The 72,089-nt window shown below is 34.3% G+C and overlaps 3 protein-coding genes across 8 annotated transcripts in view; 2 read left to right on the top strand and 1 right to left on the bottom strand.

The window, feature by feature from the left end:
• Positions 1–2,302, top strand: part of LOC110091857 (auxin response factor 18-like) — a 5,289-nt gene extending 2,987 nt beyond the window's left edge. The window contains 3 exon segments of the mRNA XM_020816110.2: positions 295–1,041; positions 1,043–1,077; positions 2,047–2,302. Coding sequence (XP_020671769.1) covers positions 295–1,041; positions 1,043–1,077; positions 2,047–2,092 — 828 coding nt within the window. The 3' untranslated portion in view covers positions 2,093–2,302.
• Positions 2,303–12,246: 9,944 nt separating this feature from the next.
• LOC114581130 lies at positions 12,247–12,867 on the top strand. The gene is made up of 2 exons (XM_028700554.1): positions 12,247–12,360; positions 12,487–12,867. Exons 1-2 carry the CDS (start codon positions 12,247–12,249, stop codon positions 12,865–12,867), a joined length of 495 nt encoding a protein of 164 aa, XP_028556387.1.
• A 12,599-nt stretch (positions 12,868–25,466) lies between these two features.
• On the bottom strand, positions 25,467–58,232 carry LOC110091856 (carbon catabolite repressor protein 4 homolog 6). Of its 6 annotated transcripts, none has more exons than XM_028700622.1 (9): positions 57,659–58,232; positions 51,510–51,594; positions 51,329–51,421; positions 51,113–51,145; positions 39,180–39,271; positions 37,819–39,031; positions 29,690–29,775; positions 26,439–26,523; positions 25,467–25,776 (listed from the first exon to the last, which is right to left on the bottom strand). In XM_028700622.1, the coding sequence occupies exons 3-9, from the start codon at positions 51,329–51,331 to the stop codon at positions 25,708–25,710; spliced, it is 1,581 nt and encodes a 526-aa protein (XP_028556455.1). In that variant the 5' UTR covers positions 51,332–51,421; positions 51,510–51,594; positions 57,659–58,232; the 3' UTR covers positions 25,467–25,707. The 6 variants fall into 6 exon arrangements, 5 of the variants coding, with proteins under 5 accessions (XP_028556455.1, XP_020671768.1, XP_028556458.1 ...); XM_020816109.2 differs by having other exon boundaries at positions 51,510–51,586; XM_028700625.1 differs by lacking the exon at positions 39,180–39,271.
• Positions 58,233–72,089: the final 13,857 nt, after the last annotated feature.

The following is a 72,089-nucleotide window of genomic DNA, read 5'->3' as shown; positions in this document are numbered from 1 at the left end:
AGAATCTGATGATTTGAAGCCTTTTTTTTTGTCATTTATCAATTTATGATATATTCTCTTCAAATTTATGATATATTCTCTTCAAACTATAGCTCTCAATCACCACTTCCCTCTTGCTCAAGAACTTTAGCTTCTCTATCGAGCTTAGTCTTCATTTGAGATTGCTTTTTTATTGCTTTTTAAAGCATTTTTTTAGTAAAAAAATAAATTTTTTATACTAGAAAATTACTTTAAGAAACAGTTAAAAAACCGTCCCAAACGAAACCTTATACTTTCTCGTAAATTGTTTTGCAGGTTTCTTGGGATGAGCCTGACCTCTTACAAAATGTAACAAGTGTAAGTCCATGGTTAGTGGAACTCATCTCAAACATGACAACCATCAACTTAGCTCACTTGTCGCCTCCGAGAAAAAAAACTCGGAGCTCACAGCTTTCTGATTTCCCACTCGATGCTCAACTTCCAACCTCCATAATCCCCAAAAACCTCCTTACTCCCAGCAGCAGCCCTTTGTGTTTTCTCCCAGATAACACTCCTGCAGCTGGTATACAGGGAGCCAGGCATAGTCAGTATGGATTATCTTTACCAGAACTGCGCTTTTTTCATGGACTCGATCACTTTCCTCCACCTTCGAGAATCTCTACTGGCATCAATGGTGGCGATAATTCTTGCATGTTGACCATAGAAAATTCTCAGAAGGGGAACAAGGAATGCAAGAAACGTCAGTTTATGCTCTTTGGAAAAGTTATCCTCACTGCAGAAGAGCTCTCAACTATCAACAAATACAGCCCATCAGGTTTGAATTCGATGAAGATGATGTCTGATAATTCATCTTCTGAAGCGCTTTATTTGAATAAAGACAAGAAAGTTAATGAGCTTGGACTGGAGACTGGACACTGTAAGGTGATCATGGAGTCAGAGAATGTAGGCCGAAACCTTGACCTTTCTACATTTGGTTCATATGAGGAGCTGTATAGATTGGCAAACATGTTTGGAATTCGAAAGTCTGAGCTTGCAAGCCGTTTACTTTACCGAGATCCAGCTGGGGGTGCTCAAACGCACTGAAGATAAGCCTTTTGTGTAAGTTTTGTTATCTATCTCATTTATGATGCTTCCTTCTTCTGAATTTGGTTGTAAAGCTGATACGAGGAAAGAAAGTTTTTTTATAAATTTCTTACGAGTATTAGAGAGAGAGAGAGATGAATATTTTCTTATAGCTTTTGTCAAAAGCAAATTCTGAAAGCAAAAAATTTTGAAAAATAGTATTCAGATGACTGTAGCTCCAAATAAATTCTTAAATATTCTTACTCAGATTACCCCAAACAAATTATTAGGGTATGTTTGGGGTGTTTGCTGTATTTGATTAATTTAGTTGTATTGAAGTTATTTTGGAAAAAATAATTTAGAAATTCTTATCCTATAAAGGAACTTTTTATTATATAAATTTTGTAAGCAATGAAAAAGTAATAGCTAAATAAAGTTATAGTTGAAGTTTAAAAAACGAAGTAGCGAGAAAGCTATTCAAATAAACTCTTAGGTTTTGTTTGGTACGGCTTTCTTTATGCTTCTTAAAGCAGAAGCTTGCTGCTTTAAGAAGCATAAAGAAAGCCGTCCAGGCTTCATTTGAAGTAGCTTTATTTTTCAGATCATAATCACAATTTTTATTTGATCATTATTTTTTATTGCTTTCAAAAAATTTGTACTAAGAAATTGCTCTCTATAATAATTTTATAAAATTATAAGAAAATTATCTCAAAATGAAGTCTTAGGCTTCATTTGAGATAACTTCTTGTCATTATTTTTTTTATGCTTTTAAGAAATTTTTATATTCTAAATTTTCTGATGCTTGTTTCTATATGAATAACAAAAGCAGTTTAAGGTACTTGAAAGAAAAAATCATAAAAAATCCCTTGTAGTTTATGTATTTTTTTTCTTATATAAATCATTAAAAATTCAACCTTTTTAATAATTTATAGATTATTAATGAAGACTATAACATTGACGATAAAATTCGATTTAATAATCATGATTTCTTCTGGTACTGCGCAGTGAGTTCATGAAGGGAGCGAGAAAGCTAACCATTATAATGAAATGAATTCAAGCAGCGAAGATGGCGCCATGTTGCAGCAGAACAGACGCTTCTTTCAAGTGTACAGAGCTGTCTATTCTAAGTTTGTTTTTGAGCATTAATTATGTCAGTTTGCACTACTCAGAGACTTTAAGTATGAAACTTAGTATTTATTCTCTTTCTAAACTTCTTTATAGAAATATCACATATGATATTCTAATGTGTTTAGTTTATGCAGTTCAATCTTGATCTTTTGGTTGTGAATTTTGATTATCAATTTAGAGGTCTTGAATGAGTTTTGTGTATGTGATGTGTATGTGATTTTAATTTCATTTTGGATGATTTTTTTACTGCTTTTCTAAAGCAGCTTTCTAATAAATAAAAATTAAATTTTTGTATTAGAATGTTACTTTAAGCAGTAAGTAAGCCGTCCCAAATGAGGCCTTTATCTTAATTGGCCTTAATGTAAAAAAAAATTGTTTATTTTAATTAATTTTGAAGCTTAGAGGTTTTTTTGGATCACTTTTAATTTTATTTTTAAATTTTATCTTGTTTATATAAAAATAAAAATATATTTGACTCTTAATAGAATTTAATGGAGAAAAAAATATTCATGTTGTTGAACTCACAGAACAGGATAAAGACTTGTTATTATATTGTTATTACATATATCCTAAATAGTGCTTTCCATTTAAAAAACAAAAGATATTTAAATTAACTTTTGATAACTTTAAAAAATAGCTTATTTATTTTCTAAAAAAAAAAAAAAAATAGTGATTTGAAACGACCCTTCGAACTTTTCATTTGGTTTGAAAAAAATTAGTGAGAACACAAATATAATTTACTCAATAATATTATATTTGGTGTTTTATTCTAATATAACTAATATATAATTAGTTCTTTTCAAGGAAATATGAATAAAAAAATAGATTTGTTTTCATTGTCTAGCATTGTTTTGCATTTGAAGCTTTGCTAGTAGGAGTGTTTATTAGCCTAAGCTATAAATATATTTGTAGTAGATAAATTTTGAAAGTCAACTTCATGTCAATTGAGGAGTTAGGATCAATATTGCACAAAAAATTTTTATTTATTAATTTTGAAATAGCTATCATTTTTTATAATTTTTGGGTGAAAAATAAGCGGGTATTTTAATGATTTTAAAAAACTTTAGAATGGTAGCAATAACATTCAATTTGATAATTATTGTTTGTATTAGAGTAATAGCGCCATTCCCTCCATATAGATAACCACATTGTGTTAGAAGCATCATATCATTAACCCTAACAATCTAATCTTCGGAACTATGACAATACTTATTTTGGGACCAATCTATATATAGATAATAAAATTTCAAAGTTTATGATAGCAATCAAGCATTGGCAAACCCTAAAAACATGGAATAAAAGAAGTAGAGTGGGTGATTTGGAGCTATTTGGTTTAGGCTTATTTAGCATCATAAGTTAGCTTAGACTTTCTAAATGTAATTTTGAGTCATTCTTGTGATGGTTAATCTAGACTAGACTTTTTCTCTCATGAGGGATAAGCTAGGACCCCATTTAAGCACATTTTCACTTAGCTGCCCCTTCATAATAACCAGCACAAGAATGACATAATATAGAAACCTAGAATTTGATAAATATCTCTTACGTAAAGATAGTCTGGCTACATTGATATTGATGACATTTCATAACAACTGACCAATTCTACTCCCTAAAAAAAGGGTAGGAGATCAAATGACCCAAAGATAATATCATACAACTAACAAAAACATTAAATTAATTTCTCATCAACTAAATAAATAAATAACTAAATAAGAAACAAATCTCTTTCACTCAATATCTCAACCAACTAAGTGGGTGAAAATTAATTCCCCCTTTTCATTTTCCCCACATTGAATTCTTTCCAACCAAACAATAATTCTTAGATCATCAAAAACATAAGTAGCTTGAATTGAGGAAACTCTTAATGAGTACTATTAATAACTAAGATGAATGAAAGTCTGTCAAAAATATCTGCCTGCTTTTAATTATTATAGGGATGGCTATGACGTTCTCACCATTGGTTTGTTTATTATATCATTTTTTTTAACGGGTATTTGCTCATCGTCACCCTCAAAGGAAACTCACAACTAATCCCTTGATTAACCTATCAGCAATCAACCTCACAGGCGCAGTGCCACAAAGATATTTTCTCCCATTTAAGAAGTCGCACCGTATGAGTTGAGGGTTCCCAATCACGCTCATCCACCAACTCGAGAAATCATTATGTGAGGACACCAGACGATCCGAAGGCCAATCATAATACACCACGTCACCTGGTACCCAGCGTTATTGAGCACCGGTACCAAATAAAAAGATGATATGACGCATTCTGATTGACTTCCGGATGATAATATCCGCACCAACTCAGCTCAGCCAGTTGGGATGTTTATTTTATTATTTAAATATGTTCCATTGAGTTTCCATCACTTAATGACCGATTGCATTAATTCTGTTGTTGGGATATCTGACCTATTTCCTCATGATCATTAATTAATTAATTAATTACAGCTGGTTTTGGGCATTACAACCCGGCATTTCTTTAGCCAACCACCGCCATGTTCTCGGTTCGCTCGTCTTGGGAAAACGGTCACATTTTTATCAGTTTTAGAATATGATTTGACCCCTTAAGCTTTTGTTTATTACAAATTTGGCCATCTAATTTTTTGAAAGTGATTTTTTTTTTCATTAATGTGATATTCTCTCTCTCTTGTACTTAAATTTCTCAGTTTTATTTTCAACTGTTGAGATATAAATTAGGGCACTCATTATTCAGATTTTTTAGAATGAAATTAAAAATTATTGAATTTATCTTTAAATGAGTAAAATATATAAAAAATTAATCAAAATTTATATTATAATCATTTTAAAATAAATTTAATAACTTTATTGAAAGAAAAAAAAATATAAATCCTTAAATTTATTTTGGAATTAGTGTAAGACATAAGTTGATTGATTATTTATATATTATATTCACCTAAAAAAATTGAAAAAAAAATCCCTATATTTTTTCATATATATATATAAAAAAAATCCCTATATATATATGCCTATTTAATATGAGTATTAAATGAATTAAAAAATTAATTACCTTCGTGGTAAATAAATATTATATTTTAGCCATCGAAGGACTAGAAAAACTCAATACATATTTCTATTTATTAATAAATAGTTTTTTTATTGTTCATAATAATTTTTTTTATTTATTTAAGTCGAACAAATAATTGACGAAGAGAATATAGCACGACTTTGATTGATGAAGATTCTTTGTTGCATTAGTATGGACTAAGGTTTCATATGGAACAATTTATTGCATTAGTATTGTTGCGGGCAAGATTATACGCGGCGATAGAGTTTAATTTCTACGTCTTAGCTTTGCACTGATATCCAGCTCACACACAAATAACACAGAACTTTTACGTGGAAAACCCTACAAAGGGGAAAAACCATGGGGCCTAGCCCAATTGAAAAGATTTCACTAAAATTTGAAATGAGTACAGTGGGCTGACTCGTCCTTCGAAGGCGATCAGATTAAATATGTCAATCATATGGTTGAAGTTTAGTGTCAAATCTAGCATCACTTGGAAGTTTGGGCCCTAGGTTGTGGTTAGGCAGAAGTCTGGGCCTCAAGTGGAGGTCCAGCGGAGCTCAGGGCCTCAAGTGATGATCCGACAGAAGTGAGGTCCGCAAGTGGTGGTCCGGCGGAGGTGAGGGCCTCAAGTGGTGGTCCGGCGGAGCTCAGAGACTAAAGTGGTGGTTCGACGGAGGTGATAGCCTCAAGTGGTGGTCCGACGAAGGCGAGGGCCTCATGTGGTGGTTTGGCGAAGGTGAGGGCCTTAGGTGGTGGTTGTAAAACCCGCAAAAATGCCATTTTAGACCTCGCACGCTTTTCAAAGCACCGCGACGAGTTCTAAGTGAAAAATTCAAGTTTGTCGGATTTGAATGGAAGTAATTTTGAAAAATTCTATGCAAAATTCTAAGAAATTTGATATATAAAACTTATATTTAATTTTACATAATTTAGGAAATAAAAATTAGATAAGTCTCATAATACCCAAAGTACCCCTAGTGTTTATTAAGGCTTGGATAACTTAAGTGAGGGAAAGTTTTCTATTTTGGAAATCCCTTTTCTCCCTAAATGAACCAACCGAGCCCTCCTCTTTCATTTTCACGCATGGTTTGGCCGAAACTTGGAGAAGAGGGCAGACGGTAGAGGCGACGGGCAAGGGAGACGACCGGCTCCGGAGGCATTTTTCTGACGAAAAACTTAAGGGAAATTGAAGAGGAAGTCAAGGGAAGTAAAATGTATGTAATAGAACTATGATTTTCCATCTCTTTCTCAAGATTTTTGGATGAGAAAATTTCTAGGGTTTGAGGAAACTTTGAATTTCTTTAAGAATTTAAATGGAGGATTGTTAAGGAATATTAGTAGTGTTTTGATTGTAAAAATGAAGTTTCTCCAAGAATTTTTAGGGTTTTTAAAATTAGGGTTTTTTTCTAAAGTTGAAATTTTGAAAGTACTTTTATAAACTTGGTTCCTAAGGGTTCTATGATAGTTTCTAAGGGAAGAAATTGAGTTTTTCTTACAAAATTTATTTTCCTATTTTTCTAATTATTTTAAATTCGAAAATATATTAATTTATTTATGAATTAGGTGTAAGGGAGAGTTTGGCATGTTTATGTGAGGGAATCATTGAAAATGTGTTTTCCAAATTTAGGGTTTTAAGGTAGTTCCAAAAATAGTATTTATTTTAAATTTATAATGAGTGTAGGGAATGATGTGTGTGTTTCATTTAGGTGTTGAACACGTGGAAAGGAAGAGTTCGTAAGGATTTTTGGCGGAGCACGTTGTATTGAGGTAGGTAAATGTGGCACTTTTAAATTTAGAAGAAAATTTCAATTCTTTCCACCATAACATGTTTTATATTGTTGTGAAGATTTTTAGCATTCTTCCAATCATACTGCTTTTATATCTTATTAAGCTCGTATTGTCATGCACATATTTTCTATGGTTGCCTAATTATATGAACTCATTTGGTAATGGTTTAGAGACAATGTGTTATCTTACATTGCAAGTACACCTCTTTTGTGATGATATATATATTGCACTTGTTTCTTTCTAAAGTGATGAATAAAGAATGTACTTAGCTCTTTTTCTTTCCTCATGCTAACATGAAATTATGTAGCACATTAGGAGACAATTGACCATATGCATGAATAAGAATATTCCTATGAATAATTAAAGAACGAATATATGTGCATGTTGATGCGGAGGTATCTTTGGTAAATGGATGCTCTTCCGAGCATTGGTAAACAATGAACCAAATGGAAAAGGAATGACCAAACAAATTATACCTGATCAGTATAAAAGATACATCCGAGACGGGTGATTACAAAATGCATATAAAACATCTTATGATTCATGAAAATAATTCATGTATTATGTAAAGTGATTGGTTGCAAGCTCAACTAAAGAAAGAGGCTTAATGGTTTACCTAGAGGCATGTTACTTAACTTTTATGATTTGTTTAATGTTCTTACACAAAGCATTGACATACATGTTATTCCCCTCGCCTTGTTATCTAAATTTAATTGAAAAAGCATTTGCCTATTGAGTTATAACGCACTCATGTTGTGGGAAAATTTCAGGAGATCCTGCGAATAGATAATGACAGACCAACCACCGCGCACTTAACGTTCTATGGAGACGACGGGCGGCAGGTTCTTTTGAGTTTTATTATTTTGATGATAAAAGGTTGTATGTGTATATTTTTTTTGTGAGAGTTAGATTTGTTTGGATCCCTTCTTTTGGAAGAACTCTCTATATACATATTTCTTTTGAAAGATGAATGAAAAGTGAAAATTTTAATTGGATTTACTTTAGTGGCTCTTTTATTTTATAGTTGAAAATGCTTGGTTTTTGTTAGATCTTTTGATGATATGCTATGAAGGTTTATTTCCATCATGTCCGACCTCTGTTACCGCCTCGCACTTGCGAGCTAACCGGGCTGGGTCATGACAAGTGTGGTATTAGAGCAAAGGATTTGAGAATATTGATTTCATGAAAGAGCCAATAGGATGATCCTATAGGTTAGAGTAGATATAAGATGCATGTGCTATATATTTCTTAGATTGCTTTGTTGTATTGTGTCTCAGGACTGAGGAATCTAAACCTGATTCCACTGATGGTAATATTGGAGAGGTCAGGAGGAAATTACCAGTAGTAGTGGAGCCTCAGGGCAGTAGCATTAATGCTACTTTGGATTCTTTCATCCAAATGATGGCGGCTATGACACAGATGATAAAGAGTACTCAGATTCAAACTGGAGGTAGTGGAAGCACTATAATGGATAAGAATTTAAAGTTATTCCAAGATATGAAGATCCTATCATTCGCAGGAGGTGGACTATAGAGGCGGAGGACTGATTAATGAAGGTTGAGAAGATTTGGAAGGAATGTTATGCCCTTAAGATAGAAGGACTTCCTTAGCTGCTTATGCCTTCAATGGGGAAGTAGAAAGATGGTAGAAAAGTCAGCTAGAAGAAACTTTTGGTGGGAGACCTAGCAGCCAAGTGACATGGGAGGAGTTTGTTAAGGTGTTTAGAGATTGGTATGTACCAATGACTGATCGAAGGTCAATGCAAGACAAATTTATGAGATTGGTGCAAGGTGACAGAACCATTACGCAGTATGAGGCTGATTTCACCATGCTTTCTAGGTATGCTTCTCATATAATTCCTAATGCAGAAGAGAAATGCCACCGCTTCCTTTGTGGCTTGAGGGATAGCATTAGGCAGCCATTGGTTCCTTTGGGTATTGAAGATTACTCTTCTTTAGTTGAGAGAGAACGAAAGATTGAGCTAGATTTACAAAGTACTCAGAGGAGGAGAGACTTCCAGAAGAGGAAGAATGAAGATAGATCTAAATCTACCCAGTCTTTTCATTATAGAAGGCCTAATTGGAAGAAGTTTAAATCCAACATTTTATAGAGTAGCACTTCTACAGCTGTATGCAATAAGTGTGGGAGAACTCATAAGGGAGAGTGCCTTTCTGGCACTAATACATGCTACTGGTGTCATCAACCAGGGCATATGGCAAAGTCTTGTCTTCTCTTAGGACAAAAACCTACTACTGAGGCCAGAACATGTAACACTCTTCCTCAAAGGACAGCTGGCAGGCCAAGAACTATAGAGTCTACTAGATCTACCCAAATCACAAGGCCAAGCTTGTCCACCAGTTCAACCAAGAGTTTATGGATTGTCACAACAAGAGGCTAAGGATTCTCCTGATGTTATCATAGGTATGGACTTTATTTAATGTCAATGAATTCCTTTATAATGTATGAATAAGATGAGCTTTATGTTATGTTTCATGCATGATATTTAGGAACAATCTTTGTATGTAACAAGCCTGTTAAGGTGTTGTTTGATATGGGAGCAATACATTCTTTCATTTCAGAGGAGTTTGTTAAGTCTGATGGTTTGTTTTTCTCAAGTATGCTCAAGCCTTTATCAATCTTGATTCCTAATGGGAGTAAGTTGGAAACCAACAAAAGGTGTCGTGTGGAGTTGGTTATTGGTGATAGAATCTTGGGAGCAGATCTTATGTTATTGCCTTTAATGGAATTTGATATGATTCTAGTATGAATTGGTTGTCTTGCCACTTTGTGACCATAGACTGTAATAAGAAAGAAGTTAAATTTTGTATGCCAGGGGAGAAAGAATTTAAATTCATATGAAAAAGAGAAACAAATTCTATGATAATCTCTTCCTTGGTGGCATATAAATTGTTGAGGAAGGGTCACGAAGGCTTTCTAGCTTATGTTAAGGAAGAGAAGAAAGAAGAGAGGAGATTAGAGGATATATCTGTCGTGCAAGAGTATCCAGAAGTGTTTGCAGATGATTTACATGGCTTGCCTTCAAGCAGAGAGATTGATTTAACTATTGAGCTGGTTAGTGGAGCAGATCCTGTTGCCAAAGCCCCTTATTGGATGGTGATAAAAGAGTTGAAGGAACTGAAAGATCAATTGCAAGAATTGCTTAATAAGGGATTCATCAGGCCTAGCACTTCTCCTTGGGGTGCTCCTGTGCTTTTTGTGAAGAAGATGGATAGAAGTTTAGGGCTTTGCATAGACTACAGAGAATTGAAAAAGCTAACTATAAAGAATAAATACCCTCTTCTGAGAATTGATGATTTGTTTGATCAGTTGGAAGGGGCCTCTTATGTTTTCCAAGATAGACTTAAGATCAGCATACTATCAGCTTAAGATCAGAGAAGAGGACATAGCAAAGACAGTGTTCAACACTAGATATGGGCATTATGAATTTGTGGTGATGCCATTTGGACTTACAAATGCACCTGCAGTGTTTATGGACCTCATGAATAGAATCTTTAAGCCATTTATGGATCTATTCATGATAGTGTTCATCGATGATATATTGGTGTATTCCCCAAATGAAGAGATTCATGCAAATCACTTGAGGATGGTGTTAAATGCATTGAAAGGGAATGAATTGTATGCTAAGTTCTCCAAATATGAGTTTTGGTTGAAGAGTGTGAACTTTTTGGGACATGTGATTAGCAATGGAGAGATCTGTGTGGATCAGCACAAGGTACAAGCTATAGCAGATTGGCCACAGCCCACTACTGTGACGAAGATCAGGAGCTTTTTGGGTTTGGTTGGTTACTACAGAAGATATGTTGAGGGATTTTCTCGAATATCTATGCCCTTATCTAGATTCACCCAAAAGGCAGTGAAGTTTGATTGGTCAGATCAATGTGAAGGGGCTTTTCAGAGACTGAAACAATATTTGATGACTGCTCCAGTGCTTACTATTCCTTTAGGGATAGATGGATTTCAGTTTTATAGTGATGCCTCTCACAAAGGGCTGGGTTGTGTACTGATGCAGAATGGAAGGGTCGTTGCCTATGCTTATAGCCAACTGAAGAACCATGAAAGAAACTATCCAACCCATGATCTGGAGTTAGCTGCAGTGGTCTTTGCCCTAAAAATTTGGAGGCAATACTTGTATGGGATGAAGTGTGAAGTTTTTACTGATCACCAAAGTTTAAAATATATCTTCACACAGAAAGAGTTGAATTTGAGGCAGAGAAGATGGTTGGAGTTTATCAAGGACTATGATTTGGATATCCAATATCATCCAAGTAAAGCAAATGTAGTAGCAAATGCCTTGAGCAGGAAGACTTCCAGTAGCGCCAGTTGGATGATTACACAACAGCATGAGCTGATAAGAGATTTGGAGAAGCTAGAGATTTCAATAGTTCAGCCCAATGATGTAGAGTTTGTGGCTTTGAATCAGATGATCATTCAATCAACATTGAGGGATAATATAAGGAAAGCTTTGCCACAAGGTGTAGAATTTGAGAAAGTCCTAAATATGGTGAAGGTAGGACACGTGGAGAAGTTTGAGTTTGATGAGGATGAGCTACTACGGTATAGAGGTAGAATTTGTATCCCTGATGTTGGAAATTTGAGGAAAGACATTCTTCAAGAAGCTCACTATTCAAGTTACACCATTCACCCAGGTAGTAACAAGATGTACCAAGATTTGAAAAAATATTTTTGGTTGCCAGGGATGAAGAGAAGTGTAACAGAAGTGATGGCTAAGTGTACAGTTTGCTAGATGGTTAAGGTAGAACATCAAAAGCTAGGAGGTTTATTGCAGCCTTTACCCATATCGAAATGGAAGTGGGAAGACAGCCATAGACTTTGTAGTTGGATTACCCAGGTCCAGAAATGGTCATGATGTTATATGGGTGATAATTGATAGGTTGACCAAATCGGCACACTTTTTACCTATCAAGCAATCTGATGCTGTTGAGAAGTTGGAAAGTGTGTATGTTAATGAGATTGTTAGACTTCATGGTGTACCAATATCGATAGTATCAGATAGAGATGAGAGATTTACCTCTCGGTTGTAGAGGAAGGTTCAAGAGGCAATGGGCACCAGACTCACTTTCAGTATAGCCTTTCACCCTCAAATAGATGGTCAATCAGAGAGGACTATCTAGACCTTAGAGGATTTACTCAAATTATGTGTACTTTATTTTGGTGGCAAATGGGAGACACACATACCACTGATTGAATTTGCTTATAACAATAGTTTCCAATCAAGTATAGGTATGGCACCTTATGAAGCTTTGTATGGAAGAAAGTGTCGAACTCCTTTATGCTGGGCTGAGACAGGAGAAAGAAAAATCATTGGAGCTGACTTAGTAGATGATGCTACTGAAAAGGTAAGACTGATCAGTGACAGATTGAAGACTATGCAAGACAGACAGAAGAAATACTATGATGCCAAATACAGATAAGTTGAGTTTGATGTTGGAGAGTTTGTATTCCTCAAAGTTAGTCCTATGAAGGGTGTAAAGAGATTTGGCAAAGTGGGGAAACTGAGTCCAAGGTATGTTGGCCCATTTGAAATATCAGAGAGAGTTGGAAGTGTGGCCTACAGATTGGATTTGCCATCTCATATGAGTAGAGTACATAATGTATTCCACATCTCTTCTTTGAGGAAATACATTGCAGATGAAGCTCATAAGATCAATACTGAATCAATAGATATCCAACCAGATTTGACTTTTGTAGATGAGCCTGAGAAGATCATAGATTATAATGTTAAGCAGCTTCGAAGCAGAGAGATTCCTTATGTTAAGGTTCTTTGGAAGCATGGATGTGAGAGAGATACTATATGGGAGAAGGAATCAGAGATGAGCGAAAGCTACCAACACCTATTTGATTAAGGTATGATTCATTAATGCTTGTCTTAAATTTCGAGGACGAAATTTTTATGAGGGAGAATTGTAAAACCCACAAAAATGCTGTTTTAGACCTAGCACGCTTTTCAAAGCGCCTCGATGAGTTTTAAGTGAAAAATTTAAGTTTGTCAGATTTCGATGGAAATAATTTTGAAAATTTCTACACAAAATTTTAAGAAATTTCATATATAAAACTTATATTTAATTTTGCTTAATTTAGGAAATAAAAATTAGAGAAGTATCATAATACCCAAAGTACCACTAGTGTTTATTAAGGCTTGGATAACTTAAGTGAGGGCAAATTTGGTAATTTGGAAATCCCTTTTCTCCTTAAATGAACCAACCGAGCCCGCCTCTTTCATTTTCACGCATGGTGTGGCTGAAACTTGGAGAGGGCGGACAGTAGAGGCGACGGGCAAGGGAGACGACCGGGCTGGAGGCGTTTTTCCGGCGAAAAACTTAGGGGAAATTGAATATGAAGTCAAGGGAAGTAAAAAGTATGTAATAGAACTATGATTTTCTATCTCTTTCTCAAGATTTTTGGATGAGAAAATTTCTAGGGTTTGAGGAAACTTTGAATTTCTTTAAGAATTTAAATGGAGGATTGTTAGGGAATATTAGGAGTAGTGTTTTGATTGTAAAAACGAATTTTTTCCAAGAATTTTTTGGGTTTTTAAAATTAGGGTTTTTTTTCTAAAGTTAAAATTTTGAAAGTACTTTTACAAACTTGGTTCCTAAGGGTTCTATGATAGTTTCTAAGGGAAGAAATTGAGTTTTTCTTACAAAATGTATTTTCATATTTTTTTAATTATTTTAAATCCAAAATATATTAATTTATTTATGAATTAGGTGTAAGGGAGAGTTTGGCATGTTTATGTGAGGAATCATTGAAAATGTGTTTTCCAAATTTAGGGTTTTAAGGTAATTCTGAAATTAGTATTTATTTTAAATTTATAATGAGTGTAGAGAATGATGTGTGTGTTTTATTTAGGTGTTGAACACGTGGAAAGGAAAAGTTCATAAGGATTTTTGGCGGAGCACGTTGTATTGAGGTAGGTAAATTTGACACTTTTAAATTTAGAAGAAAATTTCAATTCTTTCCACCATAACATGTTTTATATTGTTGTGAAGATTTTTAGCATTCTTCAAATCGTACTGCTTTTATATTTTATTATGTTGGTATTATCATGCACATGTTTTCTATGGTTGCTTAATTATATGAACTCATTTGGTAATGGTTTAGAGACAATGTGTTATCTTACATTGCAAGTACACCTCTTATGTGATGATATATATATTGCACTTGTTTCTTTCTAAAGTGATGAATAAAGAATGTACTTAGCTCTTTTTCTTTCCTCATGCTAACATGAAATTATGTAGCACATTAGGAGACAATTGACCATATGCATGAATAAGAATATTCCTATGAATAATTAAAGAACGAATGTATATGCATGTTGATGCGGAGGTATCTTTGGTAAATGGATGCTCTTCCAAGCATTGGTAAAGGTGGTTCTTATGAACCAAATGGAAAAAGAATGGTCAAACAAATTGTACCTGATCAGTACAAAAGATACATCCGAGACGGGTGATTACAAGATTCATATAAAACATCTTATGATTCATGAAAACAATTCATGTATTATGTAAAGTGATTGGTTGCAAGCTTAACTAAAGAAAGAGGCTTAATGGTTCACCTAGAGGCATGTTACTTAACTTTTATGATTTGTTTAATGTTCCTACACAAAGCATTGATATACATGTTATTCCCCTCGCCTTGTTCTCTAAATTTAATTGAAAAAGCATTTGCCTATTGAGTTATGACTCACCCATGTTGTGGGAAATTTTTAGGAGATCCTGCGAATAGATATTGGCAGACCAACCACCGCGTACTTACCGTCATAGGGAGACGACGGGCAGCAAGTTTTTTTGAGTTTTGTTATTTTGATGATAGAAGGTTGTATGTGTATATTTTTTTTTGTGAGAGTTAGATTTGTTTGGATCTCTTCTTTTGGAAGAAATGTCCATGTACATATTTCTTTTGAAAGATGAATGAAAAGTGAAAATTTTAATTGGATTTACTTTAGTGGCTCTTTCATTCTATAGTTGAAAATGCTTGGTTTTTGTTAGATCTTTTGATGATATGCTATGAAGGTTTATTTCCATCCTGTTCGACCTCTGTTCCTGTCTCGCACTTGCGAGCTAACCGGGCCGGGTCGTGACAGTGGTTCGACGAAGGTGAGGGCCTTAGGTGATGGTCTGGCGAAGGTGAGGGCTTCAGGTGGTAGTATGACGAAGGCGAGGATCTCAAGTGGTGGTCCGCGAAAGTGAGAGCCTCAGGTGATAGTCTGGCAAAGGTGATGGCCTCAGGTGGTGGTTCGACGAAGGTGAAGGCCTCAGGTGGTGGTCCGGCGGAGCAAGGACGTCAGACAGCGGTCCAACGAAACTCACGTGGTGGTCAAGGAGGAGCTTCTTCCTTCTTTTCATTCTCTTCTCTTCTTCTCTTCTTTCTTTTCTCTTCTTCTCTTCTTGCTTGGGTCCCTTTTCAAGAGAAAGGAGAAGTCTATTTATATATTTATGGAGTGGTATGACCTGTAAATAGATGGGAGATCAAGGGCAAATGGGGAGTGGTTGGATGGACGACCGATATTGAATCCCTTGATCATGGACCATTTAATGGACATTTGAATGTCTTAGTGATGTTGGAATTTGGTGATGTTGGCTCGTTGGATCTGTCTCGTCGAGTCGCTCGATTCGACTATAAGAATGTTATATTTGGAAACCATTTGGTAATCCAAATTGTGGTTTAAACCTTCCAACAAAGCTTCTAACCCTTGATTTGGACCCATTTGAGTTCGGATTAGGTTGGATTTGGTGTCGTTGGGTTCTTATTCTTGAGACGTTTAGTTTGAATGTAAGTTTGCTGAAATTGGAGCTTGGATGGCCTCAATTTTAATTTCAGAAGTTTCCCACTTGATTTTTCATTGAGATTCATGCCCGATCAAGATAATTTTTTTATGATGTATTATTTGCCCTCCTATTTTTGGATGTCGAAGCTCCAGAAGTCCAAAAATATGTGTCGCAGCCTATGTGGTATTTCTTTGGTGATTTGAAAAATTTAGTGTAGAGGTTCCGGATGGCATTGGAAGTGCCAAAATTGAATCCAAAACATCGAAAAACGGTTCCAAAGACTTAAAAAATGTGCAGCTTGGCCTTTTTAGACCCAAATTTGGGCCAAAAAATATCATAAAAGTTATAATTTAAATTAAAAAATAGAGATAGTTATATCAATTCTTCCTTGGTTGATAAGTGGTAAAGCTTTTGGCATCCTTGCCCAAGGTCTTGGGTTCGAATCCTGATGGAGGCAAGGATTTTTTTTTTATGGTAATAACGTGGAAGCAACGCGTAGGACAGGGCAATGACGTGGTAGCGATACGCAGGATGGATCGATGATGTGGCAGCGACATGCATGACATATTGATGATGTGGCAGTGACACGCAGGATGGATTGATGATGTGGCATTAACATGCATGACAGATGATGATGTGGCAATGATACATAGAATGGATTGATGACATGGCAGTGACATGCATGACAACTCGATGACAATGCAGTGACACGAAGGGATGATTGATGATGTGGCATCCATATCAAGTATGGACTAAGATTTTATTTGGAACACCTTTTTACTCTTTTCTAAAATAACTTTTTAGTACAAAATAAGTTAGAATTAAAAAATTTTATACTAAAAAGCTGAGGGACTTTTATCTTGTTGACTTTGAAAGAGGCCATCTAATGCCTTATATTAAAGAGTGATAATTAAAAAAATAAGTCAGGTCCAGCGTAACAAAATCTATATGTTTTACTTAGCTCCTTAATTAGTTTTGCCCAAGCTAAAGCTAAAGCTAAAGTTATGGTTCTTAACAAACTATATATTGTTAGAATAATATTTAAATCTAATAGGGCTTATAAACCATTAGCTAAGTTGAACCCAACAAAACTAAAAAATTCTTTTCACTAGTTTATGAGAGTAAAGTTACTCTGAGGTTTTAGAATTGGTGGCTGTTTGATTTGAAGTTTTTTTTTAAATAAAATGTCAGTAGCATTAAAATAAAAAATTTATTATAACCTAATAATGAAAGGCTAAACCTTCCCATTCTTCTTTTAATAAAGACAAAAAAAGGAGGAAATAAACGCAACTAATATCATCTCATATAAATCACTAAAAATAACATAGTTAGTACACAAATCAGCTAACTTATTACAACTCATATTAGTAAAATTGAATTCAACTTGATTGAACTCCTTTAGAAAAGAAATATCCTCTAGCAAGTGATTAGCCTTCCAGTTGTTACTAATATTCGAACTTTGTAGTAATTTGATAATATTGAAATTGTCCCCTTAAATAACAATACATTTTGCTTCCATCATCCAACCTTGGACAACCTTCTTCAAAGAGCGAATTGCCATCAGCTCCAACTGAGCTACATCCCATTGTAAACAACTAAAACCAAAAAAAGGCAAAAAACCTTCCTTTATGATCTCTGAACACTCCACTAATTCAAGCTTTATTAGAACTTAAAAGAGAAGCATCAATATTAATCTTTAACAATTCAGGTGGAGGGTGCCAAGAAGAAAACAGCTGAGATAGCTGATTAACACCCTAGTTTTCTGAATGTATATACAACAGAGATGACGCCGAAGCAAAGGTGATATTCACAACAATAAAATCCGAACTATCCTCCTTTCCGCCATGAATTAATTTGTTCCTACTCTTCCAAGAAAAGAAAACTGATGTACAATATAAATTTGCAATGAAAGGATTAGTATATGAAATTCTATTTTCAGTGCAATTCACAAAGGAGGAAAAAATCGACACTTGGAAGCCCCAATTGTTAAGAACATTTATAACATGAATAAGTTTGGAACAATTAGCTGCTATGTGGCTCATGTCTTCAACAGTAAAGCATACTCTTGGAAAATTTGCAATGAAAGGATCTAAGTCGTAGCTTTTTAATCCAGCTCTAGTACATATCCTCATAAAATCCTTCAACCAAAGCTTCCTGAACCAAAGATGCAATAGTTTTGCCAGAATCCTTCGCCTTAAGTTCCAAGTGATCCATCATAGATCCATAATCTACCGGCACTTGCTGAATTAGTTCAACTAAGTGTTTGCCAAAAAAAAAAAAAAAAAAAAAAAAAAAAAATCAAGCTTAGCCACTTCCCATGACCCATTTACGATAAAATTTTTAAGACCATAACCCACTTCTTCTAAATCAACAACAAAAGTAGGCCATTTATAAATCCTCCTATCTAAAATCCATACATCCTTTAGAATATTGATCAACTCTCAAGTTGAAACTTTCCACCTTACAATTGGATGAAGAAACAAAGCTCCATTAACAATTATCCTCCAAGTAGCCGGGCTACTTCTCTTAATTTCAGTATTCCAAACATCTTTTCTATATTTTGCAATCAAGGTACGATTAAGTAGTGAGTTTGGTTTACCAATGAAATTTCAAGCGAATTTTGCACGAAGGAGACCTACTTTAAAAACCACAGTGTAGCCCATGACCACTCCTATTTTTTATTTGCATAACACCTCCCAAGCAACATAATGAAGACCTTGATTTCCATCTTGCTTATGCCAAATAAAAAAATCTGCACAATCTATCAAAATCATTTAATATCCCCATAGGAACTAACAAATGCATCAATAAGAGTATACGAAGAGAAAGGAAAGCAGATTTAACAAGAACCATCCTCCCTTCTAACGAAATAAATCTATTCCCCAAAACATTCAATTTATTTAAAGCCTTCTCCATTAAATTTTGAAAATCTGAAGCAACAAGTCTCTTCAAGGCAATCTTCACCCCAAGATAAGTCATCTCCTTCACTATCTTGAATTTCAACAAGTGTGAAATAGCTTTCTTTTTCTTCATATTGATTGATTTATGGAAAAGCATACCATATTTCTGTATATTAACATTTTGACCCGACCACTTGCAACAGTTATTAAGAATACCTTTCACCTCATTCACACTCCTAAAATTAGCTTCAGAAAAAAATAAGATTATCATCCACATATAGTAAATGAGAAATCTTAGGGGCATTTGGAGCAATTTTGATTCCAAACTCCCTACCTTTTTGAACAAAAGCATTAGATAAAAGCTGTGAGCTAAGTATGAATAGATATGGATATTAGGGACATCCTCGTCTAAAATCATTTATAACTTTAATCCAATTAGAAGTATTGCTATTAATCAAAATAAAAAAACTTGGATCCACCACACATTCCAACAGAAGTTCAGAAATTTTTGAAGGAAATCTAAAATACTCAAGCACTTGCTTTAAAACCAACCATCCCATGCTATCATATGCTTGTTCCATATCAATTTTGATTGCAAATAAAACTTTCTTAGCTTTAGAAAATATGAATTTATTAAACAACTCTTGAGCCAACAAAATGTGATCAGATAAAGAACGACCTTTAACAAATGCAGTTTGTTCTTCAAAAATAATTTTATGAATAACCCTTTCCAATATATTTAACAATATTTTAGCCACCAATTTGTAAATAGACAAGCAAAGACTAATGGGACGATAATTAGAAGGAACCATAAGGTTATTAACCTTAAGAATGAGAACAATAAGAGTTCCTTTCAAAGTAGGAGACATCTTACCTGACGAAAAAAAAAAAAAACTAATTAATGGCCTTCCAAACATCTTCACTGATAATTTTCCAATAAGATTTGATAAAAGAGTAAGTAATTCCATCAATGCCTAGTGATATATTACTCCCAAGATGATCAACTACCGACTGAAGTTCATCCTTAATGAATTCCTTTTCAAAATGAATTTATCATCATCTCCAAGAGTCTTCAAAGGATATGGCCAGCCTTGAAGAATACAACTCCTCTCCCTCCACTTATCTTTGAAGAAATAAAAAAAATATTTTCAATAACATTATGCTCTTCTACAATTACTCTATTATTGTATTTGGTCCGCATAATCTAGTTTCCATTCCTTCTAGCACTAGAAAAAGAATGTAAGAACTTTGTATTAGAATCTCCTTTCATCCACTTAGCTTTTGCCCTTTGCCTCCACCAAGTATTCAAACGACAAGAGTGCTATTCAATTCATTTATTTTCCACCTTAGCAACAACAAGTTCTCATCAGATAAACTTCCTTCAGCCTCCTCCAATTGCAGATTTAAAATTTCTTTTTTAAGAGAATCCATGGTAACAATGAGATTTTGAAGTTTAGCTTTACTCTAAAAGAATAAGGCTCTCAAAGTACTTCTAAATTTCTTATTGAGGATTTGGACCGAATCACCTCTATAAGATTTTTCTCAAGAATTAGAAATAATTATTGAAGAGGCATGATAAGATGCCCATACATCTTCATACCTTAAAAAATCTTTTTTGATAAAATCCAGACTTGAAGATCTTCAGAACAATCAGACAATGGTCCGATGCCACTTTAAGTAGATGCCTTATCTCAACAAGGTGTATTACATTTAAGACAATAGAGTTTAATAAACATCCATACAACCTTGCCAAAATACAAGCACCCACACACTTATTGTTACAACATGTGAATTTAGGACCCAACACACCCATCTCATGATAATCATTGTTATTCATGAACATTTTCATCTCCTTAGGCCCTTGAGAAAAAAAAAAAAAAAAATCCCTCCCCTTTTATCTTCTTGAGACAAAATACAATTAAAGTCCCCACCAACCACCGAAGAAATATCTTTGGAAGAAGCCAATTCCAAGGTATTCCATAAAGTCCTTTTATAAATATCTTTACTACCATAAATAAATAATAGATGTTAACCAAACTCCTTTATCTACCACATTATGTTTTGCAATAACAACTTGAGAGATAGCCTCAATAACAGAAAAAGAAGCCAAGTTAGATCTCCAAAAAACCATAATATACCATCAGAAGGAAATAGAAAAAAATCCCAATCCACACTCATAAATCTATAGACTTCCAACCTATAAATAAATGATTTTTTTTCCACAAGAACCACAAAAAACACATCATGATCTTTCAAAAACTCCTTTAGATACAGAGAGGTTTTTCTTTTTTTAGCCCCTCTAAAGTTCAAAAACACAATGGAGGTCATTAAGAAATTAAGGGAGAAGAACCCCCACTCCTTTCCTTATTCACCACTTCCATCTTCCTATTAAGAGGGAGAACATTTACTGGGCCAAGGGATTTGAGTTCCTTTTGAAGTTTAAATTTTGAAGAAGCTAAACTACCCTAAGCTGACACACACCATTCTGATTAGAAAAATTCAGCTTATTAACAACATTTTTCCCCAAAATCGATAAATCTTTGCCAGCTTCTCCCACTTTAGAAGTATCATCACAACTCCCACTTAACACATTGATAACCTGCTCTTTAGTATTGTCTTCCATGCTAAAGCTCTAAATATGCTCAACTCCCAACTACATCTTTTTTGGAAAAATAGAAATATTCCATTTCAAACATAAGAGGTTCTTTACTAATCACACCTTTAGACTTTGTATTAATCGCATCAGAATCTCTTGCAATAGTGGAAACAGACTCCTTTAAATTACAATAATTTATCAAATGACCAGTTTTTCCACATTTAAAAGAAAATTGTAGAAATTTTTTCATACTCAAGCCTTCGAAAAAATCATCCAGACGAACCTTCAACCCAAACACCCAAAGGAAGCTGTTTGTCTAACATGACACAAACACAAACTCTAGCATATTCTCTCCTTCCCCATTGAAACATATTATCATCAATCAATAAAGGTGTTCATACTATGGATGCAATTCTTGTCACATTTATCTCATCCCATCATTACAGAGAAAGATGTGGCCTTTTTATCCAAATTGGAGATGACAAGTCCCTCAAAGATGTAGGTGAAAAGGTAGGAGTCCACTTGTCAATGCCTACTATATAGCTATTTACATACCAAGGTCCTTTTGATAATACATCCTCCATAGCTTCTACTGAATGAAAAGAACATAGTACCCATCCTAATCCAAGAATTGTAAGATGAAATTTACCAAATTGCAATCATTGGCGATGTAATTCATCAACAATAATCTGAATCGGAACATCTTTTCCAAATACTTTAACTATTACAGAAAACTGTAGCTTATCCTTGTTAGCAGCTTCATTTGCCTCACATAGTTTCACAGCCACTCCATCCTCTGAAAGAAATGATTCACCTTTGGAAAAATTAACCTTGATGTTTGGCCGTTTGGATCATGGTTTAATAGGAGGAATATTAACAATTCTTCCCTTATCATTATCTACCCCTGCTGCAAAATTTGTATCCAGATTTCCTTTACGAACATTTGGACAAACGCCTGAAGCCTTAATGGCATCAGTCCTACCAGACAACTTCTCCTTATACGATTTATTATCAATGTCAACCATAGGACTATCAGATTTGCCATTCAAATTTCCAAACCCATTTACGTAAATCTTCATCCCCGATGACGATGAAGCTTCAAAATCAGGAGATCTTTCCATAAGAGAAAATCCAATGGATGAACGAGGGGTTTTCATAATCGATACATTATCAATCGATTTACCCTTGCCAATCACAAGAGAGACAATTTTATCTACACAAGCCAGGCAGAAGTCGGATCTCTTTTATCACCAATGAGCCTTCTTTGAGGAATGATAATCCCTCGACGAAAATTATTAGATCCAACTTCTGCGTGAGAAGCAGATGGAGCAATCACAGCAGAAGTTTGGCAGCCTGAAAATGGGCTTTGCCGCCATGACTGAGGATTCCACCAAAAAGCGGAAGGAGAAAAGTTTGAAAAAAAAGGAGGTTTTCCACTCTAAAAAAAGGGGAGTTTCTCACTCTAAAAAAGGGGATGTTTTAGTATTTTAGGTGTAGTTTTAAAACAATATAAATGTTTTAAAAATTTAATTATTTGATCGGATGAAAGTAAATCCAAAGAAATTTGCTGATGTATTTAGAATTCACATTTTAATTCATTGATATGTATTTCAAAATGGCCCAACTGGGTGATTTTCATTTGTGGCAACTGAGATGCAATCAAATTCCTTCATCAAGCAAAAATAGTACATTTGAACAAAGAAATGGTCTCATACTAGTTATTCTCAAATCAAACAAGTACTAAACACTGATGAGAAGTAAACCAAAGGGCGACAATCCAAGAGAAGCACAAACCAACTCCTAGGAGGACATAAAAGCAAGGTGCAAGCCTAATAGTATCAATCGCTTTGATTCATCGTTAGCCAAGTTAAGAAAAATTCTAAGGGTCATAGGGTCTACCAAGTTGAATCAAACATAGAAAAAAAAAAAAAAAGGTTTTTGTAAGCCCTGATACATCGTCAAAAAATTATATTGATCAAGCACGAATCTCGAGGCAAAAGCTAGTTGGAAACTTTAAAAATTAAATCCGGAAGCACCCGAACTCCAATTTCAGCGAGCTTACAGTCAAACTAAGCGTCTCGGAAATACGAACCCAACTACACCAAGTTCAACCCAATCCGAGCCCAAATGGGTCCGAATCATGGACCCGAAGCGCTGTTGGAAGGTTCAAACCGCAATTTGAGATACCAAACGATCTCCGATTTTAACGAGCTTATACTCGAATCGAACGGCTCGACGAGATGAATCCAACGAGCCCAAGATCGCCGAATTCCGACATCTCTAAGACCTTCAAATGTCCAACGAACGGTGCACGATCGTAGGATTCGATATCAACCGTCCATTCAACCACTCCCTATTCGCCCCTGATCTCACGCCTATTTACGAGCTATACCACTCCAGAAAATCTATAAATAGAGCCCTCATTCTTCACAAGAGGGGATCCAAGCAAGAAGAGAAGAAGAGAAGAGCAGGAAGAAGCTCCTACTCGACCGCCGCCGGAACATCGCCGGACCACCGCCCGAACATCGCCGAACCACCGCAGGAACCTCGCCGGACCACCGCCTCAAGGCCCAACGTTCAGACCCGACGTCCTGCTGAAGACCCGACATCCTGCTTAAGGCCCGACGTTCTGCTAAAGGCCCTACGTTCTACTCAAGATCAGACTATCAACACCCGAACTTCCAAGTGACACCGGGTCTAACACCTGATTCCTATCGAACAGTTACTAATTGTAAATCTGATCGCCCTTAGAGGGGATTCAGTTCCTTTGTAACTGACTCAAAGTCTAGTGGAAATATTTTCAACTGGGCTAGGCCCCGTGGTTTTTCCCCTTTTCAAGGGTTTTATACGTAAAAAATCTTGTGTTCTCTGTGTGTGTGCTAGATATCCGTGCAAAGCTAAGACGTATAGTTAAAACTCTATCGCCATGTATATTCAAGCCCGCAACAAGCCCAATGGTCAGATATTACTGATGTTATAGACTCAACAAGTCTAAATATGATCGAGTCGCCAGCCATTATTAAAGTTAAAAAATCCAATGGAACCATGGTGATAAGTGGTGCAATGAGCCCAATAGCAACACTAGTCCTCTAACCTTTTTGGTAAAATTAATAAGCTCCAAGAACCTATATCAAAGATGACTTCTGAAGAATTTGTGAAGCCTCAACTAAGCCAAATAACTTCTCTGTTTTATTAAGAGCATTGTCAATGATTGGCAAGTTCCTATTCAAGACTGTCAAACTACTTACTAAGCCAACTAGTATTGATATAAATGATCAACAACAACAACAAGCATTTATCCCATTACATGGGATCAACTACATTAATTATTTTTCTCCATTATGCCCAGGAAGAATATCCAAATGACCCTTTTCAACAAATATACTACATTAAAAAAGAATTTTAGTTGTTGTCAGATAAAATGGAGAACTTAGATTAAAGACAGTGAACCAGCTTTCCTAACCCATTTGAAAGAGAAATGGAAATAACTGTTATTCCTTTCATTTTGTATGATACAGTCATACAATTCAGTCAATCTTTATTTATTTTTTCTTTTTTTCTTTTGAGTTTCTGAACCAAGTGCCTTTCTTAACTCAAACTCTGAAATTAGATCGAAAATTCATAAATTACATGAGCTTTTTGAAGATGTCTTTGATATTTAGGGCTATGGTTTCAAACAAGCAAGAAAATGAGAGAAATAATATGACATATTAGGCTATACAATTGAGTTCATATTCCTAGGTTTCAATGATTATGCAATGTAACATTGAATGCCTAAAATAAAAGTTTACCTTTCATTTGATAGAGAAATCTCATGGGCACAGCCGGACTTGATTTAACTGATAATAGCCAGGACCAAGACCTTGCCATTATTTATTGCCTGAGGCCACATGAAAGTTGTATTAATATTTAATATAAAGTTAATCTGTTCATGGCCACTCCATAAATCCCTTATCCATAATTGTCAAATCAAGGAAGAAACACACATGTGAAGTTTGAATTTCTCTTTATTTCTTCCACAAAAATCAAATTTATCACAAGAAGCTATCTTCATATTAGGAACCCTTTCTCCTGGAATTTTTCATCAGATTTCTGATCAATCAAGAGAAAGAAAACGCTTAAATAACACAAATCTTTCTAAAAGCAATCCTCTGCAGGTTAGCATTCTATCTTAAATATCATTTCAACCCATAGGAAATCATGGATTGATTTCCAGTTGCATTATGCTAAAGATAAAAGAAGTAAAATCATGATATACAGAACTATAGGTTTCACTTTATAAGGAAAACTGTTTTAACAACATAATGTTATGTGCATAGAACCCTAATAATTTCGCTACAACACGGCCAAAGAAAAATAAAACATTCGCATGGAAAATTACATTGTAGATATACTGTAAAACAAGTTTGAAAGTTGAGCCTATTTGTTTTGAGAACCTTTGGAAAATGCCAATTCACAGGCCAATGCAATATGGTCACTTCCCCATTTCTGCAAGAGTAAAGAATTAGAAATGCAATTTTAATAGCAAGCATTACCAATAATTTTTCTGATATAATTCCTAGAATTTCACCAATATTTTAGAAAAGGATGATTTACATACATAGCAATCCAAAAAACTAGGTTTAACATATTTAATATCTAAACTTCACACTATTATATGATCTAACACTCTATTAATGGTTCTCACTAAACACTTGATAGACACAAAGGGGAAAGAGATGGACTGCCTTTGCTGGCCAAGCTCTCTAAATGGTGGCTTGTTGAATTGGGCAGCAGCAGCAGCTGGAGGAATGATTATGACAGAGGCAATGGCTGCGAGGTGTGAATAAAGAAGAAAAATTCACAATTGGAGATTCAAGGGACTAGCGATGTGCAAAGGGTGATGAGACTGGCGGCAAATAGGAGCAAGTGAAGGGCAATGGCTGGCTGCATGTGAAGAGTGTCGGTACCGGCGGCGAAGGGTTAATGGTAGCATGATCGAGCAGTGCCAATATGAAATGGCAAGGGGAAGTGTTATTTTTTATTTTATTTAGATGTTAAGTGATATGTATGTAAACAATGAAGTTTATGTGTTAAATATGTAAAACTTAATATTTTGATAACAATCTATGTAAAACCCATTTTAGAGAAATGGAGAAGGAGAATGCAACCTGTGTTGGAAATCCAGGAGTCCTCTGCAAGACATGCCTCGGAATTGTGTCAAGCACTTTAACAGTCTGAAGTTCTTCAGAACACCTGAAATTTCCATCAAGAGTGTTTCAAATGCTTTGAATCATGTCAGAGATGGATAACAATAACACGGGATCACAAATAACGAAGAGCCTACATAATTATACTAGGATAAGCACAAAATAAATTTATCTGAACTATTTTCATGGATAGGAAATTATTCATAAGTTTATTATTAAAGTAAAACTATTTTGGATTAATATTAATTCAAAATTTGAGTCTGATTTAGATTTAAATTTCTACTTAAACACAAGTAAATAGAAGAAGGAAAGGAGCCATGCTTGTGAGCAAGCCAAGAAAAATTCCTTCTATTTTGCGAAGCAAAAAACGGCATGGAAATTAGAGGGAGAGAAACTCAGATATTTGCGATTATGTAGAGGAAATTCAAATGCATGGCTGCTGGAGAAATTTACAATAGTAGAAAAAAGAGAGACGAGAGAAAAAAAATAAAATTAAAAGAGAAGAATTTTTTTTGCCTTGTTTATTTGTGACCATGTTGAATTAGTTTGATACAATTAAAGTGGTGTGGTGCAATTATAAAGGTGTCAGGAAGTGAGTAGCTGTTGTTCTGAGGAGCATTCAAGTGAACGTGTCTACTATAATTTAATTCTTTTGCATGTATCCTCGCTCATCTATCTTGTAAGATTCTCTGATTTGTTTGGCTTGAGAGAATTGAGGGTCTCTCTTTTTTTGGTGAGATTGGGTGTACTTGAGTTGGAAAAGAACATTTTCTTGTTCCCTTTTTATTTGTACACCTGTGCACTTTTTGTTAGTGAATCGAATCATCTCCTCTCCTATGGACATAATAAATTATTTTAACAAAAAAAAAATCTTTATATCTTCTTTTAGTATTTAATCTCTTTATTATTACCTTATGTGTTCATCATACTCATTCCCGCAAGATGCTCACACAAAAGGCATTTTTTTTTCCTATCGAGAGAGCATATTGCCATTCTTCTATAAAGCATACAATAGCAAAATAATTATGGGCTATAACAATTCTAGGGGAATATATATATATATATATATATATAAGCATGATCACCAGTAAATCAACATGGTTGTTTAAGCTTTCATGCCTTAGAGAGGAACATAGGGGGATGATTCTTTTTGTCAACAGGAGATGAAAATGCAGCTGAGGAGAGAAAAGTTTGGTGGAATAAACGGAATAGCTTTAAATTCAAATAATAATAAGAACATCTAATAAAAAGCATTGAAATCCCAATTTATAGAAATAAAGTTACATAAGAAAATCAAACCAATCAAAATCTAAGTTCGCTAAAGTCCTAAAAATAGATGAATCTAATCATCTAATTTAAAAATAAGATAATTCTAAAATCAAATATTTAAAATGAAATAAAATAATTGAAAATAATCCAAAAATATGAGAATAATTTTAAAAAAAAGCTATAATATTCTTGATGCGTGCCTTGTTTGTCATTTGTGTGTGCATACTCCTGCATGTTGGGTACCTTAAATATTTGGGCGGGGAATTCAGCTTGTTGGTATTCCTTCTTATTGTGGAAACTATCTTCATATCTAATCATCTTTACAAGCCCATAAGTTATAAGAATAAGAATCTTATAGGCCCCTCCAAAAAAGAATTTAGAGGTTTCAATCGATTAAGTAGGTGATTATCTTCTTCACTATAGGCACTGGATTCTATCACTTCAATATCATCATTTCAATTCTGTATACTATTCTTGAACCTCAACATGCATCCATTAACTTTATGGTTCTTTCAAATTTGGCACAGCCCCAGCATCCTCTACCTTGCAGTTGTTTAAAAACTTAAAATCTCGTTGTAGCACGAGAAAGCAAGAAGCATACTATTCATTGCAATTACAGTTTTCCAAGCAAGCAACTTTTAGGGTTCTTTGCAGTGAGATGAATAATACAAAAAAGCATTACAAAAATTGTCCATTTAACTAATCTATCCCACTTACAGAAATTAATGACACAAGAAAAGAACGAATCCAAATAATCAGCAGCTTATATTGTAAAAAAAGATTAAATTTCAAAATAGTCCTCAAACTATTCTTAGGCAGAAAATTTACTCCCAGTTTATCACATTTTTTTAATTTAGTTTCTTGGCTATACAAAATTGATCCAAAATATTCCCTCAAAGAATAAATTGGGATCAATTTTGTATAGTTGATTGGCTAAATTGAAATTAGTTTTGCATCATAATTTCTATATGATGGACCATTTAGATCAATTCTTTATAGTGGAGGGACAAAATTGGAGAAACGTGATATTTTGGGACTAAATTGGTCATATGTGAATAATAATGTGACTTTTGATATTTTATTTTATTGAAAATAATAATAACATCATCAATACCATTATCTCACTTAATGGGGATAAGGGTAATAGAATAAATAAGAAAAATGTGCAAAATCATTTATCAAAAATTAGGTTAGGGTACAAATAACTATGTGCAGAAATGGTATTGTGATAACGTGATTACCTGGTCAGATCCCAACATCAACACATGATATATTTCTAGTGGTGTATATTTGCATATAAAATTACACAACTAAAGAAAATTGACTTCACCTACACTGGTAACTTCACGATAACCACCGCTCATCCTTATCCCAAATTGATAATATAACTAATAAAAATTCTCAGTTGCATAAGGTATATGGTGCAAAATGAATTTCTTCTCCTAGTTAGCTAGGATAAGGTAGACTACAATGATGCTCCTAATGTCATGATAGACAATTTAACCAAAAGAGATTGATGAATGAAATCAAACAGAATTAATAGCCAATAAATTGCATGTCATCATCTAATTTCTAAGAAAAGAATATTAATGGCCACATAAAGTCTATAACTTGATAGTAGCTTTTTTTAATTAATTTAAGATAATAAAGATAAATCTTAAATTAAATTTTGAAAGGTCAGAATACAATTATGAGGTCTTATTAACTGGTAAAATTTCAATTCTATATAAAAAAATATCTGCAAATTAGCATCAAATCAGACATCTCAACTGAGTTCAGGAACTTATTCGTCATTGCAAATATCTGAACTGGGTTTTGAAAGTAGTTCATTATATTCTTACCAATGTAACTGTCCCCAAAACAAGGAATCTCGCTTCATTTTTTTTAAGCTTTATTTAGACGATTTCTACTGACAGAAGAAGTATAAAAGTTAGACGACAAACCATATGTAGTCAACTGTGCCCATAAATTGCTGATTGTAACTAGTTACTTGAGGCTCTCTGCTTGAGTCTTTTGTCCCAGCATAATCCTGAGAGAAGAAAATAAACAGACTAAACAAACGGATAGCAGAACAAATAATATAATCATAACAGCCAGTATAACTGTATTGAAATTATCTTAATGCATAATAATAATAATAATATAATAATAATAATAATAATAATAATAATAATAATAATAATAATAATGTTGCGGGAATGCGGGCTAGAATATACGCAGCGATAGAGTTAAAATACTTTCGTCTTAGCATTGTACGAATATTCAACACACAAACAAGAAAGGAAAATAAACACCAGGATTTTTACGTGGAAAACTCTAAAAAGGGGAAAAACCATGGGGCTGCGCCCAATTGAAGTAATTCCACTAGTGTTTGTTTGAAGTACAAAGGCTGATTCGTCCCACAAGTTAGCATGATCAGATTACAAAAAGTTTCTTCTGAATTGAAATTCAGTTACAAAGTTATGCAGAATTCCGGCGTCTCCAGAATATCCGGTAGAATTCCGGCGTATTCAGGCAGCGGAAAGAACTCTGGTATCACTTGGGCAGAGTTTCGACGTCCGGGGGGAACTCTGTCGTTAATTGGGAAGAATTTCAGCATCCCGTGGAAGTTGTGTAGAATTCTGGCATCTCGTGGAAGTCGGGTAGAATTCTGGCGTCATTTGAAGTTCGGGCAGAACTTCGGCGGTGGTCGAGGAGTTTTTTCCCTCCTAATCTTCTTTCTTCTCCTCTTTTTGGTCTCTTCTTCTTCTCTTCTCTTTGCTTGAGTCCCCTCTTGTGAATAATGAGGGCTCTATTTATAGTTTTTTTGGAGTGGCATAGCTCGTAAATAGGCATGAGATCAGGGGCAAATATGGAGTGGTTGAATGGACGACTGATATTGAATCCTTAGATCATGCACCATTCGTTGGATATTTGAAGGCTTTAGTGATGTCGGAATTCGGCGATCTTGGGCTCGTTGGATTCGTCCCGTCGAGCCGCTCAATTCGACTATAAGCTCGTTAAAATCGGAGACCATTTGGTAACTCAAATTGTAGTACGAGCTTCCCAACAGCACTTCAGGCGCTTGATTTGTGCTTATTTGGGCTTGGATTGAGTTAAATTTGATGTCGTTGGGTTCATATTTCCAAGAAGCTCAGTTTGACTATAAGTTCGCTGAAAACAGAGTTCAAATGCTTCCGAATTTATTTTTTGAAGTTTCCAGGTTGGTTTTGCCTTGAAATTCGTGCCCGATCAAGATAATTTTATGATGACGTATCAGTTGCCCCCCTACTTTCGGACGTTGAAGCTCCAAGAGTCAAAAAATAGATGCATCGACAATTTGCATTAGCCGAACCACAAAAAATTGTGTTCCAAAAATTAAATGCTTGCTCAAACTTGATTGTAGAGGCCCCGTTGAGCTCCAAAAGTGTCAAAATTGAGTTCAGAACGTCGAAAAACGTGTCCGGGAACCAAAAAAAGTCAGATTCGGACCGTCCGGGCCGAAAATCGGGCCCGAACAAAGTTAGGCAGCCAAATCGGCCAGCTGTTAGCCGCCGCGCGCCGACGGCGGCGGCACGCGCGAAATGGCGCGTTCCACGCTGGACTGCGTGGTTAAGCCGAATTTTCATTTTTTTTTAATTTCCGTGGGGCCCACATGAGTCGAAAAATTCAGAAAAATTCCTAAAAAATTCCAGAAAATTCGAGAAAAATTCAAAAAAAATCAAAATTTTTGAAAATTCCAGAGAACTCTAGAAACTTCCCCCTTCTCCCAAAAAAGACTATAAATAGACCCCCAAGGCCAAGAGAAAAACTGCACCTTCTCTTTCAGAAGGCAGATTGGATTGTGAATAAGGCACTACCCAGAGATTTCACCCTCATTTTATGAGGACTTTAGATCTGAGTTCAGGTTTCCTATAAGGGCAAGACCCTATAATTAATTACCTCTCCCAATAAGAAGAGAGAACTTTAGATTAAGTCTAGTCGTCAAACAAATACAAAGTATCTAGCGTATGGTAGTAGCATGGGTTCAATTTGAAAGTTTAATATTTAAAATTAGAAATTCACCACATTGCACTTAAAGCAGATGGTGAGGAAATGATGATGAGCCCAATCAAGATCCCATGGTTTTGTCATCCTAGGCCATCGTGGTACTTGGCTACTTAGTCAGAGGAGGTAGTTAACCCAACCTAACAAAAAGTTCCTTATCGGCAGCCATGAGTTGTTTCGTCTAAGGGTACATTGTAGACCTCGGATGAGTATTTATTTAAAGGGATAAATTTGAACCGGCCATAACTAACAGAGGGCTTTGTGCCCTATTGATTATATCATATTGATTCATATCTCAAGAATTTAAAGTCATTGGGGAGTATGTGGGCTATGACCGTAACCGTAAAGGGTCGCGATCGTAATCGTTGGCCACCATCTAGCCAAACCGCTGATTAGAGGACCAATGTTACATCCTTACTGGCAAGAGATTATTTGAGAATGATCATAATAAAATTCTTGACCAGACACTAGTTCTTTGTGAGCTGAAGTGTATTTTCAAACTTGTCCACCTCGATAAATTGTTGTAGAGGATGCATGGATTATGCTTTAAGCAGCTGATGACTTATTTCAATTTTAAATATATCAGGTTTTGATATTTTCTTGGGGTTTTGAATTTTGTGGGCTTTTAGGAGGCATTTTTAAGTGTTTGTTATCCCATCTGGTTGAGATAAACATTCAATATGGCCATCATCGGAGTATTCACGGGCAATTGTATTTTATTGAATGAACTCTGTCAACTCTATTTGCTTACCAACATAGAATCAGGCTTATTGTAAGCTTTATACCTTTATTTAGTGAATTTACTAGTTATTGGCCTTGAAAGCCCAATCTGAACATATTAAAATAAATATCTCGGTTGACATCATGACCGCATATTTGTTTGATAGTTCGAGCTGAGTCAACTCTTATCTACTCACATAAAATGATCGGGCACAAACTTAGATTTATTATTTGACCCACGCACTATCCTCATACATTACACGTGTACATTTTTCATCCCATGTTTCTTGAAAATTAAAATGTTGATGCATCTAGAATTTGAAAAATAAAGCAATCCTAAGAGTATAATGGAGTAATTAACAGTCATCACAAGAGCACATAAGACCAAGTAAAAAATAAAAAAAGATTAATCCAGAAGCATGCAACAAGAATAAATTGAGGATATATTGATTTAAACAACTATGATGATGCAAACATTAAATAAGTTGCTTAAGTGGTGTGAAATCAACCCAATAAGACAAAAGAGGTACACAAAGGAATTCACTACCTTTTCTCGCTATTCTCCTTATGGTTGACTCTTAATAAAATAATAATAATATTTTCTATTATTTTAAAGGTAGGTGTCAACCCATTATCCAAGGAATCTTTTAGCAATATTATGTTAGAGTGGTTAGAAATAAAGGATAAATTTGAGGAAAAGTAGGTGATTATCTTGCAATGAGGAGATTCCCTCTTTTCATGCTAGAACGCATGAAAGTTTCCATTTTTAATGCATATAATTAAGTGATGCTGTTGAATAAGTTTAGCCGACCCCACGTATTGGGATAAAGGCTTGATGTTGTTGTTGTATAATTAAGTGATGCTAACAAATCATGCATAAAAATAAGTTTTGATTTATTTTTTTAATTAGCTATATTTTAAATTTCATTGAACTACTTTGAGTCTATAAGTAAAATCAATGTATTTAATATCTTTCATGAAAATTTGGAATAAAGCTAATATGTCGACCATACTCTCTTTCTAGCATCCATGATAGGCTCCTTTGATTTCTCTTTCTATCTCGATCACTTAATTTCTCCCTACCCATGAAATATAAGGAGGATATGAATTAATATTAAGGAGAAAAAAAGAAGAAAAGAGCTAGAGGAATGAAGGGGATGTAAAACCTGAAAAATATCGATCATCTAAGTTGCACGCATTTTGATGCGCCACGACAAAGTTAGGCAAAATTTCAAAGTCGTCGGAATTCGACATAATAAATTTTATAAAATTCTACGCAAAATTTCGATCGAAATGGTATATAGAATATATACCTAATTCTGCACGATTTTAAAATTAAAAATCGTCAAAGTTCGTTTAAGTAACTTTAACCCATTTTGCCCATTCTACCCCTCATGAAACTTTAGGGAAAAGTTAAGTAGGAGGGCACATGTGTAATTCTTCCTCAAAGTCCCCTAAATTCCTATGGGACAGAAATATTTCGGTCCCATTTATTGTTTCCTCAGTTGGCCTAACGAAAGGAGAGGGAGGCGACGGGAGAGGCGAATGACGACCCAAGGGGCGGATTTCAGCGGCCAATCATGGAGAAAATTATAGGGAATACTAAGAGAAGGTTAAGGTAAGTTGTATTTAAGAGATTTCTCATTCTTTTGTAAAGTTTTCTTTAAGGGAAAAATCTAAGGTTTGATGAAAACTTCAAATCTCATTAAGAATATGATAGAGAAGATTTAGGAGGTGGCTTTATGTATAAAAATGAGATGTTTTCCTAAAAAATTTAGATTTCAAAAATTAGGATTTTCTTCGAATTTCTTTTCCTTTCAAAATGACTTTGTAAAATGCTTCCTAATGGCATTAAAAAACTTTTATAGGAAGTTAATTTAATTTTATGATACAAGTTTTAGAAATTATGGTTTTTCCTAATCATGAAACCCTTAAGCATTATTGTTCTAATTGAACTTAGGAAAGAGTTTTAGAGGTGAAATTTAGAGTTTTTATACAAAATGTTATTTAATTGTAATTTAAATTTGGTTTAATCCAAAAATTTATAGTATTTTCTTTAAGTATAAAGTGTATGGGAGGTTCTTTAAGCATGCATTATGTAATGGACATGAAGAAGATTCCCAAAAAGTTAAGATCATGATGCAATCCAAAATTTAGAGAAATTAGGAATGAGATTAATCTTGGATTGGGAAAGGGTTCAATTAGGAAAAGTAAGAATATCGTATGGGTAGGGTCTTTATTTTCATAGTTTAGGGTTTTGAGAAGTTTATGTGGAAACAAGTGATATTTACACATTATTTTATGTTTCTTTTAGATATTGATCATGTAAATGGACAAATTCGTTAGGACATTCGACAAATCACACCGTCGTGAGGTAGGCAAAATGAAATTCTTTTAAATTTGAAAAATTCTTTAAATACAATCATGTAGAAAGTTATTTCTTTTAAATGCAACTTGTACTTTCATATGTGGCTTACCATATTCTTATATGAATGCTTTTGAACACTTGATACAAATACAAATCTATCATGTAATGATGACAGAAAGTGTAAAGCTTATGTCTCTTTTATATGTAATACATATGTCTTCTTTTACATGTAGTATATATGTGATAATATCTCTTTTCTTATGAATTATGCAATTGTGTAACCACATATGAGAACATTAGACCGTACACATGAATGACATGTTAAAATCTCTTTTATGAATAAATAAAGGATGTTTGCATGTGCATGTTTAATGCACAGTATCAATGCTAAAAGGGCTCTTTTGAGCCAATGGTAAAGGAGCTTTTTTGAGCCAAATTATAAAGAGGTTCTTTAAAACCAAATGGTAAAGGAATGACCAATTAAAAGTATACCTAATCAGTAGAAAACAAATGATACTATCACGACGGATGATTAATATTATGTTATTATGATATCATGTCATTATGTTATAGGTATATAAGAGGCATCAAATAAATCATGAATGTTTAATGAAAAACGATTGCAAGCTTATTCAAAGAAATATAACATAAAGATTGAATTAGAGGCATTTTTTATTATAGATGATGTATTATGGCATGTTGAATGTTTCTTTACTTAGAAGTATATGCATGTTGTACTCTTTTTCTTGCCTCTAAATTTAATTGAATGTTATTTTATCTACTGAGTTGTGACTCACCAAACTTATGAAATATTTTTCAGGAGAACCTGATAAGTGATAATGACGGATAGACCACCCTATACATACCGTTGTAGGGAGACGACAATGACAGATACTTTTTTGGTTTTTTTGACATTTTGTATTAGATGGATTCTGGATGACTTGTAATAGGAAGATTTATGAATATCCATTATGAATTAAACTTTTATGTTTATGTTGATATTTTGAATGATAGAGGAAAAGAAATAAATTTTTTTTTACTTAGTGGCTCTTTCTATAGGCATTGGAGACACTTTGGTTATGTTATGTGAATGTTTTAGCTTTTATCGCCTGACTTTCGTTCCCTCCTCTGCGAGTTTACCAGGTCGGGTCGTGACAGAGGAAGTAGAAGAGGGAAAAAAAGTAAAGCAAGCCATCATCCACATAAAGTATACCTTCTAGTTTTATCTAATCTACTTGTTCCCAGTATCTCTTAATCTCCTATTAAACAACATACCCTATTCATATTTATCATTATCACTAACCTTACAATAACAACAAGCCTTTATCCCACTGTGGGGTCGACTAAATGAATAATTTTTCTCCATTGTGTTTTATTAAGAGTCAAATTCTCATTTAAATTTAATAAAAAAAGATCATTTTTAATACTTTATAACCAAATATTTTAGGTCTACCTCTACCTTTCTTAACATAAGTCAATTTTAATACATCTACTCTCCTACCAAGGTCATCATTGGAAGATCAATATTTTATGTGACCAAACCATCTAATGCAACTCTCTATAATCTTATCTGCCACTAGCGCTACTCCAACTTTTTCAAGTATATACTCATTACATATTTTATCTCTAAGTGTAAAGTCACTCATCCACCTGAGCCTCACCTCTAAAACACTTAACTTAATTTTATCTTCTATTTTAATAGCCAACATTTTGCACTATAAAGCATTGTAGGTCTCACCACCATCACATAAAATTTCCCTTAAGTTTGAGGGGTACTTTTCAATCACACAACAAGCCCGATGCATTCCTCTACTTCAACCATCCAACTTAATTCTACTAATAACATCCCTATCTATTTCAACATCGCTTTAAACAATAGAATTGAGATATCTAAAGCATGCATCTATTTTAATGACTTAATCATTATCGTTACCTTAATCGAGCCTTTAAGGACGCCAAATTTTGATTGGTCATATCAATCTGAGTCCACAGCCCAAAAGGCCTGCCTAATGATCCATTGTTTGGCATTATTTGGCCAATGAATCTACCACTAAGCTATATCCCCGTTAGCATCCAAGGTTAGGTGAAGGGCTGTCAATAACCCCATCTCAATCAAGGATCAATGCAAAACAAGATTTCAGTTTAGAAAAATATTCTGAACCTGAAATAGCAAGCATCCAGAATAGCAAATTCCATCAATCAGCATAATAACGTAAGGGAATGCTAATATTATATAAAACAAAAAATAACTCAGTGAAATAGAACTGAGAGAAAGCAAGGTCGTCTAGAAGCTTGATGGACTTTCAACATCAATAGGTTAACCACACTATTTCTTCTAAATGAAACAAGTCCACAACGGTGGAAAGACGCCGCCTCAATGGAAAGAATCATGCCTGAAATCTTTGTAGAGTTTACAGATTAGGTTCTTCAGGACCTAGGAATAATGGGCGTTATTAGTGCCGTGATACAGTCAAAGCCATTAGGATGCTTGTCATCCGGACCACTCGTTTAGGAAATCAAGGGAGCTCATTTCTTTGGTCAATGACAGCTTTATCAATTTGTTATAACCTGCTTCAACTCTTTGGACGTACTTATTGAAATTAAACATGGGGATTGGTCCACCAAGAAAACTTCTCAACAATTTGGCAATGGTTTCATCATTTTATGTTCTACAACTAGCCCTCTAACAATGAAATTTGCTATTTATGAACTGAATACAAGTATAACTTTCATTAAAAGTGAGGCAGGATAATACAGTACTGACATTATATGAAATGTTGTAAAACAGATGAGTTTACACCAAACCATTATTATTTTGTACCTACGAAGTAGGCATCAATTGATGACTTGTTTACAAAACCTGATCTTATTTAATATCTAAAATATATGCATAACTATTATAAAACATAATTTTGTATTGATAATGTATCAAAGACAAAGAAGTTATGTAGCTACAACCTCAACATCTGTGTAAACGCTCCTTAGCTTCCAAGGATGTTCAACAATTGTGCATTTTTCCTTTCCTGATGCAATCTCCATTTCCATTGGGCTCCACCAGTAAGGGTTATAAAATCGCCTCTCTACATTAGAAACAGCACTAGCTAGAGGAAAGGATGAATTTTCCTGAAGCTCTGCATTTGATGAATTAACATCTTTCAAAGTTTGATTATCATCTTCCACACCGAGAAGCTCCTTAAAAAAATTGGAATCTGCATTCTCCTCCATGCCAAACAGCTCAGGAGACTGGCTGACTTCATTTTCCTCTAAACCAGGCAGCTTAGAAGACTGGCTGTTTTTAGTTGAGGTTGCATCTTCACTTAAATTACCAAAAAGAACAGGTATTTCTTCAAGGATCTTGTCTGAGGAAACCTTTTTACAATGCCCACAAGAATCCATATTGCCCATTATTTTATCATCCTCAATACAAGATATAATACTCATTCTATCACTCACATGTGAGCCATCAAAATTGTATACATCCAGCTTATTGTCTTCACCAGAATAATGGCAGGTAATAATAGAGCCAGCCTTCTCTGTAACTGCTGAACCAGTTATGGAATTCTCTTTGTTCTCTACCATGTGCGCTTCTAGAATTGCACAAGAAGTGCAAGATTTCTCTTCAGATAAAGTATCTACCTTACTAGAATCCACGGTAGAGAAATCTTCTTTATAGCTACAAAAAGGTGGAGGATTACCATTAGTGTTTCTGTCCATCTGAAAGCTATGGCTTACACTGTTGTGTATGGGTGCTGCAGTTGAATTATCCATGTTTGATGTAGAAGTCTGTTTTATTTCATTTGCCAAATCAGCACATCCTCGAGAAACCTTGTGGTCAGAACAAGATTCATGCAAAATATGAACCTCTTCGCTATTCTTGCCAGCATCTATATTATCATGTTGGCTGCAAATTTCTGATGTTCTACCGTGCATATTTGCAAGCTCCGGATATGTTGAACTTACTTCAACTTCTGTTCCCCCCAATTTTATGGTTGTAGCACCAGGTGAAATCTGCCCATGAGCCTTTTGTTCTACATCTTGATACGATATCATAGAAGCTTTCTCAGTTGGAGAGGAATTTCTCATGTTATATTGACTGTCTAATCTGGTTTTGCAATAACTTTCCTGAGCACCAAATGTACTTTGACTAGCATAACGGCCGAAAGTCTGAGGTCTGACAAACATAATAAAATTATAAGCAGAAAATTTCCAATTTTTTGGAAGTTTAACCATATTCTGGAAGGTACAAGTTATCTATATTAACTTTTCTGAAATATTACGTTAATTAAAGACGAACTTTATAAGACAGAAATCATGCGTACCTATATAAACTGTAATAAGATTTAGGCCTACTCTGTAATGTAGCAGAATATTGTCCTGATATGTGGTCCCGTGCTAGACCCGACAAATTTAACTACAAATAATAAAGAAGAAAATAATTATAATACTCCAAATTTGTGCATAATTTTTTATGCCAAATTATATCCAAGATGCCAACTGTTATAAAAGAATTAATTTTTTATTAATTACATTTTACTTGTCAAATTGAGCAAATTGATATATAAAAATATATTATTGGCTCAAGAAAAATGGCACGAATGCATGAATCTCACTTTGCAGTTGTAGAATTCCATTTTCCTTGGATCAGATTGTATTTAATCAGATTTCTCCTGAAGGTAGTATCAGGGTTTAATTAGATTTGAGGTTCTTACTTCCTATGAACGCAAGCACTCATAGTTAATTGCTCCTCTTAACACGTATGAGAGAACTCTCGATTAATGATGAATAATTTTTAGATATTATAATCTCAATTATGAGAAAAATTGAGGTAAACCCGATCAAGATCTCACGGTTCCATCATCCAAGTTATACCGTAGGTACCAACACTAACAATTATTAACCGTAGTGTCTAAAAAATCTGCTTAGCAGCCATGAGTTGCCTCCTCTCAGGGATCCCGAGTAGACTGAGATAGTTAGATATGAGTTTTAATTTTATTTGGGTTTTGGGGTTTACATCTATTAGAATACCAAGAAGTTGGTTTGATTTGAGGTTTATGAATTCATTTAGAAGTTACCCATAAGATTGAATTGAAGCGGATCTTACGGTTTCCCTTGAAAGTCGCCCAAATGTTTGAATTTGGGTCAGAACTTACGGCTTTCATTGAAAATAGCCCGGGTGTTTGAATTTGGGTTGGGACTTACGAATTTCATTGAAAATAGCCCGGGTGTTTGAATTTGGGCCGGGACTTATTGCTTTCATTGAAAGTAGCCCGTAAAATGGGTCTTATAACTAAGCTCTAAGTAAGGCTGGCCATTAATTTTGAATTTGGTTTACAAGTCTTATGACTCTCTTAGAAGTTGCCTATAAATTTGATTTGATTGATTGTTTGTTTGTGTAGGTCTTATAGCTTTCTTTTGGAAGTTGTCTAAAAGTGAGTTTTACAACCTAATCCTTTAGATTAAGAAGTCCGTTAATTTGAATTTGATTGATTGTTTGTTTGTGTGGACATTAGTGTTTTTGCTTCAGTAATTTGTTTACTAGTTGACACTTACTAGCTAGTAGTTATCGTTGTGTCACACTAGTGTTTTCGCTACAATAGTTTCATTTTTTTCAGTATTGTGTATTGTACTAGTAGTTACTTTACCAGTAGCACACTCTTTTTTCTGTTTTAGCATTTATTTAATTTCAATGTTTGATTGATTTTATTTGCTTATTTGAGCTCGTGCCGACTCAGAGTTTGCATAGGAGAGTACAAAGTTAGTACAGGTGTTAGGTTCTTTTGGGTTTGTTGAAATTGTTGTGTTGTTTGTTGCGTATTGAGTTTTTGTTTAGAGTTTGGAAACCAGTGTTTGTTGAGTTTATGTTAAGTTGAGAGTTGTCTCTACAGGATTTTGAGAGTTAGTTGAGTTGAGAGTTATTTGTATAGAGTATGAAAAATTGGTTGAGTTGAAAGTTGTGTTTGTTAAGAGTTTAGGATTTGTAAAGAAATGTTGTATATATTGATTATGGAACTCCTCCCATCTTTTTATTGCATTTTATTTTATAATTGCTCAACTGATCAATTAATTAATTAACAAATTAGTCAATTTTAATTTTAATACTCTCAAATTTTAAATAATAGCTCTTCAATTTAAATTATTCTCAAATTTTAAATTGCTCCTGAATTTTTAAATTAACAAATCAAATTTCATTAATGAATTTTGATTAATTAATCAATTTTTAATTATCTTTTTTGATTAATTAATTCTATAAGTTAATTGATTTTGATGAATTTATTTTAATTGATTAATTTTAATTAATCAATTAAATTTAATTAAGCAATTAATATTAATAAATTTGTTTCAATTAATTAATTCTAATGAATTAATTAATTGAAATTAAGTTTCAATTGATTAACTTTTCATTAATTAATTTAAACAATTTATCAAATTTTAATTACAATTTCATTTTAATTAATTAAGTTTAATTAAATCAATTGATTAATTAATCAAATAAATCAATTAAAATTTTAGTTTAATCGCTCTCCAATTAAGTGATTTTTGAAGTGATATCAATAGCCACCCGACATCCACTCCTCTTATGGGAGTTCGGGCGGCAATTACAGTTATTTTCTTTCCGGCCGGACCTAAGGCCGACAATGCAATACCTTAAATTTAAAACCATCTCGGTCAGACTTAAGGTTGATGACGTGAGGTCTTCACTATCATCTCAGCAGGATATAATATCGACGAAGTGTAAGAGATTCACTTGAAATTCTTCCCGACCAACTTTAAAATCGAGGTTGCGAGGTCTCGAATTTGACACCATCTGGGTCGGATTTTAAATCAACGGCACGAGATCTTGATTTGAAAACATACTATATTAAATGTGCACCAATCAGGGAAGAGAAAGTAATAATTTGGTTACTCTTATTAGGAGTTCACATGAAATAGTGACAGGTAGGGTTCACACGACAGAGGCGTGATCAGGTGAATTGCTTGGTCTGGGAGTGCAGTGTCGAACGTGGAAGTAAGTGGTCAGCTCACATGTGAGAGGTGGAAGGATTTACCTATGGACGAGAGACGAAGCCTGTATAGGAGTTCGGTCGAGTGGGAGTCAAAGATGGCAGACCCGTGCGAGATTTGGTCCAACAGTACAGAGGCGGTCTGACGTAGGTTTTGTAACCGGACAAACCACGTGGGAGGCAGAAACAAGCTAGGTATGCAGTTGAAGGCCGATGGTAGGGAAGATGTGGGTTTTCGACTTGGGGCGGGACGACTCAGATGCGTGTAGTGTTTGGGCTTCAGTCGAAAGGAGGCAGAAATATTGCGACTCTTAGACTTGTTGAACTTAAAAAATTTTAAAGGTTCGACCCTTAGGCTTGTTGAACCTGTGGATTTTATTTTTAAACCTTCTAGGTAAGTTGATAAAATTATAGTTCGACCTTTAGGTTTGTAAGTGTTGAAGATTTTGAAGGTTCGATTCTTAGGCTTATTGAACAAATGGATTTTAGCTCGACCCTCAATTTTGTGAACATAAAAAATTTTGAAGGTTCGACCCTTGGGCTTATTGAATCAATGGATTTTAGCTCGACCTTAGATTTGTGAGCATAAATTGTTTTCCTTTCTTGCAGATGTATATATAGCAAACATCTTCCATTTCGCAGGAGTTATAAGATTGCCACTTGTATTTCAGGAGGTAATTGAATTTATCTCCCGCCTTGCAGGTGAATATAAAAATTGTTTCCTGTTTTTCAATAGATAATTGAATTTATCTATTGCCTTGCAGGAGAATATAAAAATTGTCTCCTATTTTTACAGAAGGAGATTAAAATTTGCCTCCTACTTTGCAGAATGATTTTTTCATACATAACATCTTTTTAGTTAAATAGTTATGTGTGACATTTTTTCATATATTGATCAGTTATTGGTGGCATGGGCCTTTGACATTTTAGGTCTAAGAGTTGATAGCTCCTCCTTCATACGCTATTTCAATGATGAAGGATTCTTCTCAGATTGGGTCAAATTTGCCACAAAGCAATGGTAAGAGATTATAAGTCTTCAGAAAACATAAACAAGTTCAACCTCTTTGAAGTTTCTAGGACGAACAATTCGATCATGGGCACTAATCATTCTTGTTTTGTAGGATTCTAGACTTTGCTGTGCTTGAAGTCGAACTTCATAAAGAGCTTCAATTTCTTTAAGTCATAGAAGATCATTTTCTTCTCTAGTTAATTCGTATCGAATAACAATACGAAGAGCCGACAACTCAACCTCGAGAAGTAATTTTGCCTCAGTTCCGAAAATCAATAAATATGGGGTGGCTTACATTGTAGTTTAATAAGTTGTACGATATGCCCACAAGGCTTCTATCAATTTATCGTGTTATTCTCTCTTATTTTTAGATAGAATTTTTTTTTAGCAATTTTATCAAAGTTTTATAAAAAGCTTCAGCTAAATCATTGGCTCTTGGATTACATATTGAAGAATAATGCCAATCTATTTAATGTCTATCGATAAATTTGTAGATTTTAACACTTTTAAAGGTCGTAATATTGTCAGATATAACTCGACGTGGTACTCTAAATCGATAGACAATGTTATCTCGAAAGAATTTCAACACATAATTTGCTTTAACTTTTCTCAAGGGAATTACTTCAGCCCATTTTGAGAAGTAGTCAGTGGAAGCAAGGATGAATTGATGTCCAAAAGAAGATGGTGATTCTATAGGACCTATTATATAGATAACCCAATTTTTAAATGACCATGACGCTATTGTATAATACCCACATGCACTTGACATTGATGGCATTTTTAGCATGATCATTGTAATCCTGAACCATACTTGGTTAATAGTATCTCATACGTTCAATGTTGATTTTCATTTTCGGTTCAGATTGATGTACACCACAAAATCCTTCGTGAACTTTACTCATGACTTTTTGGGATTAATCAAGACCCAAACATCATAGCCACATTTGATTAAATGATCTATGATATAATGATTCATTCACGAAAGAATATCTTAATACCCTTCGTAATATTTGCGAAGCCATAAATTTATTTTTGGGCAATCTCACTTCCTTGAAGTATCTGATGAATGTATCTCTCCAATTATTTTTATCAGATATCGCTAGACTTTCTTTCTTTTCTTTCCCTTCATCATCTTGTATGACAACTGGAGTTAATGCATGCCTATTTTAAATTGTTATGAGAATTGAATCCTCCTATGGATTTGCTAATTTTTTTGTTAGAGTTGCCAGCATATCAGCTTTGTTATTTTCACTGCGTGTAATTCTAATGGGTTATTTCAGGAATTTATTGTAGGAGTTCAGAGCACATTCATGATATGAGATTAATTCAGATTTATTGATTTTGGAAGCGCCTATTATTTGTTTGATTTTGAGTTAAGAATCTTCATGTATATGGAGTTTCTGAATTTTCATATTAAATGTCAACTCAAGACCCGCTATTAAAGCTTCATAGTCAGCCTCATTATTAGTGCGGGGCTCGGTTAAGCTATAGGAATATCGGAGTATCCATTTTTATAGTGTAATAAATATAAGGCCAACTCCCACCTGAATTGTCAAAAATTTAGGTGGTATGGTTGATTTTATTAATGAAGCTCCGTCGAAATGGAGCTCTCATTCTTATAGATTTTTTTTCTTCCACTTCTACTATCCGCTCATTTGGCAACTCATCATTGAGTGTAGAATATGCATGTAAATGATGGACTGCTATAAAATCAGCTAGAGCCTGCCCTTTTACTACTATTTGTGGCATAAATGTTATGTCAAATTGAATTAGCAAGATGACCCATTCGACTAGAAGACAATGAGAGTGGGTATAGTCATTAAAAATTTAAATAGATCCACTTTCGATATTAAAGTGATTTTATGCGATAATATATATTGCTAGAGGTTTTGAACGATAAAAATTAATGCTAAGCATTATTTTCAATTGGTGAATATTTAGATTATGCCCTTATTAATTGTCTGCTGATATAATAAATGACATTTTCATTACCATCTTCATTTGTTTGTGCAAGCAATGCTCCGAGTGCTTCTTCAAGAGCAGTTGTATATAAAATTAGGAGTTTACTGTGATAGGGACAGTAAGGATTGAAGGATGTAGCAAATATTATTTTACACTATCAAATGCTTCTTGACAAGCATCATCCCATATAAAAGGTATATTTTTTTCATTAAACATGTGAATGGTTGATATCTATCTAAAATATTAAATATAAACCTTCGAATGCACGCCAATCTGCCCTGGATTGAACGAAATTGTTTTAAAGTTTTTGGAGGTGGCATTTCTCGTACAATAAATCCAAGAAATTTTTTGAATGTAACACCGAAAGCACACTTTAATGGACCAAGTCATCAACATAACATTCAACATGTTTATAAATTAGATCATCGAAGATTCGAGTCATTGCTCCTTAGTATGTAGCTCTAATATTTTTCAAGCCAAATGACATCACCTTGTAGCAAAATATGTCAATGGGAGCTCGAAATAAGGTATGATTTTCATCCTCTGCGTCCACTTTGATTTGATTATAGCCCGATGATCCATTCATGAATGAGAACATATCATGGTTCGTTGTGTTATTAACCATAAGTTCTGCATTGGGAAGTGGGAAATCATCCTTTGGGCATACTTTGTTAAAATCTTGGTAGTCTATACAAACACAAATTTGACCGTTCTTTTTTTTTACTGGAACAATATTGGCGGTCCAATCAGCATATTTCTCTTTTTGAAAAAAAAATAGCTTCAATAAGCTTCTTGTTTTCAGTAATGACTTATTTTTCAATTTCAAGTCGCATTCGCTTGGGTGCTTACTTGACAAACGATATTTTGGTATCGATAGAAAGTTTACGCACTGCCAACTTTGGTGATGATCAGAACATTTCAGTGTAATTCCATGCAAAATAGTCATTGTATTCAAGAAGTAATATTCTCAACTCCTATGCCGTCCAGTAAGAGACTAGTGCTGAGGAATGTAGATTTGGAATCTTCTTTAGTGCCAAGTTTATTTCTTTGAGCTTGTCTATAGTAACTTGGCCACCTTCTTCAAACTCTTTTGGTGTTTTTCTTTCAGATCTACAATTCAATCTTCTGCTTGATTTTCAAATTTTGATGGTCTCTCTTCCTTATCTGTAATATTATAAGAGTTCGCGTATGTAAGATGTCGTTGGGGGTACTCAAGATAATGATAGGATGTTGCTCGTGTGAGATATGAATGTTGAGATCCAAAGACCCCATATTGTAGAAAAACCATGGCACTAGCATCCTTAGGTTTAAGAGGATTTTGTGGAATAGCATCTTCGTTGAGAAGAATGTTCTTCTCCTTATCCTTTGTTTTCAGTTAAGGTGGAGGAACCTATTTTTCACTTCTCAGCTGATATGTGTCACATTTGAAGATGAACTAGTTTCAGCTTGAGAATTCTTTGAAATTTCCATATTTTCAACTTCCTTATAATCTAAGCTTCTTCTGAGTTTTGAGCATTTTTCTTTAAGGGTCTTTTTAGCCTTATGATCACTTTCTTTATTGGGGAAATGTAATTCTTCATCAAAATTTAGTAAAAGGTGCTGGCGTTTGATTTATTTCCTTAGAAGGGATTTTCACATCAACTTTATAGATAGCAAGAGGTACATTACATCCTCTCGCAGCCATTCCACCCCATTTATTTATGACTCGGCATGTCTCGATTGAAATATTCTCTTCCTTTTCTAGTTTCGAGTCAAGATACAGATAACCATGTATTCATCTAGCCTGATAAGACGCCTTGGAGGTTGCTAATATTCATCGATGGAATCGATGTATTTTTTAATTACAGTTTTATGCCTTGTTAATTTCTTCTTCTTTTCTTTCTGAAATTTTGATCTAGGCTTATGCTTTCCTTTTTTGTCTTTAAAATATTTTAAATGTTTCTTCTCACTTGAGTCAGGTCCCCCTGTCACTAGATTTTTTTAAGAAAGATATCTTAAATCAACTTCTAATTCTAACGCACTTTTACAATGAATGCCTTAAATGGCTAGTAAGACATTTATTATTTGTTTAGTTTTCTTCGAGATAAAGGTCTCCCAACCACCTTCATCTTCCTAGGATGCGTTTCCTTTCTTATCCTTTGTGCTTTGGTAGGGTACAGAGAATATAATATTGGTTTTCCCTCTTTTAGGATTGACAAGAACTTAATCATAAAGTATAAGTTCATCGTTCTAATAATTTCTTTCAACCTAATATTTGAATGAAGTAAAATGCTTAGGAGAATACTTTAGAGAGAGAAGCTCTGGTTTTCTAGAGAGAGAAAGGTTCTAAAATTTGAATTTTATGTTCCCGATTTTTACTCCTTAGTCTGAGGAATTGACGTGGGAGATGGTGGAGGAGGGCCGCCGGCCATCTTTGGCGGCGTCAATGAGGTATACTGCGGATGGAGGATTGCTTAATCAAAAACTAGAAGAAGTCAATCGCCAGAATGATGTTTTAAAACAGAGTAATTTGGAGCTTGCGTTCAATAATGCTGGAGGGTCGTTGCTGATTAAAGAAAACATCAAGGAGTTCCCTAAGAAGAAGTTTCATGTGGAAGGTTAAGGGCAAGGCCATTGCTGAAGAGGTATGTGCTGTAACTCCTAGGTTAGCTAAGAGATCTTCGGAACGAGATTTGGTTGACCCGTCGGCTTCGTCGTCTGGAATGAAAATATATGTTAACAGATTTGGTAATTCAAATGCAATCTCAGGACATGTCCTAGGGATAAATGCGAATTCTCATATTCCTGTTAACACAAATCTTCATTTCAATGGTTGTTTGGAAGTGAAGGAAAATGGTGTTGTGGATAAGGTGAATGTGGAAATGTCTGCAAGAGGTGGGAATGAGGTGGAAAGCAATCCGTGGAAAAAGAAGCCTTACATCCAATTGGATTTCAAAGAGTAGTATTTGGTATTAACAGAAGATGGAAAAGCAGTTAAAATGAGGGAAGATGTTGAGATTCTGAATTCTAGCAAGCTGAAAAACTCCTTAGTAATCAAGGTGTTTGGAACGGAAATACCATCGCATATTGTAGCTTGGGAAGTAAGACGACAATGGAAACAGTTTGAGAATTTTCATTTCACAACCCTTGGCAAAGGTTGGTTTTTGTGTTCCTCTACGGAGATGATGGAAGGTGTTTTGTCAGGAGGCCCTTGGTTTGTCAATGGGCACATTGTGGGAATGGAGAAGTGGACGGTGAATTTTTCAACCTTATCATTGAAGGGACTATCCTCACCTATTTGGATTAGGATGCCTCACTTACCCCTGCAATGTTGGGATGAAGTGAATGTGGCAAGAATAGCTGCAATGATCGGCAAACCTCTAATGATGGATGGGAACATGTTTCAGTGGGGGAAAAGTGAATTTGCAAGGGTTTGTTTAAGAGTTAAGCTTGATCAACGTCTTCCACTAGGAGTTTGGGTGTAGAGCATATCTGGGAGGTTTTTTCAGAGGTTTGAGTATGAGAAAATATCCACTTTTTGTTATGATTGTGGATTAATTGGTCATGTGAAATCTGATTGCAAGCTTAGGAAATCTGGTACGATGGATCAGATTGTTGATGGAGAGAATTCTAAGCATGTTAAGGAGGTGGAGAAGACTCAAGAGATGGATACTGACTCTACCTATAGACCATGGATCATGGTTAATAGGAGGAATAGTAGAAGACCTGCTCTGATGAAGGAAAAAATGAAGGTTACTAAAAAACTGTGGAAAAAGACTAAAGAAATTCATGGTGAAAATGCTTCAGTTGAAAAAGCTGTACAGAATGTGGATGCAGTTGTGGAGTTGGACTCTAATGCTGAAGATAATCTCCTGGAAGAAGGGGAAATATGTGTGGAACAGGAAGTGCTTGCTCACGGGGTACAACCGAATTCTATTGAGGATGTAGCCGTGAAGAGCTCGGATAAAGTAGAGAATGCAGTTGAAATGGTTGGTTTGTCTTCTTCTATTGATAAATCTTTTATCTCAGTTAATATAAATAAGTTTGAAGTGTTGAATGGGAAGGAGATGGAAGGGGAGGGAGTTGAATTGATTAACACTATTTCTGTTACCTGTGGTAGTAAATGTGAAGAAAAAGTGGCTGGTGGTGGGGGAGTTTCTGATAAAAATGGAGGGAAAAAGGACAGTGAGGGGAAGTTGTGTGGTGTGGAGAAGGAGAGGGACATTGGCTCTAATGGGAAATTGATCAAATGTAAGCTCGCTAAAGAACTTAGGGCCTATTAAAAACATTCCACGTGGTAGAATTTTTGAGGAGGGTAACAAGAGAAGAGATGGGGGCTCTTCCCCCAAGATTCTTTAAATGGAATCTATAGCTTTCCGGAATTGTAGAGGGGCCAAGAAGAGAGAAGCCTCTTTCTATATGAAGGAATTTATTAAAGATTTTAAAAATTTTTTTGTGGGTTTGGTTGAGGCTAAGATCAATTCTTTTGATAGAGTCTCTTTTGTTAGATTGATGGGCCCTACTTGGAATTTTTTCCTTCTTCCTTCAGAAGGGCTTTCTGGTGGAATTATGATTCTTTGGAGATCGGATATGGCATCCTTTTCAGTGGTAAAGACAATAGATCAATGTGTTATAGGGGATCTTAATGTCTTCAATAAGGGAGTGTGGAGGATCATCACTGTTTATGGTAGTAAGGAGGCTCATAAGAGAAGGTTTCTTTGGGAGTGTGTTCAAGAGCACTCTCAGAGGAACATGCTCAGTACTGCTAGGTACATGCTCGGTACTGCTCGGTACAATTAGGTACATGCTCAATACTGCTAGGTATATGCTCAGTACTGCTAGGTACATGCTCGGTACCGCTCAGTACCGTTAGGTACATGCTCGGTACTACTAGGTATATGCTCGGTACTACTAGGTACATGCTCGGTATAGCTCAGTACCGCTAGGTACATGCTCGGTACCACTCGGTATCTTCCCCCTTGGACCCCCAGCAGACTGGTATATTTTTGTATTCATGTTGTCTTATTATTGGGATATTTAGATTTCACTTCATATCAATTTAATTTGATGTATTCATATGTATGATTGGTTTGTTAGCAAAATGAGCTCTACTACTGGCGGGAGTGAATTAGGTGAATGTTCAAAAGAGCCATCTATAGAAACTGATAAGCCTTTATGGATTCATGTTACAAAGTTAGGAAAAACCTTTGAAGGAGGAGGGAATGTGTCATTCAAATGCAATTATTGTGGTGACACCTACAAAGGATCTTATTCTAGGGTGAAGGCACATCTACTTAAAATTTCTGGTCACAGAATAAAAATGTGCAATAGACATTTTGTACTAAACATCTTTATGTTAGAAGCTAAACAAGTTATCATGAAATTGATTTATTATTGCTTGTCATTTTTACTATAATATCACCTTAATTTTTATATATTATATTAAAAAATTATTATGCCGTGTCCACGCCGCACCCTTGTCCTATATTTTTAAAAATTGTTGTGTCTCGTGTCCGTGTCGGTGCATCATAGGTAGAGACAGTACAAGAGGTACTTGACTCTCTTTCTTCTAAAAATTTTGAGATTTAGATCCAACTTTGAAGAGAGGAGCCGTAAGTGTGCTAAAGCTTATAGTCATCATATGACATGTCTAAATTAGTGTAAAATAAATAGAATAAGAAACATGGAGAAAGCTGAAAGAGTTCATATGGTGAATTGCATAGTTATATGCATTGATTATTTACACTGCTTATGTTCAAATATCAGAATGCAAATTATTTTTTCTTGTTCTTGTACTAAAATTGTGTATTCCATTGAGCATTCAGCTCACTGATGGATGTATTACATGAAAAGGAAAGAGCTAGTGAGGCTCTAGGCATACATGTGGTTGCATTGTGTACATAAGTTTTGAGTGTACATAGAAGACAGATCAGGGAGATATACATTAAAACTTTTAGGTATGTAAATTTTATTTGAAAGTTAAAAAATGCTCTGTACTTTATTTTGATGTATAACGAATATGTTTCCAAACATTAAATATTGAGATAAAATTTTAAGACAAGAAAATTATTTGTGTTAGGATAGTCTAGATAGATTATTTCCTATTCTTTTGATCTTGACGACTGTAGTTCAAGATGGGTGCTAGTGAGAAATGTATTTGTCTAGATTTTCCTTTTCTGTTACACTTCAAGGACTGAAGGGGGTGGGGGCGGCAAATTTGAGTTACAATAAATATTTGAAGCATTATACAGTAGAAAGATAGCAAAGAACTCTTCATGAATCTTTATAGAAGAAGACATACCTTTTGCGTGGCTATAAATTTGTATAGGGGGCTCTGAATGAAAGAAATAAATAACAATCAATTGGTGATAGTAAGACGAAAAAAGAAACAAATAATAATAATAATAATAATAACAAAATCCTAGAACTAAAGAATTCTAACATAACATGCAGATTTATGGTAGTAGATACAGCTGAAAAATAACTGACCAAGAAAACCATAAACAACAAATCTTACCATCGGTATAGAATTGAAATCTCCGCACACAATAACCGGAGCATCATTCCAAGCACGAGAGATGGCAAATGCTCTATCAAGGAGAACTCTCACCTGTTTATAGTTTTAAATTTATAATTATTACCAAAAAGCAGGAAATATGAGTAACATGATCCAGTTAGGAACATTTATGCAGACTTACATTTATTTTAGAGTATTCATTTTAGCTGTTTTTTCTGTTTTTGACATGTTAAAGAATATCTACAACTGGCCTCTCATCTAGAAAGCTTGCATAAGATTAAGATAAGAAAGCATTAAGGAAATACATGCATGCTGTTAAATATAGCATCTTTTTCACTGATATGTTAGTGTTACTTATATTAACAATAACAAATAAAAGCATGAAGAAGCATGAAGCAAATGCCGAGCATCAACAACAATCTAAATTAAGGAATATACATCAAGTGAATAGTTGTCATGCATTGACATGATGCCCAAAGATTTCACGGGATAATTGATTAAATAAATTAGCATAAACATGCTTTGTCTAAAAATTTGAGTGGTAATGGATTAAGCCATAACCTTCTTGGAAAGACGTCAGAGATGCGGGAAGCTCAAATTTGCACATGTTGGTAGTTTGAAATTGCTCGTCCATTACAACCCATTTTGAAACCACATAAACAGGATGGTCAGCCCATCAAGCTCCTAGTAGAGCAACAAGATGAGAGAAGTCCTCACAAAAGAAAAGGACGTTGAATCACAGTTCCTATTGTCGCCATAGGTCCTAACTAGGGGTGTCAATATTTGACCCGACCCGAACCCGAACCGGGTCGGGTACAGGTTAGGGATTTCGACCCGTTTGCAAAACCGGGTCGGGTTCGGCTTGACCCGGAAATCCGAAATCAACCCGGTTTGACCCGTTTTTAATTAATTTAGGAGGGTTTTAATGGATTTTTATTAAATAAGTAAATGATATTTAAAAAAATTATAAACATTATTGTCCAAATTAAATTAATCATGATTTATTTTAAATTAATTGAAGTAAATCTTACCTTAATTTGATTTAGATTTAAATAAATTGAATTAAATAAAAAACTTTAATAAAATATATCTGAATCGGGTCAGGTTCGGGTTGACTCGGACCCAAAGCGAGTCGGGTTTGGGTTCGGAAAACCGACCCGTTTGCAAAAACGGGTCGAGTTCGGGTCGGGTTGAACAGTGTCGGGTCAATTTCGGGTTGGACCCGAACCCGACCCGTGACCCGATTTTGACAGCCCTAGTCCTAACGATCAAATGCAACGCAACAATTTGCATAGTGTACCTTTGACCCCCAATAATTTAATTTTTGGCACCTCCAACGTAATTCCAATACATTTGCATAAAACATTCAAAGGTTATCAAGCAAGAACTTCGTGATTAAATTTGAGCCACCTCTTCCTTAGGATTCACTACAGGAAAATCAGCGTTTACCGGCGGTTGCAGTTAAACCGGCTATTGGACTGCCGGTATTAATCAGCAGTTTAGCCGGCGATTTTTAAAAATAAACCGCTGGAAATGCCGGCGGTAAAATAACCACCGGGTAGGCCGCTGGTTCTGCTGTTTTCACGTCGCCTTTACCAGCCGCTTAGCAGTCGATGTTAAGTATTTTTTTCCCGGCGATCTAAACAGCCGGATAACTGCCGAAAATTGACCTAAAATTGGCCAACCCAACCCTTCCTCTTTTGTTCGTGTATCATTTTCCTCCAGACGCTCGCGCTCGCGATCGCCTCCAACTGCCTCCGCAGGAATCCAGCCGCCGACGCCCTAACTTTGGCCAGCGATCTCACCTTCACTCCCGCCACCGATCACGCCCGCACTCTACTGCCGAAACCCGTTGAGCACTTCGGCAACGCCCCGAACCGAAGGTTTGAATTTTTTCTTTTACTAAACTTTTTAATGTTAATGTGTCATGCTTTAAAACTATGGGAGAGAGTTATGGAGTATAGATTGCGGCGTAATGCTAATGTTTGGCAAAATTAATTTGGATTCATGCAAGGTAGGTCAACTATGGAAGCTATACATTTTTTTATTATGTTTGATGGAGAAGTATATAGAGAATAAGGAGAATTTATACATGATATTTATTGATTTAATAAAAGTATGATAAAGTTTCAAGAGAAACGCTATGGAGAGTTATAGAAAAGAAAGGGGATAATAAATGCTTATATTCAAGTCATTAAGGATATGTATGCAAGAGTTATTACTTGTATTTAGAAAGAAGGTAGTTTGACCAAATATTTTTCTACTTTAGTTGGATTACGTCAAGGATCGACCTTAAGTCCATACCTTTTTGCTTTAGTCATGGATGTTCTCACTAGAAATTTGCAAGAGGTTGTACCCTGGTGTATACTTTTTGTTGAAGATATTCTTCTTGTTGAAAAGACGAGGAAGTTGAAGGTGAAATAGATAGGATTATTATTAGTAGAATTCAAGTTGGATGGTTAAAGTGGAGGAATGTTTTGGACTTGTTGTGTGATAGAAAAGCTCCCCTCAAACTTAAGAGAAAATTCTATAAGATGGTGGTTAGACCTGCAATGCTTTATGGTGCAGAATCTTGGCCATTAAAAGAGAAGCATAACATTGATTTAAAACAAATACATAAAACGGTTGCCTTCCGATAACCCGTTTAGGAGAGTAAATGATAATTCTTTCTTAGATTTAAACGAGATTTAAGGCCGCATATCTTCTAATAATTGATTTCACAACTATGTAGGGAACTTTTGTTTTAACATCCAAATGACTATCCAAGAAGAGAGATATTTGATATATAACAGATTGTTACTGGGTCGAAGAGTATTAACAAATGAATTTATGCAGGGCGTTGAGACTTTTATTCAATTTGCATCTCAACTACCTTCCTTTAAGTTCGATGAAATGCTTAGATGTCCATGTTCGAAGCACAAAAATCAAGCATTCCTCAAGCTTGATGATGTGAAAGTTGATTTATATCATAGGGGATTTGTTCTAGACTACTGGATTTGGACCTCAGATGGAGAGAACAAGTCACACAAAGATACTCATTACCGTGAGGCTTACGTCTCACCCTATTTGTATATTTTTTTGTTAAAACTAGCATATATCACACATTCATGCACATTCGAGCACAACTTCCTCTCAATTGCCTCTACCTCCAACCCGCGGCCTTCGTCATAGCCAAAACTGTCGTAGACGTCACTGACAATCACTTGAAAGCTACACACCACTATCCTAAAAAATTTGGAGCACTAATCTCATATTTCTGTTGATGAAAATATTTTTAAAAAATGAACATGATTGAAATAAATTAAAAAAAAGCATATTGTGAGGCATTCGACTCTACCGAATGAGGTAGAGGACAGACCAATTTGTTATGGCTACAACTCAGATAACCCCCTCAATGATGACAATTCAAATAATTTCTAAGTTGTTGCCAACAATTTCAGCTTTCATTAGGAATTAAATGTAAATGAGTAGAGAATTGAGAAAGAAGAAATTTGGAATTGAACTTGATGTTATATGATACTTTTATGCTATTTCAATATTTAATATTGTTTTGTTCTTATAATATTTGGATTTTAATTCCATTTTACGCAATTTATCGCTTGTCACTTTATATCTTGTGTAATTTTTTATTTGATATGTATGTCAATTTGTTAATTCATAATTCAATAAGAATTTAATATATCATTATTTAACATATTATTTAGGTATTATATAAAAATCACTTTTAACATTTATTATTACTTTACGCAATTTTTTTACTTTAATGCCTTCAGGCTTACGCCTCGTCTCATGAACAAAAAACGGCTCAAAACCCAATTGCGCAATTTTAAACATTTTTTCTAACTCTAATAATCAGTAAAAATTTCACATCTAACATCTTATATATAGGGCCTATAAATCTTCAATAAAAAAATAATAGTTGATAGTTCTATATCGTGAGTTAGGATAGTTCTTTTCAAATGACTTTAATTGCACAGAGGCATAAGAAAACACTTTACCATGTTGCATTAATATACATCCCAAACCTTCAATGATGCATTATTGAACACTAGAATCCTTCAATACTAGATGATATAATCAAAATAAAAGCTCAATATCCATAAATATAGTAGATGCATTAGTCATACTAAAAGGCATGAACAAGAACACATGGTGGCCATATCGGATGCTAAAATTTGTCACTGATATGGCACAAGCTATCCATTAGATAAAGTTGACTTAAAGTTATCCCCTTAGACAAATATCAACTCCGATGTCACCAATGACTCAACCCCTCGAGTTTAGCTCAAAACCTTGCAATTGTTTCTTCTGAGAAGTTTCTACTTCATGTCAAGTATTAGCGCTAGTCTATTGAACTTTGTATTGTGCGACCCTTAAGAACATATTGAAGCTTATCTTGGAGTTATATTTAATATATCACGTGTTTCCACTAAATTATAATATAGTTAATATTTATCTCCAGGTATCGAAATAAAGCAGTTGGGATGAGAATGTGAAGTGATAAAGAGGACAGCATAATCAGAACAAATGATCTTCGAAATGAATTTTGCTTCGGCCTTCATTTCTTATAGCATAGAGCTAAGAGTATAACGTATTTTTTTTCATGATGAAGACCTTCTATTTAAGTAAATGTTATGTCAGTAGGTGAGAGCACTTATACGCCGAAGACAATCTTATACTTGACTCTTCTCTGTTACTGAGTATTTTATTTCATAGTCAATGTTGTTCTTTCTTGCCAAACACCCTTTCCTTGTTTACAAGTGCTTCCTGTCCTTCAGCCGCGCACCCTTCCTTAAAAAGAATTTAGTATATCCCAAACTTGAATGCTTTTCTTCCAAAGGCTGAGAGAATCCATATCCTTCCCTAATGACTCAATCTTGTCAAAAAACTTCTAGGAGCTAGGACAGACTCTCAATACAATTTCGGATCACTGTGAATAAGACCCAAGTAACATAGCATGATTTGCTTCCATAACTAGAGAGAGAACCTCCTAGTTGTAGCCAATGAGGACTCTGGTTTTTCAACTTTCCACAGACTATATCTCAATGAGAATACCAAAACGAATGTTGCTGCAAGGCTTGAATCTATGAGAGATGCATAGATTTTGACTAGTCGGGTTACTTTATGGGTCATTGATCGTGAAAGAAATGAGTAAATGAAGCAAAATGGAAAATCAATAGAATAACCACTAATGGGAAGAAGGATGGTCTTTTTTGCTTTAGCATGGTCTGATCTTATTTTGGAGCTCCAACCCCAAACCCCCCCCCCCTCCCCAATGGCGACCATGATATATAGGAGATCAAAAAATACAAAAACATTCACAACCCATCATTAAATAAGGTATTTATAAGTTATAACCAAGGATTTCCAAATCCACAGGGGCTCTGAGGCTTCCCCTTTAAACATTTACCATGTTAACATTCTGCTGCAGCAAATCAGAAGATAACAAGATAAAGAGATCATGTGTCAACTGCTAAGAACATGGTAGACAACCTTATAGACGTGATCTACAGAAGTTATAAGTGGTTATTTGATAAAAAAAAATTTGATTATTGAATACCCATTGGCATCAGTTGTTGTACCTAATTGGGATTGGGAAGTTAGTTCTAAGGGTACTGTTGTCCCTCGAAAGATGTCAATTCTATGTGCCTGGGAACTATCTCGGAAAACCAGTGTGAATGACCAACCAGCACATTCTAATCCATCGACTCCAATGCTGACATGTTAACTAGAATTAACGCCAAAGATGCACCGTGGAAACGGGTCCACTCAACAGCCTACGCTACAGCATTTGAACATTGTCCTCAAATGTAGGAAAAATGCAAACAAAAAGTACACAATTTAGCATTTCCAAATCTACTGTTCAGGAAATAGAAGAAACTGCCACTACTAAAATACTTCCATATATTCAGATTCAGAAATATGCTTTACATTTACATTCATGCCTCTTTATCATATCTACATGGTTTATTGATAACTAAAAAAGAAACTTGTCTACCCACTAATGAATATTTAGTGCAATCTTTTTACTCTAATAGCCATTAAAAACAAAGCTGAGCAATTTTTCAAAACATCAAAAAATAATGCCTTTTTTTTCTGAAGTTAAAATCATTAAACACACCTTCAGCTTTAGCACATCATCATCCTTGGCCTTATCACAAAATTTGGGTCAGCTATATAATAATATATTCGTTTTTATCGAATGCTACGCGAGTTGATAATTCTACCCCAAGTCCCCTTGCACAAGTGATCTTGAGCAAAATGTTATGCAAGCAATATGAAGTTCATCCAAAGAAGAAAGAAATACTGTGCAAGGAATATCACAGCTACCTGGCCCAGCTTGATTTCTCCTCGCTTTGGATTATACAGCACATGAGTATTGCATACAACAACTTGATTTGCACAACTTAATTGATGATAGCTGTTCTAGATGTTTCTCCATTTAGTGGACAAAGGTCAAAAAACAAAAAAGCATTATAAGCATTTAAGCAATCTGCATAATAAACTATCAGGAGAAAAAAGGAATTCTTTCTACAAGACAATTAATACTCTGAGAGACACTCCAATGATTCACTTATGTACATGCAATAAAAAAAAAAAAGCACAGTATGGACAACTGATATGCCTGCATGCAGATAAGTTTTAACAAACCATATACAAACATAAAATTTGATTGTTATCACTAATAGTTTCCCATACAAAAAAAGCTAAAAACCACGTGATGCAGATCAAGAGCAATGGAAAGAGAAGGAAATAGCATTTGGGGTCCACCAGCTAGGAGAGAAAAGAGAGATAAGAGGGTATAAGAGACGACAACAACAACAACATCAAGCCTTTATCCCACTACGTGGGGTCGGCTACATGAATCCTTTATCTCCATTGTGTCCTATTAAAGTCAAATTCTCGTTAAAGGTCATTCCTAATATTTTCTAACCAAGTCTTTTTAGGTCTATCCCTACCTTTCTTAACATAAGTCAAATCTAATACCTCTACTCTCCTAACCGGGTCATCAGAAGGCCGCCGTTTTATGTGAGACGACGCTTTAATTAAAATTTATTCAATCAATAATCCAAATACAAGCCCTTAATATATATATATATATATATATATAGGATTGATAAAGGTATATCAAATTATTTAAAATAAAATATAATCTCATCTAAAACAAAATTTAACCATAAATAATAAAGATTTAAACCTAAAATTACAGCAAAAGAAAATTCATGTAAATAAATTAAAAAATTCTAATAAATTTAAAATAAGCCCTAAAACAATCTAGAATAAATGAACTATGCATCATCAATTTCCCTAAGCCCCACAAAACTCTTCTCATAATTATTCCATAGAAGACCATTTCCTATGAAGCCCGAACACTTCTAATGCTTTCTTGTCAGTGTCCGACATATCTAAGATATGGACACAACACCAACACACCTTGACATGTGTCCATGTCTCTCCTGTGTACACCTCTCGTGTGACTCCTACCTACATGCATGCCCAAGCTATCTCTCCACCTATACTTCTAAGACTGAGATGCAACATCAAAGCATAACGTTAGCCAACATCTTTGATGCGAGCAAAAAATATAGGGAACCCTATATTCTTCGATCACAAAAGACACGACAGACTTCTACGGACGAAATTGACTAAAGACGAAAAAAGAGACGAACAAACTCTTACATTTCAAATTAAATAAACAAAAAGAAATTAAAAAACACAAACTCGACTCGAAATAAATGACGACACCCTAAAGTTGCTTCACTTAGAGACGAAAGATACAGGTGGAGTGGCACTTGCGGAAAGACGAAAGAGATTAGAAGCCCAAGAAGAAAGGTTGGAAAGAGCCCGCAGGATTTCCGGAGGGGATGAGAAAAGAAGGGTGGAAAGAGCCCGTAGAATTTCCAAGCAACCCGCAGGTTAACAGATTTTTTCCAAAAATCAAATATCATTCAACTATTCAAAACATTACAAATCCTCTCATATTCATAAGTATGAAAGAGGAATACCAAGAGACACTAACATAAATTTCATAGGAATTCTAAACACCATAACATTAACACATAATTACTTTGCACGAAAAAACACATCCCAACCCAAGAACTGAAGTGGTAGCCGTGGGAGCCAAGGAGGCCGAGCGGAACCAAGGGGCCACGGCCTCGGGAAAGGAGCCAAGGGGAAAAAGCAAATAAAGCCATGGTGGAATTCAAGGAGCCACCATGGGAAAAAGAAATCTTGGAATTCATATTTTGGTCCACACAATATAATTTGTTGAGCAACTCATTTCAACACATTTTCTAATCTAGTTATAAATTTAAAGAATAAATTTACCTTGCTATTTTCATTGTTTGTTCTTTAATAAGTTTGGATGTCTAATTTGACATGCTTATGTTTTTTCTTTGTTTTAATTTTTTTAAGTACCAATTAAAACATGCAAAACTTATAGATTTTTTAATGAAAGTATTTCATGGACATTTTTAATTTAATTTTAATTTCCAAATTAAAATAACTTTTTAGGGGATTTTGTCATCAACAAGTTTGTCATGCACAAAGCTGTGGACGGATAGCTCTATCAACCTAATGCAAACCCTGGGCTAGGTTACCAGCATGCACCCCTTCATCAAGCCCGCCAAAGCAAAAAGCAGAGGACAAAAGATACGTAAATTAATTCTTTGTCAAGTCCTTCGCACAAAGCACATGACAGAAGGAATCAAATTCTCAAACTCCAAATTAGATTTGTCATTAGTAAGTCCATTAGCACAAAGCGTCGGACCGATGACAATCTCAACTGATTCAACAAGCTATTACAGCTAGACCCTTGGTTTAAGATGCAAGTGTATGTTTTCTCATAACCTCAACTATCGAACTTTTAAAAACGATTTTTTTTAGAAAAAAAATTGTTGAAATGAAAAAATTGACAAAAAAAAAACTTCCATAGATATATAAAGAGAATACAAATCTCAAAAAAAAGGAAGAGTAAAGATAAATAAAGAGTACAAATTCTCATACAAAGGAGAAATGTGAAGTTGCATCAGAGTAATCGAGTCTGCAAATCTGCAAGCTTTGACATCACTTGAGCAAGAGTCTGATGTTTAGCCTCAGTAGTTTGTAGTTCTTCTACAGCTCGGGTTTGTGCAACATCAGCATCCAACATGGCATGATGGCGTATCCGATAATAGGTTTGTTCTCTCTAAGTTACTTGTGTCTTCCCTTCTTATCGCACTTGAAGATCCACCTTGCAAGACATCGAGTCTCTAATCTCCCTTCAAAGGTTCTTTATTTTGGAAGAGAGGCTCTCAATTTCAGCGGTAAGGCCAACGAATCTAACACTATGTCGCCTCATAGCATCGACACTGCTGTTGACCTCATTTTTGTATGAAGCCACTAGGACCAATCCATATCTCAGATTCATTTAGAACATAAGATCTATCCAGACCCTAAAATCTATCCAGATTCAAATCAAGCCCAAACTTCAAACTTATCCAGACTTTAAACTTATACAGATCTCAATTCCAATTTAAACCTTAATCTTGCCTCTGATCTAGCTTCAATCATATCTAATCATTTATGATCATTCAAATTATTGTCAATGATTTCGATAATTCAAATTCAAGCATTTAAATCCAAAATTCAGATCAAATCAAGAAATACAAAATAAAATCCAAGGTTCAAATGACATATCTTGAAAGCTTTTTCCAACAATTTTCAAACACTTCAAACCCCAGTCAAATGACTCCCAATTCATGATCTATCAATTACATATTGATTAGGCTTACCCTAGGGTCTATCCTCCAAATTTGAGCTAGTCAACTTGTTTTAACTAGGTTAAATCCCTTCTCATTCATACATATGTTTTTAGACTTGAATCCTTGACCATTAAGCTCTCTCCAACTCAGCCTACCAGCTCAACACCTCTCTCCAATGCCACCTCAACAGCCACATGGCATGGGGACTGGTCAAACAGTCAAACTAAGGCTTGGGATGGATCAAAGATGGTCAAAACTCGTCTAAAGATAATCCTTTCCATTCCTAAGCCACTCCATTAATCAGCTTCTAGAAGTTTCCTAAGCCCCATCTAATTCTTGGATTAGGCCTAACTAATCCTAGTGGTCCCAAAAGGGCTAGGAGAGGACAAAAGCTTTACACCTCATGTCCTTAGGTTATCCTCTCCCTCAGCCTTCCAACCACTCACAAAGCACGTGGCAGCATCCTAGCATGCCCCCTAGTTAATCAAGACCGTCCAAACCATCTAAATAATTATGAATAAGCCAAAACACTCAAAAAGGCATTCATTGAATCCTTAGCATTGTCTCACTTTTCAAACCCTCCCAGGGCCTCCACTCACTTTGTTTGATCTCTCAAGAAACTCCTTTCCATATTTTAAGTCTAAACCCTCAGGTCAAAGCTCGTCGGCGGTAAGTTATCCGGCGAAACGAGCCTAGTTTTCGTCCAGCACAAATAGCTCTCAATCCAGGGAGTTTCAAGCCACAACTTCAACTAGGGAAATAAGTGTGGATAGTCTACAAGCTCAAAGAGCCCAAGATCAGCCAAATCCACCAATTAAATTGGCTAAAATCTCTAACCCTAGCCTAGAACACAGTAGATTAAATAGCTTTTCATTAAGCGCATTTTAAACAATAGGAATCATTCTCCATGAATGCTCTTCATTCCTACAACCAGGTTTAAAATTTTATTAAAAATGATTGAGCCGATTCTAAAAAAAACTCATTTTTTATTAGGGCTTCGATTAACACATTCATGTTAGTGTACAAGATCTGCGCCGTTGAACTGATGAACAACAGCTGAGTTCTTGTCATTCCGCACTTCTGATTAACGGCAGATCTGATCCTGCGGCTTATCTTTCCATCCGACGAGATCTTGGCCGTCAATCTCGAACAGCGCTCGATCACACAGCCTACGCACAGACGAGCATTAGTGACCGCAGTATCGAAACTGCGCCACCATCCAATCATTGGACATAATTGGGCCGTCGTGCAATCAAACTAATGATTGCCGCGGTTTCGATCCACAAATCCCAACGTGCCACGTTGCTCCCGTAGCCAGCACGACGCCTTTTTTTTAATATAGTTTTAAATTAAATTTAAATCATTTTTTTATTCAGAAATCTTCTTAAAATCATAAAAAAATCAAATTAATTTCAATTTTTAATATTTTAAATCAAACTGCTCAAAATTTAAAATACTTTAAATTAGAATTAAAATTAATTTAAAAATTTTCACATAGTATAAATTCTTTCAAACATTTAAATATTTATATTTTAATTAATATTTGATTAAATATTAATCTAAATATTTTATAAAATTCAAATTTTTATTGAATACATAAAATATTTATATTAAAATTAAATTTAATTTAAAGACTTTTCCAAAATTATTATAAATAATTATAACATTCCAACATTTAATTAAATTAAAATTAATATTAACTTAGTTATATTTAAAAATTACTTTGTATCTTAATTAATTTTTAAATTATTTTAAATATATTTAATTACAAAAAAACTTTCAAAATTTAAGAAAAATTCAAATTAAACCAAAAATACACATGTAATACCTTTAAATTTTCAGAATTTTAAATACTTCAATTTATGATTAATTTCAAAATTAAAAACTTAATTTATTTTAAATAATTCTAATTATTCAAATATTTTCAAGAAGTTTAGAATTTATTTGAATTTACATCATTAAACCCTTCTAGTTAAACAATTTTAATAATTATTCAAACTTTTAAAAATCATAAATAATTTCAAAAAAAAATTGAAATTGAACAAACTCAAAGGTATTAGATTCCACTTGGGGTCTAATTTATTAAAAGTATTAAACCATCAAAAATAATTCAAACTCAAAAAGTCAACAATTTCATCAACTTTAAGTCAAAATCAAATCAAAGTTTCAAAAATTCATAACTAAATATAGATAAATTCAATTTCAATACACTTACAATCTAATTACTCATCTTAAAGCCTAGCATTTAAGAAAAATATTAAAATTCCAGAAATCAACTTTAATCTAAAAGTCAAATTTTGACCCCTTTAATTAATGTGTTTAAATAATTCAAATAATTCTAAAAATTTAATAATTGATCTAAAAATTCATAAAACCTTAATCCAACTTTAAAGATCAGCAACTAATAAATTATAATTAAAATTCATTAATATTTAAACCTAAATCAATTCAATTCACTTAATTAATGTTTTCTGGCTGTTGTTCAGCCTGTGGCAGATCATTTGTCCCATAAAGATAAGTTTTTAGGGGAATCATTTTTGGAGGAGGAATCTCTCCTCGTCCGCGGCCAGTTTGGCCACGTCCTCTTCCACGGGGATAACCGCGGAGAGTTGGCCACCCTCTTCCTCTATTGGGGACTGGTGGTATGGAGCGCCCTTTAGGGGTGCGCCACCCTTCACTTTCCATTAGAGGTAGGTGTACCTGTAAGATATTCACGTGTTAGAAAATCAGGTAAAGAATTATCTTTTCCTTTAATATATTCAATTGAAAAATCAAAAATAGCAAGTTGAGCTTGCCAAGTGGCAAATATTTGTTTAGAGGCAAGATTTTGAACATCCTTTTGTAGAATAAATTTCGCAGATGAACAATCTATTCGGAGTACAAAGGTAGTATTGAGTAAATCATCTTGAAATTTGTTAATGGATTTTACTATAGCTAACATTTCCTTTTTAATGGTAGAGTAATTTTTCTGAGTTGGATTCCATAATCCTGAAGTGAAACGAACTAATTCTTCTTTGTTAGTTGATGAATTCTTTTGTTTAAGAATTCCTCCATATCCTATGTCAGATGCATCGGTCTCAACAATTTTTAAATAATCAGGGTTTGCTAAATTAATACAAGATAAATTTTTAACATGATGTTTAATGATTTGTACTGCTTTAGTACATGTATCGTCCCAAGGGGGAGAGTTTTTACGAAGTCTTTTAAATAGGGGTGCAGCATCTTTTGCAAGATTTTGATAAAAATCAGAAACATAATTTAAAGCACCAAGAAATTTTTGGAGCTGTTTTTTATCCAATATTTTGTCAGGAAATTTATCAGCAAATTCAATACTTCTTTGTATAGAAATAATAGTGTCATTTGTAATAGTATGTCCTAGAAATCTAATGGTTGTCTGGAATAATTTTATTTTCGGTTCTGAAATCACTAGGCCATTTGACTTTGCTAGCCAAATAAAAGTTTTAAGATGTTTAAAGTGTTCATCAATATTTTTAGAGAAGATTAATACATCATCTATGTAGACTATGATGTATTTATTATATGTATTGAATATTTCATTCATGATTTTTTGAAATTCGGATGGAGCATTTTTTAAGCCAAATGGCATAACATTCCATTCGTATTGCCCAAATGGGACCGTGAAGGCAGTCTTATAACGATCTTCTTCTTTAATTTGAACTTGCCAATATCCAGATTTTAGATCGAATTTGGAAAATAAACTTGCTTGTGCTAGTCTATTTAGAAGATCTCGTTTATTAGGGATAGGATATCTTATCCATTTTAATACTTGATTTAGTGGTTTGTAATTTATTACCAATCTTGGTTTTCCTCTTTCCTTTTCTGCAGCATTCATAACATAGAATGCTGTACAGCTCCAAGGAGAGCTGGATTTTCTAATAATTTTCTTTTTTAATAAATCTGTTATTTCCTTTTGACAGAGATTTAGATATTCTCGATTCATTTGCGAAGGTCGAGATTTCGTTGGTATTTGTGTTTCATTAAAATTATCGATATATGGAAGATTTACACAATGAGTTTTTCTATTCCAAAAACTAATAGGATTATCTCCACAGATTGTGAGTTTAATATGTTGTTCAATATCTAATATTTTAGTTTTTATTGTTGCTTTTTCTAGTTGATTTTTTATTTCAACATTTTGAATTTCGTTGAATAAGAAATTTATATGTAATTGTTTTCCTTTGAATTTATTGATTTTAGTATGATTTCTTTAGGATCGGTGATGAATTTAAATTGTATAGGGGGATTGCATATATGAGAAGTAATGCCTTCCATGTTAGTAGTTATAGGCATTATATTATATAGGAACGGGGTTCCTAAGATAATATGTTGAGATAGATTTTTGACTAATAAAAATGGAGTTTTTATGCAGTAGTCTTGTTGACATACTGCTACTTGAGAGAGTTTAAATTCAATTTTCATACTATCTCCACTAGCGGAGGTTAATTTTTGAGTTGTTTTTTCAAAATAGATTGAAGGAACTAAACCTTCTTGAATACAATTTATATCAGCTCCGCTATCTACAAGGGCGGTTAAGTTTTTAAGTACGAGAGACTGATTAATAACCAATGTGATAGAAATAAACCATTTATGAATAATTGCTTTTTGTAAGGAATTTATAAGGGTATTATTTTCATAATTTTGAGTAAGTTCCTCTGGATCGGGTTGATCCAGAATTTGTTCTAATTCAAGATTTGTTAGTCGAACAGATAGTTTATCTTGTTCGGATTTAAGGATTTGAACTTCTCGTTTTAAATTTTTAAGCTCTAGTTTTAAATCAGATAATGTAGTTGGAGAGGGATTTAGCTCCTGTTCTTTTAATTTAAAACGATCAAGTACTTCTTTCATAGAATAATTAGGAAATTTCTGTGTTTGTGATAGAAGCGGATCTTCAGAAGTTCCGAGTAATTTAATAATTTGTTCTTTGGTTTTATGATCTTGAATATTTGCTAACATTTCTATGAGTTGATCTTTTTGTTCATTCGTAAGAACAAATAATCCTGATTTTTCTACAATAGCTTTGTAGTAATCGTTACTAGAGCAATTATTACAACATGAAGAGGAATCAGATTCTGATTCGTCAATTTCATGTTCAGAATTACTAGAATTATCAGACTCAGATTCATGGTATTTTTGATGGTCTTTGATAATAATATTTACTTAAAGATTTTTTAGGATATTTTATTCGATTTAAGGATAATAGAGGATTTAAATTTGTTGATTTAAATTGATCTTCTAATTGATCAATATCATATTCACTGGAGGAGCTATTTAAAGCCTCATTTTCTGAGGATATTTCGTCTAAAGTAGTTATTTTTTGGGATTTAATTTGTTTTATTACTTCAGACATATTTAGATCTTCGTCAAATTTTATTTTTATCTGTGGTGGAAGTTTGATAACTGGTTTTGCAATAATCATCCCAGAACTTGAGATTTCGATTTTTGTTGGCTCTATCGTTTTAAATAGATTTGATTTTTTATCAATATCCTTAAATTGTTCTATTTTATCTTGCAATAGATCTAATTTTTTATTAATACTGTCTAAATATGAAGTGATAGTCTGTATTGTTTGATTGGTGAAATTAAGTTGCTTGATAATAATTGCGAATTCTCTTATAGCATTTTGATCGGATGGAATATTTCCAAATTGACTCATTATAATATCTGATTTTGAGGATTGTCCTTGAATCATTCTAATATTAGAAGTTATATTGGTTACAAACCAATATACGAATGGTATAGTGGCTTTTCCATTTTGATTTAGATGTTCAAGTTCATCAAAATATTGATCAGAGAATTTTATTCGTTCTTCTTCTGAGAATATGTTTCTATACCAGATCCGGAATGGTTTAAATTTGTCTAACATATAATGACGGATAACCGTCTCTCTAAGAGCTGTATTTAATCCGTAGATCATTAAAATTGCATTTCAGAAGGAGTCGGGGATTTAAAATCATGATTTTCCCTGACTGGATGAAATATTTTATTTCGATTAAGAGTTAATCCTGCACTAGAGGTTAGATCGGTTTCATCTGAATTTGATGTTTTAATATCATCTCCTGATGTTGAAGGAATAGAAATTCGAGGAAGATTTATAGATCTTCGTGGATTAAATCTTACTTCTACATCTCCATCGGATGTTTGAATTATTTGATCTATATCTTGATTGACAATCGGTTTAGGTGTAATCACTTGAGGTAATAACCATTGTTCTGGAAATGTTATTTCATTCCATTTAATCACCCTATTAGTAGCTATATTTGAAGCTAATAGATTTGTTTCGATTAAAGTAGTTCTGCTGTTTGGCTGAACTATCTTTTTAACCTTTGGACTTAATGTATTCATAACCTTAAAATGGATTCTATAGATTAATGCTATTGTTTCAGATCCAGGAAGAAAATTGTATCCATGTAATTGAAGATGTAATTTGATTGCTTCAAATAAATGTATATCAGTTAAGGATAAACTAAGATTTGGAAAGGTATTAAAATAAACCGGTCCATGACAAAGACTGGTTTCCATTACTCCCATAAGGGATTGTGCCCAATTAAGGCAGCGACCATTTCTTAAACAAGATAAGATTGATGCATTAAGCCCTCTTAAAGTTAGAGGCTTAAAGGCTATTTGAATTAAACCAATATGTATATATTTGTAATCTTAGGTTCCGATTTGATAGATTAAGGTTTTATCAACCTTAGGTAAAGACCATTGATTAAGGTCTTCTTCATTGAGAGGGTACTCAATTAATTCCGCGTTTTTAACATCACGGAAAGAGGGAACTTTTCCCTTATTAAGGATTGATGATGAAGATGATGATGCCATCTATTTAAGACTCAATTGGTAAGCTAATAGTTCATCCTAGTTAATAGAGAAGGCGGTGTAAGAAATGGTTTAGTGAAGAAAGAAACAAACACTAGTCATCCTTTGGAATAAAAACATGAACCATCCAGGACTAGCTACCGCATAATGGGATTTACTGCCAAGGTTCACTACCATTATCCAAAGAAGAGTTACAGCGTTCATGACTTTCAATACAAAACAAACATATCTGCTCCTACCACCCCGATTAAAAAGGGTGAACTAGAATCTTACCAATCAGAGTATCAGAGCCATGTGTGAGTATCTTCATGACTTTTAATTAAAATTTCTCGTAAGTCTTTCAGCCAACCAGAACATCAAAGAACATTAATTAATTGCTCTATATAGGATATATCCAAACCACACAACCTACCTCACAAACTTTAGATGGTTTGCTAGGATAACTAAGTCTAGTCTTAGACTATGCCAGTGTTTACTTTTATGATGTGTGTTGGATTTTTCGTGATTTTCACTGCATGTTGGTTGCTAGTATAAATTGATTATTTGTTTATTTAATTTCTGTAATATGTGTATTGATGTGCTGGACGTTAGATTTACCCTCAGGTTAGGGACGATTTAAATGCTAACGCAATTTTATGCAGGTAGTCATGCTCATATAAGGCATAAAAAATAAAGGTAGTAAAATAAAACCTAATCTTTAAATTAACAATTTTTCTGCATGTACTACGCATGCTAAGTCCTTTAAAAATTAAAAGAGCATGGTCAAGTGTGGCTGCGATTTGAATATTTTAATTTTTTATTAATATTAATCGCTTAGGATAATTTAATTATAACTACTTAGGATAATCCTTTAGGTTGTTTGAGTTTAAATTTTAATTTTCATTCAATATCATTTGGTTATATTTAGTTGTACAATTCTAAAAGCATTTTGAGATGAGAGATTGAATATCCGATTTGGAATCCGAATAGAAGGGTGAAATCCCCTAAAGGTGAGGTGAAATCCCCTAAAGGTGAGCCCCTCTTCATTTGGATATCCAAATTAAGATACTTTAAAATATTCAAAGATAAAAGATAACACACCTTTCGAGGGGGGGGGTTCTTTTCATTTGGATATTCGAACCCGATGGATCTAAGGAGCCCGCAAAAAGACGAAGAAGTCAAGATCGAGAAGAATCTCATTCTCAAATTCACTTGTGTCTTAACTCTTAAGACCAGAAATATGGGCTTGTTGTCAGTGGTACCCGACCACTTTACTTTCTACAAAATTCTATGTTATAATATCAAGTGATACTTGTCATAAAAACTTTCAATTTGAATATTAAATTTAATTGATTGCACAGTAAAAATAACATATTTTTTTAGCTTCATTTCTTGCATGTCGTATTTTATTTTCTCCTGTAACGATCAGAGACTTGTGAGGGTATGAACAAAATTCTTCTATTTTAATTAAATTAAAAATATTAAAATAACATAGAAACTCTAATGACTTTAAGAAATAAGCTCGGGTCATTGAGAATTCTCATAAATACATATTATATTTTTCTCATCCTTGTTAGGCACCTCCCCGCCTGCTGGTTTTGGCAGGCCACCTGACCTATTATAATGCAGTATTGTCAAGGAGAACTTACACAATCTCTAGTATAAAATTATTTTTACGCATGATTATAAAATTGTTTCATTCTGATTTAAGCATTTATCGAGTCAACTAATATGCATTGCATTATAAATAAATTTAGATAAGTCAAAAATTTAATTGCATTTACTTTAAGCTTCCTCTTACTCAATATCAATTAAGGGGTCAATTAAGATCTGCTCTAGATGTCAGCCTCGGTTCCTCAAACTTAACTAAACAACGTCCCTACCATTCTTGCATAAAAGATCGGACTCAAAGATTTTAAGTACTTACGGTTAGCTGACTCCCTAATTCAGGCCGGGGTAAGTTCAGATTTGCATTGCATTAGCCAGGTTCAGGTTACTGATTTTCAGTACACAATTTAAACTTAGGTTGTGCGGCAGATTTAGACTATAAGACCTCAACCTTCAGGAATCTAATCTCAACATTCTAATAAAATTGGCAATTCAAATTAAATATCTTTCAATCCAAATTTAAGCTCAACATTTAGGATAAGCTGGGGTGCTTCTAAAATATTAAAGCAACTCCTACATTTTCCCCTTTAACCTCTAAAAATATGTGTTTCACTTTGATCTAATCATTGCTAAAAATTCTAATCATCACCTCGCTTGATATCAATCTTTGAGAATTCTAAATAAAATTTCAGATGATATTTATTGATTTAGAGAAAACATATGATAAAGTTCCAAGAGTACTATGGAGAGTTCTTGAAAAGAAAGGGGTTAATAACGCTGTTGTTCAAATCACTAAAGATATGTATGAGAAGCTATTACTTGTGTTTAAACACAAGGTGGTTTGATCAAGTATTTTCCTATTTCGATTGGATTATATCAATGATCAGCCTTAAGCATAACTTTTTGCTTTAGTCATGGATGTTCTCACTAGACATTTGCATAAGAATGTACCTTGGTGTATGCTTTTTGCTGATGATATTCTTCTTATTGATAAGACTAGAGAGGGAGTTGAAGGTAAACTTGAATTATGGACGTCAACCTTATAGTCTAAAGGTTTTCACTTGAGTAGATCTAAAACTACATATATATAGTGTAATTTTAGTAGCAATAGACCTAGTGAAGGGATTGTGACTTTGGGCGATCAAGTCAATATTAAAAGGACATGTTTTAGATATCTTGGATCTATTGTACAGAGTGATGGTGAAGTAGATGGGGCTATTATCAGTAGAATTCAAATTGGATGGTTGAAGTGGAGGGATGCGTCGGGTTTGTTTTGCGATAGAAAAGTCCCGGTCAAACTTAAGGGAAAATTCTATAAGATGGTGGTGAGACCCGCAATGTTTTATGGTGCCGAATGTTGGCCATTAAAAGAGAAGCATAATACTAAGTTAAGTGTTCCAGAGATGAGGATGTTTAGGTGGATGAGTGGCTTTACCCTTAGAGATAGGATTCGAAATGAGCATATACGTGAAAAGGTTGGAGTAGCTCTAGTGGAAGATAAAACTAGATAGAGCCGCCTTAGATGGTTTGGTCACATTAAACGGAGGCCTTCCGATGACCCCGTTAGGAAAGTTAAGCTATTAGATTTGACATATGTTAAGAAAGATAGAGGCAGACCTAAAAATATTTGGTTAGAAAATATTAGAAATGATCTTTTTTTTATTAGATTTAAACGAAAATTTGACTTTTAACAGGATACAATGGCAAAAAAGGATTCATGTAGCCTACCCCACATAGTGGGACAAAGGCTTAATGTTGTTGTTGTAGTATTTTAATCGAGAGTATTCATAGGAAACTTCGGTTTCCTATAATGTAATTAGTTATGAGGGCTTGTGCTTGTAGGAGATTTAGTAACCCAGAAAAATTAATTTTTTTCAAGAATTCAACTAATTTTATTTGGGAAAAATCATATTCAACGATCATTAACGTCATATTCAAATGATCGATAATAGACGATATAATCTTTCCTCGGAAAGATATATCATTTTATTATCATAACTTTGATTATGAAATTAATGATTCTTTATCCAGAATATTATAGTCAAGCACTCGATCAAACATTATTTTGATCCTCCAAAATCATATGTTGTCCTTCCCAGAGTTTGACTATGATAATTAGGATGAATTCAAAGTTTTGTAATATGAACCCATTAGGAAATGATATGTTTGCCGCCCGAGACGATCTATCATTCATAATGACGTGTTTAATTTTAAAACTACAATTCTAGAAATTCAATTCTCCCAAAGAAAATTAAGTTTTCAAACCCAAAAACTTTTTAATCAAACAAACAGTTGTGTTCTCATCAGCAGTTGCTCGGAGAACTCTAACTCTCTTGTGAAGATCGAATAATGAGACACTAGTTCATATGATAGAAAGGGATTTCAACCGACGAACCAAAAACTCAACCTTATGACATAGGCCCTCCCAATACCTCATTTCTTCCACTTCCAGCCTAATTTGTGTTAAGAGAGCCAAGGTGGCGTTGGCAGGGTTTGTAAATTGATCCAATGAATTAGGCAACCCTGGGTTTAGCCTAAAGATCAACTCTATGAGGAACATAAAATCATGTTCTGATGTCCCTGTTCCTTGGGTC

The sequence above is a fragment of the Dendrobium catenatum genome, unplaced genomic scaffold, assembly GCF_001605985.2.
Source record: "Dendrobium catenatum unplaced genomic scaffold, ASM160598v2 fragScaff_scaffold_1557, whole genome shotgun sequence".
NCBI lineage: Eukaryota > Viridiplantae > Streptophyta > Magnoliopsida > Asparagales > Orchidaceae > Dendrobium > Dendrobium catenatum.
Note: the sequence above shows the minus strand (reverse complement) of the source record. Positions and strands in the feature narration are given on the sequence as shown.

What these genes read in the sequence shown, in the direction of transcription:
- LOC114581130 (XM_028700554.1), top strand. Translation starts at nt 12,247, where the DNA reads ATGGCACCTTATGAAGCTTTGTATGGAAGAAAGTGTCGAACTCCTTTA. An exon ending in TAGATGATGCTACTGAAAAG is followed by an intron (nt 12,361 to 12,486) that starts GTAAGACTGATC and finishes AGTCCTATGAAG; the next exon opens with GGTGTAAAGAGATTTGGCAA.
- LOC110091856 (XM_028700622.1), bottom strand. An exon ending in AATTTATAGCCACGCAAAAG is followed by an intron (nt 39,272 to 51,112) that starts GTATGTCTTCTT and finishes TATTATTTGTAG; the next exon opens with TTAAATTTGTCGGGTCTAGC. An exon ending in TCTTATTACAGTTTATATAG is followed by an intron (nt 39,032 to 39,179) that starts GTACGCATGATT and finishes TATGTTTGTCAG; the next exon opens with ACCTCAGACTTTCGGCCGTT.